Source organism: Trifolium pratense, linkage group LG4 (assembly GCF_020283565.1).
Source record: "Trifolium pratense cultivar HEN17-A07 linkage group LG4, ARS_RC_1.1, whole genome shotgun sequence".
In the NCBI taxonomy this organism is placed as follows: Eukaryota; Viridiplantae; Streptophyta; class Magnoliopsida; order Fabales; family Fabaceae; genus Trifolium; species Trifolium pratense.
The window spans coordinates 33,113,818-33,185,906 of NC_060062.1; the positions used below are offsets into that span (position 1 = coordinate 33,113,818).

Sequence of the window (72,089 nt, forward strand, 5' to 3'; positions counted from 1 at the left end):
CGGAATAAGTAAATTTCTTGTCGGAATAAAGTCTTACTCAACTAGCTTTGTTACCTTTGGTGATGGTGCAAAAGGAGAAATTGTTGGGATAGGGGAGCTCAGAAGTAATAGCTTGCCTAAACTAAACAATGTATTGTTAGTAAGAGGATTGACTGCAAATTTGATAAGTATTAGTCAACTATGCGACCAAGGAATGAAAGTAAACTTCACCAAATCTGAATGTCTGGTTACAAATAACGAAGGTGAGATTTTGATGAAAGGTGTCAGATCAAAAGACAACTGCTATCTATGGGTTCCCCAAGAAGAAGCAAATATGTCAACATGCTTAACCACTAAAGAAGATGAAGTAAAACTATGGCACCAAAAGCTTGGTCATCTTAATCTAAGAAGCATGAAGAAAGCAATATCTAAAGAAGCCATCAGAGGACTGCCAAATCTCAAAATTGAAGAAGATAGCATATGTGGTGATTGTCAGATTGGAAAGCAAACCAAGATGCCACATCCAAAGCTGCAGCATCTTACCACTACCAGAGTTCTTGAACTTCTACACATGGACTTGATGGGTCCTATGCAAACTGAAAGCTTGGGAGGAAAAAGGTACGCATATGTTGTTGTTGATGACTTTTCTAGATACACCTGGATAAATTTTATTAGAAAGAAATCAGAAACCTTTGATGTGTTCAAAGATCTATGTATTCAACTTCAAAGGGAGAAAAACAATGTGGTATTAAGGATCAGAAGTGATCATGGTAAGGAGTTTGAGAACTCCAGTTTCTCTGACTTCTGTGCCTCTGAAGGCATCATACATGAATTCTCATCTCCCATTACACCACAACAAAATGGTGTAGTAGAAAGGAAAAATAGAACTATACAAGAGTCTGCAAGGGTAATGTTACATGCAAAGAAGCTTTCACATGGTTTTTGGGCAGAAGCTATGAATACTGCCTGCTATATTCATAATCGTGTCACCCTGAGATCTGGAACAACAACTACTCTATACGAATTATGGAAGGAGAGGAAACCTACTGTTAAGCACTTCCATGTGTTTGGTAGTAAATGCTACATCTTGTCTGATAGAGAACCAAGAACCAAAATGGATCCTAAAAGTGATGAGGGCATATTCTTGGGATACTCAACAAATAGTAGAGCCTACAGAGTATATAATAATAGAACCAAAACCATGATGGAGTCTATAAATGTGGTAATAGATGACACCTCAAGTGAAACTGCTGAAGATGATGCAGAAGATGCTACAGCATCTATAACAGGTGATGTAGATTGTGAAACTACTAATGAATCAAAGAATGAAACAGAGGTTACTGCATCTGACCAAATCTCTGCTACTCCAAAGAAAGGACCTTCTACTCGTACTCAAAAGAATCATCCTACAGACCTGATTATTGGTAATCCCAATCAAGGAATTGCTACTAGAAGGACACTTGACATAGTTTCTAATGCTTGTTTTGTGTCTAAATTTGAGCCAAAAAATGTGAAGGAAACTCTGACTGATGAGTTCTGGATAAATGCTATGCAAGAAGAGCTAAATCAGTTCAAGAGGAATGAAGTTTGGGACTTGGTTCCTAGACCTGAAAATGCAAATGTAATTGGTACCAAATGGGTCTACAAGAACAAGTCTGATGAAAGTGGAACTGTGACCAGAAACAAGGCAAGGCTGGTTGCACAAGGATATTCACAGATTGAAGGGATAGATTTTGATGAGACTTTTGCTCCGGTTGCTCGTCTTGAATCCATTAGATTACTTCTAGGAGTGGCATGCATTCTAAAATTCAAGTTATTCCAAATGGATGTGAAAAGTGCCTTCCTCAATGGGTACTTAAATGAAGAAGTATATGTGGAACAACCAAAGGGGTTTGTTGATCCAAGCTTTCCAAATCATGTTTACAAATTAAAGAAAGCTCTTTATGGATTAAAACAAGCACCTCGAGCATGGTATGAAAGATTGACTGAGTTCCTTATTAGTCAAGGCTACAGGAAAGGAGGTAATGACAAGACTCTATTTGTGAAAAAAGATCAAGGAAAATTTCTAATAGCACAAATCTATGTTGATGACATTGTCTTTGGAGGAATGTCTAGTGAGATGGTACAGCATTTCGTGCAGCAAATGCAGTCTGAGTTTGAGATGAGTCTTGTAGGTGAACTAACCTACTTTCTTGGGCTCCAAGTAAAGCAGATGGAAGATACTATTTTTATCTCCCAAAGCAAGTATGCAAGAAATATAGTGAAAAAGTTTGGTATGGAAAGTGCTGCTCATAAAAGAACACCTGCAGCAACCCATTTAAAGCTTACCAAAGATGAAAAGGGAGTGGATGTAGATCAAAGTCTTTATAGAAGCATGATAGGAAGCTTATTATACCTTACAGCCAGCAGGCCTGATATTACTTTTGCTGTAGGAGTATGTGCTAGGTACCAAGCTGAGCCAAAGATAAGTCATCTTGCTCAAGTGAAAAGAATTTTGAAGTATGTGAATGGTACATGTGATTATGGGATCCTGTATACTCATGGTGAGAACTCTATGCTAGTAGGATATTGTGATGCTGATTGGGCAGGTTGTGCAGATGATAGAAAAAGCACCTCAGGAGCTTGTTTCTTTTTGGGCAACAACCTTATATCTTGGTTCAGCAAGAAACAGAATTGTGTATCTTTATCTACAGCTGAAGCAGAGTACATAGCTGCCGGTAGCAGCTGCTCCCAGCTATTATGGATGAAACAAATGTTGCTGGAGTACAATGTGGTACAAGATGCTATGGCATTGTACTGTGACAATCTTAGTGCCATCAATATTTCAAAAAATCCTATCCAACACAGCAGGACGAAGCATATTGATATTAGGCACCACTTTATTAGAGACCTAGTTGAAGAAGGTATTGTAACTCTTGAGCATATTTCAACTGAAGAACAACTGGCTGATATATTTACTAAGGCTCTAGACGCAGTTCAATTTGAAAAATTGCGAGGCAAACTTGGTATTTGCCTGTTTGAAGATTTGTAGCAATTACAGCATAAAAAGCGTGCAGTTGAAGTGTTTCTCCTCACTTCATTCATTGGTGCACGCAAATCAAGGGAAGTAATCAAAAACTTCCATAACTTCTTTTCACGCGCTACAACTTTTTATTTTCTCTATCACACTATCTCTCTCCATTCTCTCTCTTCAACAACCACTCAACTTCTCCTCTCAACCTCCATTGTTGAAAACCTTCCTCCAAAAATACAAACCGCCATGTCGAGTTCTCAAACTTCTTCTCCTGCAAAGAACGACGACACCACACCTTCATATAACTCTCTTCCTCAACAAATCACCATCGCCTATCCACTTTCAACGGTGTTTCCTGATGATATAGTGAGGACGAAGAAGACCACACCGAAGAAAAGCTCTAAACGAAGTCAATCGACTTCTCGTGTGCCGTCTGAATCTAAGAAAGGGGGTAAGTGTTCTAAATCTAAATCTACTCTTAAAGCGGTTCATACAATGCGTGAATTGTATCTTGACAATCCTGCTACTGCAAATGTTGATGTTAATGTTGAAGCATCTGATTCTAGTAAGAAGAATTTAAGTTTGGAATTGGATTTAACTGAAACCCTAGGATTAGAAAAACCTAGGTCTGCTGAGAAATTGGGGGAAACCTCCTTGGAAAACCCTGATGTTGTTGTTGATAATATTGGCGCTAACTCTAAGGCCAATCTTGTGTCTGAGATGACAGTTGATGAGAATGCAGGTTCTGGGCTAGATGCTGCAAATGATGCTACAGCATCTGAAGCACATGTTGATATTAGTGCCTCTGTAGTACCTGATTCACCAAACTCTCCTGTGGTTCCTGTTAATGAAAAAGGTACTGAAACCACCATCCCTGCTGATGTCATTACTCAGGATAAGGGTAAAACTGCAAGTATGCCTGATACAAGTGAGGCAAATGTAATTGATGTTGAAAGCCTCCAATTCAAGAGTACTCCTAGGGGTGGTATATCTAGGAGGCTGAGAAGTAATACAGGAAAGGATATAGCTACTCCTTCTGAAGCCACCAAAACTAAAATTGGGCCTAAGAAACGGTGGAGCAAAGTCACTGTACCCTCTGAAAGTAAGAAGAAGATTGTGAAGAGAAAAACTGTCTCTTCTAGTGACTCTGATTATGAGGAAGATCAAGATGCTGGAGCATCTCTTGAAGCATCTCCTCTGAAATCTGCCAAGAGAAAGAGAATGGCTCCTAATGTTCCATCTGTACCAATTGACAATGTCTCCTTCCACTGTGTTTAGAATGTTGACAGGTGGAAATTTGTGGTGAAAAGAAGAATAGCCATTGAAAAGAACCTTAATGAGGAATTCTTGCAATGTGAAGATCTTATGAATCTAATAGAGCAAGCAGGGCTAATGAAAACTGTATCTGAGTTGGGTAAATGCTATGATAAGTTGACTAGAGAATTCTTAGTAAACATCCCAGCTGACTGTGATGATCCTTTAAGCCCTGAATACTTAAAGGTGTATGTAAGAGGCAAATGTGTTGATTTCTCGCCAGCCATCATCAATGAATATCTGGGAAGAAGTGATGATCCTGCACCTGAGCTGGAGATCTCTATGCATGAAATTTGTAAGACTATAACTGGTGACAAGGTAAGAGTGTGGCCAAGAGCTGGCAAACTGTCTGCTGCAAAATTGACTACAAAATATGCTCTGCTGAACAAAATAGGTGCAGCAAACTGGGTCCCCACTACACACTCCAACAGTGTAGCTACAGGTTTGGCCAAGTTCATCTATGCCATAGGCACTGGTACTGTTTTTGATTATGGCACTCATATTTTTAATGCAACAATTCTCCATGGCTCTTCCACTGCTGTAAAAATGCCAATAGCCTTTCCCACTCTGATCTGTGGTATTATCTTGTCTCAACATCCTGACATTTGCACTAACTCTGATGTGCCTGTCTCTAGACCCTCAGCTTTAACCATGGATTTTAGATTATTGGAAGGAAAACATGCTGCAGACATTGCTGTAGCATCTTTGAAGACACCAGCTGTGGGCATGACCAAGAGACAGATGATTGCTAATCTCAGGGAGGTTAGTAATATGCTAGGTGAGAAGAAGGAGCTGGTAGATGGTGTAATCCAAGCCTTGGAGCTTGAGCAGTCACAGGCAAATGAGGATGGAGTTGGTCCTTCCCATGGCGCTCCTCATGCTGATGATCTTGCAGGTGGTGACACTGTAGAAGAGGAGATGGCCTCTGATGAAAGTCCCTCAATATGATCTGTTTCCTTCTATAACTTTTTCTTATTTTGGATGTTATTTCTTTTTGAAGGCTTAGCCCTTATGGTTTGTAACATGTACTATGTGGTTCCTTATGCTCTGACATCCTATGACTGTGTGCTACTTGGTATTCTATGGTTCTTTGTTTTGCTCCTATTCTATGCTCCTATTTGTCAGAATTTATGGCTAAAAAGGGGGAGTAATGTGCATGATGTGATGAAGAATGCTATAGCATCTAGTATAGCATGTTTTAATGTGATATGCATGTTTTGAGGGGGAGTGAAAGTTTATGCATATATTGAGGGGGAGTAGGTAGAATTTATTTTTCTACTACTTTTAATATGCATGCTTATATAGGAATTTATTTTTCCTATTCTCTGTGGCGTTGCTTAAATTTTAAGAAGTTTATTTCTCCGATCTTGAATCCACTATGTGAGAGTTTATTTCTCTCTGTCTGTACTTTGAGGCTAAGATGTGTTATGTTCCGCTGTTGCATGCCTCTGATGCTTACGTGCTAGCTATCTATTTTGATGAATTTATTTACTCTCTTTCCTAGTTGTGTGCGTATGTTGACTCGAAGGAAAGTTTAAATAGCTTAGCATCGTTCTACTTTCTTTCCTAGTTGTGTGCTTATGTTGACTCGAAGGAAAGTTTAGACTGTATCTCTCTATGCACTGGCCTAAGGTTGTTTTAGCCAAAATTTGCCAAAGGGGGAGATTGTTGGTGTTTTGATTGGCTACATTTTGCAAAAGCCAACCAGCCAGATGCTGGACTGAGATGCTGTAGCATTATAGTACAGCATACTGAAGCTCTGTTTTTCGTGCAGAATTTTTATTTCAAATCTGAGTCAAGATTTGCTTCAATTATATGTTCTAGCACGTGCGCCTGGGCAAAACGAGCCTTGCTCAGCAAGCTTTATTGAAGTCGGTCAAAGGAAAGTTATTTAAAACAAAAATATAATTATATTATATTTTTGCGTTTTTTTTGTTTGGTACAACATGAATTATATTTCTGGAAATAATTTAGGGTTGGCCATAATTCCTACAGCTGTATTTATCTGAAGACCTAACTTGCCCATCAAGACAATTGAAGACTATAAATATGTGAAGCCTCAAGGCTATTGAACGCGCGATTTCTAAACCTTGTATTACTAAAGTGTGCGTTTTTGAGGTTTAGTGTGTGTGTCTTTTGTGAGCCTTTCTTGTATCGTTTTGATGCAAGTTTAGGACTGGGTTTGTGTTGTTTATTGTCAACTGCTCCTAAGCTTTTAAGCACGGAGTTAGTTTGTATGATTCACTCATAAGCTTTTAAGCAAGAGTGTTGTCTAGTTTCTAGGAGAGTGTCTCCATCCTTACATTCATTATTGACAGCAACATAGTACGTGTTGTTAGAGGGAATTTGGGACGGGGTCTCATTATCTAAGAGGTTCTTAGATAGGATTGCACGGGTAGTGTCTAGGTGATAAGTCAAGTACCGGGTGTTGGTCGAGGGCTTTGAACTAGAGCTATTATAGTGGATTCATTCCTGGATTGGTATCCCCCAGAGTAGGTGACGTTGCACTGAACTGGGTTAACAATTTCCTGTCTTATTTATTGTTCTGCAATTTATTTATTTATTTACTGTGTTCTGCGACTGTCTTGCTGCAACGTGTGCTATAGCATCTTGTGCAGCATTGTGTTCACTGCGTTCCAGATTTCAACGGGGAAAAAGTTTCGGGCCTTGGTATGTCGGCCAATACATTTGGCCTTGAACCACTTCGAAGGTATGCTCATAAATGCGGCATACATTGGCAACTTTGAACACATCATCAATGTACACTTGATAGTCCAAATGAGCGTGAAAACAAGCAGCAATAACATGTGAACAAGGTAAATGTAATGCTTGAAATTTTCCACAGTCACACCATTTTTCTTCCAAGTGTACTTTAAATGTATCCTTTGGTCGGCCTTCGTGGGGATCCTCAGTTTCCTCCACTGCGAAACGTTGCCTATCATGACGCGTGACTACATGTGAGTGGGCCTTAGTCATTGCATCTGTAATCCTTTTCTGACATGGCACAGAATACACCTGACCAGAAGCTAACACAGCCATTGCATCCATTCCGCGTGTTCCAAAAAGTGCCGCAGTCTTGGAGTATGTTGCTTTGACCAATGCTGTGATTGGTAGGCTGCGAATTTCCTTGTAGACTGCGTTCATCGCCTCGACAAGATTGCTCGTCATGTGACCCCACCGACGACCTCCATCGTACGCCTGCGTCCATTTTTCTTTCGGGATTTTATCAACCCAATTTAAAGCCTCCACACTTTCCTTCCTAAGTTCGTTCCGCCAGTATTTGAATGAGGGTTCGCTGGGTGCATATCCTAAATTGAATAAAAATAAATAAATTATTTTCAATAATATATTAGAGGCAAATAATTAGTGGCAAATATAATAGTAAAATTTAGAAATATTTACCCATATTTGTAACTAACGGCCGAAGTTTTTTCTGTTTGGTTTCTCTCACAAAATTCTGGCCGATGTGTCGGATGCAGTAGACATGCGTCGTTGGAGGATTATTCCAACCATTCAAAGGATTTTCATAAGCACTTTTAATGGATGCATGCCTATCTGAGATGACGCATATGCCTTCTTGTGGAGTGACGTACTTCCTCAAATTTTTCAGGAAAAAGTTCCATGCTTCCTTGGTTTTCCCTTCGACAATTGCGAAAGCGACCGGAAAAATATGGTTGTTTCCATCTTGGGCGACGGCCATCAACAACGTCCCCTTATACTTTCCGTACAACCACGTTCCATCGACCTGCACAATTGGCTTGCAAAACGCAAATCCTTGAATGCATTGTTTGAAAGTCCAAAATAGACGTTCAAAGAAAACTTGACCATCTAACGCTATTGGACTTGTCTCCATTTTGACAACTGTACCTGGAAGCCACCTCTTCATCACCATCAACCATTGTGGAAGCTGCTGATATGACTCCTCCCAATCTCCATAAATTCTTACGATTGCCTTGTTTTTTGCAATCCAAGCCTTTTTATACGAGATTGTATAATTGAACATATCTCTAATGTGAGCAACAAGAGTTTTCACCTCTATTGTAACGTTACCTTCCACAAGTGAGAGAATGTTTTCACATATCATTTTAGAGTCAAGTTTTTGGTGATCTTGCATCAATGCAGAAGATACACAAGTGTGGGTATTACTGATGCGAACAATTTTCCAACGGTCTGTTGCCTTGCTATGCGACGCTCTCAAGGAAAATTGACATTGTGGAGCTTGTTTGCAAAGAATTACGTACCTCTCTTGATCAGATTGTTTTGGTGTAAAATCTATTGATCGTTTAATGTGGTACGTTTTGATTGCTTGCACACAATCTTTTTTATTGTGAAATACCATTCCTTGTGTTAACTCTGCATTGGGAGACAGATTTCCCACGACTATTGGGAGCCATTCCTCCATCTAACGGCCGATCAGGATATTCTGTTAAGCTATCATGGCTGGAAGAATATCTTAACGAAATGCCCGAAAACCCCACCTACGAAATTCTCTTGATGCACCTAAGGGCATATATTCTTTATTTTTTGGGAAAATTTTTATTGCCCAACACCTCTGGCGATCGTGTGCATACTATGTACCTCCCATTGTTGGAAGATACACAAACAATAAGAGGATATAGTTGGGGTTCAGCTTGTTTGGCAACGTTGTATAGGGGCATGTGTGATCTCGCAGATCAAAACCAACCAACCAAAACCATGTCCGGATGTGCCTTACTTTTACAGGCATGGGCACATTGCCGAATAAGGGAATTTCACCACGAGAGAACTAGAAATCCAGCGTCCGATAGGCCATTGGCTCTAAAGTAAGTATCTAATAATTTATTTATTTTTGAATCAATCTATTAGAATTTAATAATAAATATGTATATTTACTATGATATTAATCATATCGTGAAAATATTATTTTAGGTACGTTGCATCCGGAACAAGGTACTCTGGCGGTCCGGACCACGACGTACAAGGCGCAACAAACGTGCTCGACCGTTTAACGGACAACGAGGTAATATATATTCTCTTAATATTTATTTGTTTTTTTTAAACTAATTAAATTCATACACTAACAAATCTCTAATTTGTTTTTAAAAATATCAGTTTAATTGGACTCCTTATGACGTCAGCCAGTGCTTATATCCAGAGGACGTTGCATGTTGGTCAGCAACCACATTTCTCATAAACTTTGAGGTTGTAGAGTTTCATCAGACCGACAGGGTCCATCTTCAATTTGGATTTCAACATGCGAGATTTCAGGGCGTTCCCCAAGTCATGACGAGTTACCACAATACAACAATGCGATCATCGGTTCATGATTGGGCAGCCAAATTTATGGTTGAAATCCAACACTGGAATAATCGTCATAATTGTGTCCTCGTTGGAGATCAGGTGGATGGTGTACCTATGCACTCAACGGAGTTCTTGAATGATTATACAAGGTTCAACATGCCATATCTCTCTTCCGAACATTATTTATTTGATCCACGCCCACGTCCTGATGTGTAGCAGAATACATTTACCCAACATACCGATATCCCAAACCCACCATCTTTTTCCCCTCAACAACAACATACATCCCAACCATTTACCCAACAACCATTTACCGACCAATATCCAAATAGCCAATCCAATTTTTTTACCCCATTGCCATACACCCGAAATTTTTTCGACGACCAATCATGTCAATCACCGGGAACTCAACGGTTCAATGAAAATGCTTACCACCCCGGTGAACCCCAACAAACCCAACAAACCCAACATATCCCCCTACATTGGGGTTCTGCTGTACCGGACGATATGTTAAATTCAACGTGGGCTGCTGGTGAAGGTTCCTCGATGTCTCAAAGTTTTAATCAACTCGAGAACTTTCTTAACAGGGATGATACAAATGCGGAAGAGGAATTATATGGACGAGGACATCCGAGGAATGCAGGTCCTCCACCTTGTGGCACCGGAGGCCATCGTAGACATCGTAGACATTAGGAATTTTAGTGTTTTGTTTGTAATTAATTATTTATTTATATAATCGTCTTGTAATAAATTTTTTTTCCATCAAATAAAAAAAAACAATTTCTTTATTCATCGAATATTTGTTCATCAAATAAATAAAATTAAATAAAAAAAAATTAAAAAAATTTCAAACAAAACTCTTTTCTTTCTCTCCCTCCCATGCATTCAAAAAAATTTCAAATCTCCTCCTAATGCAGCAAGCCACGCGCGCGTCTGGAAAAAACAGCAAGGAGCATAGCGCCATTCTGAATGGCTTGATGCTTGTGTGATAGCGCCATTTCAAATGGCATGATCTTGGGAAAAGCAGTCTGGTACAGGGGACACAAAAAAAACAGAAAAGCAGTCAATGTTGCCATTCAGAATGGCGCTATCACATGGCCATGGCGCCATTTCAAATGGTGCTACCCAGTTGGTCTTCTGTCAGAGGTGCATTACGGGAAAAAAAATTGTGAGGGGGGTATTACGAGAAATAAGAGAGGGAGAGGGGTATATTTTGGGAAAAAAATCTATTAATTGCAACTATTCTACTTTAAAAGATTATTGTATGGAAACACCAAAAGATTTGGTCTTCTTGGAAAAAATCAAATTAAAACCAAAATGCTGTGTGGAGGTTGTCGACTCAATCAAAAGCATCTCTTGACAATGATTTTTGGGAAAATATGTTTGGAAAATATACTGTTTTCCAAAATTAATATATATTCTTTGTCTTTCAAAAAATATTCCACTAAATTGATCTTTTCATCGTCGCATTATCAAAAAAATGGCGAGCTAGTGCCTAGTGATCTAATTGCTATTTTGAACGATTCACGAATTTAATTTATTGGGTTCTATTTATTAATTTGAGGAAGTTAAGATTTGACGGTAAATTTTTCAAATAAGTGGTACTTAGAGATGGCTATGGTTACTGGTTAGGTTCCATAACACACCATTTTCACATCTTTGGTAATCTTCTATTATTTTTATGTGCTAATGACAAGGTTGACCGATTAAAACATCATAAAAACATCTCTTATGAAATTTCTTAATTTTTTTTAGGCTTAAATGCAGTGTTACCTCCCTGTTTTGAAAAATGCGGAATTTGACCCCTCTATTTTAAAATGCGGAATTTGACCCCCCTATTTTATAATTTGTTGGGTTTTTCTCCCACCAAAATTCTGCACAAAATCTGCTTCTAAGCCTCAAGTTCAAAGTTTCGCACAAAATTCAATTTGGATCAATAATTCACCAAACTGGTACCGAAACGACCGCAATCGAGTTACTTTTCCACAGAATCAAACTTCACTAAATATGGAGTTACAGAGAGAGATTAATTACCATTTAAGTGAAGGTCTGTTCAAATTAATTATCGTATGAAACTACTACTGGTATTTTCGTAATGCCTCTCACCTTATAGCTCATTTTTTAATAGTATTTAGGCTTAATTAATAAAATGGTCCCTTAAAGACATTTTTGGTTTTATATTGGTCCCTTAAAGAAAAAAAGGTCTAAATAGATCCCTTAAAGAAAAAAAGGTCCGAATAGGTCCCTTAAAGATATATCCGTTAATCAGTTTGGTCCTATTTAGACCTCTTTTTAGGGACTAAACTGATTAACGGAGATGTCTTTAAGGGACCTATTCAGACTTTTTTTTCTTTAAGGACCTATTTGGACCTTTTTTTCTTTAAGGGACCAATCTGAAACCAAAAATGTCTTTAAGGGACCATTTTATTAATTAAGCCTAGTATTTACATGTATGGAAATCTCATTATAATATTTTACCCTGTAGCTCATTATAATATTTTTGTTCATTAAGCCTCTCACCCCTTGTTTTGTGAATTATTGATCCAAATTGAGTTATGTGCGAAGCTTTGAACTTGAGGCTCAGAAGCAGATTTTGTGCCGAATTTTGGTTGGGGGCAAAATCCAATAAATTATAAAATAGGGGCGATATAATTCCGCATTTTAAAATAGGGGGTGCAAAATTCTGCATTTTTCAAAACAAGGAGGTAAAACTGCATTTAAGCCTTTTTTTATCAAGTAATGAATTAAATATGAATTTTTATGCTATTAGCACTTAGATATTCATATTTAATTCATATTTAAAAAAAAAAATTTAAATTTTTGTTGGAGAAGATTGTTATAATATTATAAACAATTAAACATGTTTGCAAAAAAATATTAAAAAATATGAAGTATACATAAATTGACTTGAAAATAAGGACAACAAATTCTGACAGATAACATTTGAAAAACCATTATTTGAAAAAAAACAAATGTTTAGAGGGAATGAAACTATATATATATATATATATATATATATATATATATATATATATATATATATATATATATATATATATTCATTCGTAAATCATACACGTGTAAAGTTTCACCCTTGTCATCGCCCACTTCCAAGACAACATCTTATAGTTTCATCCACCAGCTCCGCGACTGTTTTACGACCACCCGAGAAAATGGTGGCTTTTCTCAAGATCCAAACAGTCGATAACGTTGCGCGCCAAATTAGCCAGCATCCCATTCTTAACTTTTGAGCACCTGCTACACCCGTTAGACAGTTAAAAAGAACAAATAAATTTGATGGAATTACCACCATCATGCCAAGCCATCGTAAAACTCTATACCACACTTGTACTGCAAAGTCAAAGTGAAGAAGTAAGTGTTGAGTTGATTCCTCCTTATCATAACACATAGGACAGTCCACCAAACCATCTGCTGTAACGACCCAAATTTATTATTTACTATTTAAGTGTTTAATTATTTGGTGACGTGATTTTTAAGTAAGATAGTAATTTTAAGTTATTTATCGAGAACTTTAGTTAACACGCGAGTTAGTGAGAGTTTACGCGAGTTGGGCCTTGTTAGTGGGCTTTAGGCCCAATGGGCCTTGGACTTATGGAAGGGGTCGCTATTTAAGCCCATTAGAGAGAGAAAATCACATTTTTTTTCTTTGTTCTTGAGAAAGATAGAGAGAGAGAAGGAAGAGAAGAGGAGAGCTAGGGCAAAAGCTTTAAGGAGAGATCCAAGAGCAAAGTTCGTGAGTTCGTCGATCTAAGGTAAGAGAGTATATTTCATATTCGTGGGTGATACGAGAAAGGGGAGAATGTCGATTTCTCCGTACCCGAACTTTCTCCACCCCATTTTCGTTTAGGTTTTTGGGTGATTTTCTTAAAGGAAATGATAGAGAATGTTCATAACATGTTTAATATACTTGTATCATGTAGTATGAACGATTTTGTGGGTTAAAATTGGGAATTTGTAGATGTTTGATCAAGAACTTTGTGGTTTATGAGTTTTTGAGTAAAACTGATAAATCATTAATTTTTCGATGCATTTGATGTAGATCTGAGAATCAATACGTCCTTTTATGTTTATATATGTGTTATATGTACATGAAGATAAACTTATTTGAGATTTATAACATGAAAAATGGGATTTTTGGGTAAATCGGAGTGAAAAACACGAAGTTTGAACATTGCTGTCAGAAGGTGGCGACTGTTGCTGTCCTGAGGCCCTCGCTAAGCGACCAGCTCACTGTCACTCGCCAGAAGTTGTCCATGCACTGACTATGTTCGCCATCCCTCACTATGTCGTCGCTAAGCGACCAGTACTGTGCAAAACTTATTTGGTGGATGTTTCTAACATACAATTAGGTGTTTATAACCATGATTAATTGTATTGTGATGATGTGTTGATGAATTGTTGATTATATTTGTGGAATATGATTGTTGTTGATTGAGTTGATGATGTTTGTTAAAATGTCAAAAGAAGTATATTGAGATGTTAATTAACTTAATAAAGAAGAATATTAGAATCACGTTATTCTAATAAAGAAGTATATCGAATTATGTTATATGATAAAGACGTATATTAAAGTATAGTGTTATCTTAATAAAGAAGAAATGTTGGATAGTGTTCCACATTATAAATGAAGAGCTTAATGCTATTGATTGTGAGTGAATTCATGAAATACACACACACATTCATGAATTATAAGTGATATTGGATATTCCAATAAAGAAGAATATCAGATTATATTTATCCGATAAAGAAGGATATTGGAGGTGAGATACTATAATAAAGATGATGGTACCACATGCATTAGATATGTCTAGGGGACATAGCATGAAGATTGTGGCATTAGATTGCATTAGGATATGTGTACATTATTTGATATTTGATATGTGACACATATGTTTGGAATTTGTGATAATTGTCTATGTGTGTTAGACTTGTTGTATGTGTTGATTGTCCGATGATTATAAATGTAATTGACTTCAATCTCTTGAATACTATGATTGGTATGAATGATGATGTATATTTATGATTTATTAATATGCATGAATTGTGATGAAGTGTTTAAGTATCGTTTACTTACACTTGTATATTTTGAGTATGTTATCTAACTCTCTTTTATGTGTTATGTGCTGGACCGTTGGGGGTCCAGATTCACAGGTTTTGTGTTTATCGATGTCGAGTTGTCGGTGAAATTCTGCTCTGATTGTGACACGGGAAAAAGGGTTTTATAATGTGTATAGAGTTCCCTAGTCTTAGTCATATTTTATAATGAATGATGCAATATTGATTCAAAATTTGTATAAACAGGTAGTCTTACTAATTAATTAAATTAGTATTATTTTTATGAAGTATGTAATACCTGAACCAAGATTTTATAATTGATGTTATCCAACGTCTGAAATTTTTTTTTCTACCCCAACAATCTTCCATCTACCCCAACATTTTTTCCAATATTCCCATTCTACCCTTATCAAATTTAAATATATTTTATTATTTTTCACTTTGTCATTTTGTAACTTTTTCGGTAGACTAATCACACCCAGTGTTCCGGTACGTTTTTTTTTCCATGTTTGTTAAACTTACCGGAACTCTTTTTCAAAGTGTTCCGGTTTCTTAAATTTTCAATTTATTACCGGAACACTTTTCAAAATCGTTCCGGTTTTACAATTTTGTAGAATCGATTGTGTTGTATACCGGAACACTTAGTGTTCCGGTATACAAAAGGTGTTCCGGTATACAACAAAGTGTTCCCGGTATACCAAAACGTGTTGTGTTGTATACCGAAACACTTTTGAAAGTATTCCGGTATGCAAAAAGTGTTCCGGTATACAACAAAGTGTTCCGGTATACAAAAAAAAAGTATTCCGGTAATTACATACGTGTTCCGGTGTGTTGAACAAGTTGTAGAAAGTGTTCCGGTACATTAAAAGTGTTTCGGTATAGCAGTTTTGCTAATTTTATTTTTTTTTATTTTTTTTAAACAGATATGGCTCAAATCGGCAATACAGATTCAATCAAGTTGTTGAACTTATTTCCCATTGTTTTGGTTATGGACTGCACCTACAAAACTAATAAATACAGACAGCCAACGTCTCTCCACTTAAGGACGTTCTTCAGTCCATTCACATCTCATACGTGCCACTTGGCACTTTTTTCTTTTCCTTTTCCTTTTTTTTTCAAACAATTAAATCCAACAATGTCTAGAAATTAAAAACTTGTTTTTATTTCAACCTTCTTTAATTAATATGACCGTTATTGCAACAACTCTATTGTTTAATTTTCAAAATTATAGAATAATGTCTTCATCTTATAAATAGGTATCTCACTTCATTTTATTTTTTTCATTCACATCGATCTAGTCTTAACTATTTATTCGATCTTTTTTTAATTATTTTTTTGCACATTTAATTTGACAATGAACCCCAACCACCATAGTTCTTGGTCAAATTATATGTAAAATAGTGGCAATTCTTCTCATATCCCAAATCAACAAAATAACTCATTCCTTGCAAATGCACCTCTTAACACAAATCCAAATCATAACCCAAGTTTTCAAAATTCTATTTTTATCCCAAATTCACAAAATAACCCACACTTTGAAAATTATCCATATCATACGGGAAATTATCCATATCAATCAACTAACCCCACCACACTATGCTTCATGGGATCAAGTGCCCGAAACACCATAGTTTTGCACTCAAGGTAGGTTGGAAACTATTAACCTTGGTGAAGAAGTTGGATCGACACCGGTTGTTAATATGACAAAAACAAGATTCCAACCAAAGGAAGATGAAGTTATCATTCAATTATGGTTCAACATTTCAAATGTTCCAATTGTTGGGGTTGATCAAAAAGGAGAAAGTTTTTGGAAGAGGATTGGTGAAGCTTATAACAAGTATCGTGATACAAATTATATAGAGAGGAAACCAATGACACTAAAAGGTCGATGACTAAAAATAAATCATGCGGTTCAAAAATTTGATGGGTGCTACAACAAACAAGCTGTGACTACACAGAAAAGCGGGAGCTCTTAGAGCGTCTTCATTTTAGCTGCAAAAAAATATATTACCAAGATGAACATGAGAAATTCACATTTGAAGATGCATAGAGAATATTGAAGGATGAACCTAAATGGCTTGCGGGTTTAATAGAACCTTCCGCAAAAAGAACGAAGAATTCAGCTTCAGGAGCATATTCATCATCATCTAACCCACATACATCAATGAGCAGCGAATATAATCCATCATCACCTACTTAATTCGTTACGTCGTCCAATGGGTCAAAAGGCGGCCAAAAAGAAAAGCTTGTGGAATAGTCTATCCCTTTGAAAATAATTGATAATTTGCAAGATGCCTTAAAAAAAATTGACATAATGTCGGAGTTTTCAAGTAATTGGGCACATATTGAGGAAGAAAAAATTGAGATGGAGCGGTAAAGGTTGAAGATCGATGATTTGCAAATACTCTCAAAAGGTACATCAAATATGAATCAAAGACAAACTACAAGCGCATGGAATGCAACATGATTTCAAAAAACAAAAAATATGGACTTAATTGATATGATTATGTATGTTGGATATTTTTTAGATTCTCATAATTAGCGAGTTATTTAACTAGCAATTAAAATATGTACTTCTTTTTTATTTTGTCAAATAATATGTACTTAATTAATATAATTATATATGTTGGATATTTTTTAGATTCTCATAATTAGTCGTTACTTAACTAGCAATTGAAAAATGTTCTTCATTTTTATTTTGTCAAAAAAATATATGGTCATAATTGATATAACTTTTTAAGAGTATTTGCATATAAAAAAAAACTATATTTAATTGATATAAGTATAACATTTTAAGAGTAATTGATATAACCTTTTAAGACTTAATCGGGCACATATACGAACTATATATTTTTTTTGTAACGAAAAAAAGAAAACAACTTCACTATATTTAATTAGCCATTAAAGATTAGCTGTTATAAAAATTAGTCGTTATTCAAACAAGCCGTTGGTCAATGTAAGACTCGTAATCTTAGTTCAGGCTAGAACGAGAGTTAGTATCTTTTTGTGTCTTTAATCCTAATATTTGTGTATCGGTAAAATCGGAGATGTTGCTGAGATTGTGCTTGTGCGTTATTTTAATATCTGAAAAATTGGCACAATGATTTTATGAGCTTTGAATGGTTATAGAAATGTTCCTTGTCAGAATTTTGAAAATAGTTTTCTTTGGATTTTTGAGAAAACGGGAAAGATATACCCGCTGCTTAAAATTTTACATACTCTGATTGCCGTCAAAATTTAAATAGAAGTTTTATATATCGACTGTAATGAGAATTTGATTTCATTATATTTTTCCAAGCTAAGGAGCAAAATTTTTTTCGGAATAATATTTATTCGTAAGTTTGTGAATTGTTTTAATTAAGTGATTTACAGTATATTTTTTCTGTCTGTGGGCGAATTGCGACTCATTTGAGAGCGAACGAGGGGACTGAGCGAGCTAGTCGGAATATGATCATGAAAATATCTATATATTTTTGGTGATATTATTATTTTAAGTTTGTGAGTAAAGCTTTGAATGGCTAGGATTTAATCTTGAGACTTTACACTATTTGATCCAAGGGCCTAAAATGATTCATGTTATCTTTAAATAGAGAAGTCATGAGACCTTTCCAATCTTCCTTTTTCCTCTCACGTGAAACTCTCTCTTTTTCTCTACATCACCAAATATTTTCTCTTAAGTGTTAGAAAGAACAAAGAGAGATTTAAGATATATTGAGTGAGATTTTGATCAAAGTTCCAAGACAGAAAGTGTAGATCACAACTTGGTGAAGCTTTTGGTATGAGCAAAGTGGTAAGAAAAATCTCCCTCCCTGTTTTATCCCTCTTGGCCGTGAGGCCCTATTTTCCTAGAGTAGTGTGACTATCTCTTTTCCTTTATTAATAGTATATAGTTAATGGTAGATCCAAAAGAAAAATTGTGATTGGAGTTGTTTGATTTTATGCTCAAAAATATTTTGTTAAGTTTTAATTTTCTTGCTCATTTCCTTTGAGAATATTGTTGTGAGTTTATGTGATTATATATTCAAAAGAAAATTTTGATTTTGAGCACTTTGAAATTTTAGAGATTTTGTGAAAAATGTCGAAATGTCATTTTTATTTGATGAACATTTTTATATTGAGTAGATCTATCAATGTATCGGTTTAGTTTTTTTTCGAAAAATGAGTTTTGGTGTGATTTCCAATTCTGGCCGAAATTTAAAAGGGTGTTTAGGTCATTTTAAAATTGATAACTTGTCCTAAAAAGTAAGCCATTAGATCCTCCTTTTTGAAACGATGAAATGGACATATGGTTTGCAATGATCGGATAAGGAATGACTGATTTACGGTCATTTTAAATCATAATTGTTTTACCGTTGTTTGAACTTGAAGTATAGCAGTAGTAGAAAAAAATAGAGATTATTTTTCTATGAAAAAGGGAAATGTTTGGAAAATCAATTGGTGAATTGAAATGAAAATTCTTTTATCGAGAATTGTGTTTTAAAAGGCTTAAACATTTGTGAACTTGTTTTATTTTGAAGAAAAGTGTAGAACTTGGTTGAAAAGATATTGTTTTTGAAAAAGTTTTAAAATAGTGGAGTTTTATTTAATGACGTTTTTGTGATGCAAACTATTTTATTAAAGTTTTAATGTTTTCAAATAGTTGTTTTGAAAACCATTTGAGCCTAGTTAGTTGTGAGGAAACAACCGTAGGTCTTGATCCATTATTAGCCAAGCTAGGGCTTAATTGAGTGACCAATTAGAATGTGGTATTAACTTAATTAACTTGAATGATTAAGGGTTAAGAGGATTAGCCGGATTGGGGACTTTTTCGAGAGAGACGGATTTGCTCGCATAGCGTAAGTTGATTGTGTTGGAAGCTTGCTGAGGTAAGGGCACCTTCATTTCTTTACTTTACCGGTTAATGGCATGCTTGGATGCTTTGTTTGTGATGTGTTTTTTAGTGCTTGGCATGTATATGTTATGTATTCTCGGGATGAGAACTTGTTTAAAATACATGTGTATGTTTTACATATGATTTGCGAATATATGTATTAACACGGATCGTGATTACATATGTGTATGTATGTGTATTTTTGCATGAGCATGTATGGAACGTGTATTTCAGATGGAGACTACATGGGTGTTTGTCTGTGTGACTTCACCGGGGATTTTTCTGTGTGACTGCCCTATATACGCTAAAATAGAGAATATGCTCATGCATTTCATAGTTACGTGTAGGGGTGTGGATTTCATGTGTGGGCCCACCTAAGCACCGGGTGTTTGTCTGTGTGACTTCACCTAATCCTGCGGGATTTTTATTGAGTTGGTGTTTGTCTGTGTGATTTCACCTGCCCTGCGGGGTTTAGTAGGTGCGACAGCCAGTGATTGGTGTCCACTTGAAACCTACGACTCTCTATAGAGAGGTTAAATTCCGGAATTCATACATGTGACGATCAGTGATTGGTGTCACACTCATATACAGTCTGCATCGATAGGCTACTTGTGCATTTTATATTATGTTGGTTGATAATAAAATGCTAAGTGTTTAATTGTTTTCCATGTATTGTATATTTGGTATTTGCATATTTGGCTATATGTTATTTTTAGTTGGCGACCCTTACAATGATACATGAACGGGCTCCTCCCACCCTAGTCGATGGAGACTTGTTCCGCGTTGAGAAGCGGCGAGGCTTGAAGCTGTCTGCGGGTCTTTGTCACCCAGTCATCTTCAGTTAAAGTTTAAAGATTAGCTTAAGGGTTGTTGTTTAAGAGTCTCGTTTACTCTTTATTGTTCTCTGAATTTATTTTTGAATTGATTGTGATTATATTCATTTGAATAAATGTTGTCACTATGTTTCTTTTGACATAGTGGTTGTGTTATACTTGTATACTTTTATTCGAGAAAACAATTTATAAAAGATGCATTGCATTCCGACCGTGATTTTGAAAAGGTTTACTATGATTTATTTTCAGGATGATCGTGATTTACTTTTGGGCCTAGAAAATTTGGGCTGTTACAGTCAAACTAGCTGTTATTCCAAATATTTCTATAAATAAGTTTAACATGCAATGTATGAACTATATTGGGCACCTACATGAACTATAATTTTTTTTGTAACGAAAAAAAGAAAAAACTTCACTATATTTAGTTAGCCATTAAAGATTAACCGTTATAAAAACTAGGCGTTAGTCAAACTAGTTGTTGGTCAAACTAGCCGTTATTCAAACTAGCCGTTGGTCAAACTAGCCGTTCGTCAAACTAACTGTTATTCAAACTAGCCGTTAGTCAAACTAGCTGTTATTTCAAATATTTCTATAAATAACCTTAACATGCAATGTATGAACTATATTGGACACACATATGAACTATATTTTTTTGTAACGAAAACAATGAAAACAACTCACTATATTTAATTAACCATTAAAAACTAGCCGTTATAAAAACTAGCAATTAGTCAAACTAGTAGTTGGTCAAACTAGCCGTTATTCAAACTAGCCATTAGTCAAATTAGCTGTTATTCCAAATATCTCTATAAATAACTTTCACATGCAATGTATGGCAATTTGGTGTTTTTTATTTGAAAGTATGGCATTTAAATAATAAAAAAAAAACCTAAAGAGGGTGCCACTTATAACTATCCCTAATTGTAAATGAAACCAAAAGCCCAAACGAGTGTCTTTGCCCGTTGAAGAGTGCAATTGATATTTGCAGAGACGACGAAACCACGAACGAAGCACGTAGTTGAAGTGGAACCACCAGATCTCTTCTCTCCATTTCCGTTATTTGTACCTTCTTCTTCTTCGATCTCATCTCTCCTCAAGCTAGGGTTCGTTATCTCTCTGTCTTCAATCCATCTAGCATTTGATTGTGATTTCGATCTAACGATTTACCTTTTGTTTGATTTCTACAGGGAGAAGCTTATGGTTCTATTTTCTTCATCAATAGTCAATTAATCAATTCATTTACACTAGATCATCCAACAATGAGGTTTAATCATTTATTGCATCTTATGTTATCTAATTCACAAGTCGATGATTGATTTCAATTTTGAGTATTTTAATTGAATTTGCATTTATCAACGTTTTTTTTGTTTGTGATAAGATATGGTATAGTGAAAATCTCAAGAAAATGAAATCAAAATCTACTTTGAAATCTTATGAATATTCATCCAACATAAACCTCGTGTGCTTAGTTCTTATACTTGTTAGTGTTTAAAATCTTGAAAGAAGTGTATGTTTATTTTTGGATGAGCAAAATTGATTTCGAGTGAATTGATTCTAACTAAAATTGAGTTTCCAAGGGGGCACAATGTCTATATACAAAAGTGGTCCATCTCGCATTCTTGGTTAGCACATTCCCGAATGGCTTTTGCATGGCTTTTAACGTTTGCATGAGAAGGTTCAATAACATTCACCTTAATGGGACCCCCTACCACTCACCATCCTTCCTAAAGCGGAAAGTACCAAAGTGTTTGAAACTGGTTCGCCATGAAATCGAGATGGAGCTTCGTTGTTGGTATGAAATTTTTTTTGAAAATTTTGATTTCTACTAACCGTTTTAATCATAATTGTTTTTCATTTTTTAAATGTCTTTTTTGTTGTAAATGAATGAAAAAATGCATATTTTATCACCTCTAGTGCGGCCTCGTGAATTTAACATAATTCGTTATTGCAAACAAGTTGATATTTGTGTATGGGTGATAACCAATGTGTCATTTGATTCTTCTCGACCAAACACATTACACATCACCTCTTTCTCTCTCTTGGAAACATCCTTCTGGATGAATAATTCATGAAATGCCTAACAAGTCTTGTAAGGTTAGTTGTTACATGCATATTTGTGAAACATAGTAAACAATGATGAAGTAATTATTCTGCATCCCGAAACATAGTAACCGACAATGCATCAAAATTAATGTCTAAAAATATTCTTATTGATTTACATATTTACGTTTAAATTTTAGATGTATTTGATTTGATACTTAACATATAAGATATCCCTATATTCCTATATTCATCTTATGTTGAATATCAAGTACATCTAAAGTTTAAACGTAAATATGTAAATAAATATGAATATTTTTAGAGATTAATTTTGATGCATTGTCGGTTATTATGTTTCAGGATGCAGAATAGTTTGATCATTCTTTACCATGTTTCACAAATACGCATGTAAATACTAACCAGACAACACTTGTTAGGCATTTAATGAATTATACATACAAAAAGATGTTTTCAAGAGAGAGATAGAGGTGGTGTGTTTGGTCAAGAAAAATCAAATGACACATCGTTTATCACCCATACACCAACATCAACTTGTTTGCAATAGAGAATTATGTTAAATTCGCGAGGCCGCACTAGAGGTGATAGCATATGCATTTCTTCATTCATCTGTGACAAAAAATACATTTCAAAATTGAAAATCAATTATGATTAAAAAGGTTAGCATAAATCAAAATATTTAAAAATATTATCATACCGACAACAAAGCTCCATCTTGATTTTCTGGCGAACCAGTTTCAAGCACTTTGGTAGTTTCCGATTTAGTAATAATTGTTGGGAACAATCTATCCATTTGTCCGATAAAAATGAATTATATATCATTTGTTTACAAGTAGATGTATTTCTTCACTAAAATTAATTAAAGAGTCCATACTAAAATAAATAAGTTAGAGAGGTAAATTTAGAGGGGGAAAAAGCAACAGCGAAATTCGTGAATAATTTTATTTCTTCCGTAACAATTTTCATTTTTTCTAATATAATTGCATGCTTACCGAGTCGAGAAACATTTCAACCAATTTCATGCCATCAAGCCCAACAATTCCTGAATACTTTGAAGATTTCTCATAAACATTATCACCTAATGTGATTGTTCTTGCGAAAAACTTGATAATAACGTTCATGATCAAGAGTGTATCTCCCATCTTGGTGAGTATTTGAAAAGTTGATCCAGAAGGTTGATTATAACTCTCACAAGCCTTACCAATTCTTGCATAGAAAGAATGCATGTTGAGACATAATTTTATCTTTTCTTCATCGTAATTTTGTGCTATCAATTCACTAACATACTTTCGCTCATTGTTAGATTACTAAGACCATGAACATGACTTGATCTCTCATGAACCATTAGTGGATTTCCATGTTCATTGTTTCTTGAAATTTCTTGTATAAAATTAAGAGCATGCTCAAACATAGGTCGAAATGTTTTTCTATACATATACATGAAACTTGTAAGAAGCCTAGAAATTTCCTCATATTGAAATTGAAAATCGATTTATAAATATGTGATTATGAATAGGTAAAAATTGAATAAACTAATGCAACTGAAAGCTTAGAGTTTCAAGAGCCAATCTTCGTGTTTTCTTTGAATCTAGGTATGAGAGTAGGTTTCATAATCGTGGGTGATACGAGAAAGGGGAGAATGTCGATTTTTCCGTACCCGAACTTTCTCCACCCCATTTTCGTTTTACTTTGGATAGATTTTCTTAAAGGAAATTGATTATTATATTCATAACATGTTTGATATACTCTTGGTATGATGTATGAACGAATTTCATATGTAAAAGCGTAAATTGTAGATGTTTGATCTAAGAACATTGTGTTCTTATGACTTTTGAGTAAAATACACGAATCCCTTACTTTATGGTATGTTTTGAAGTAGATCTTTTATGTTTATGTATGTGTAGTAGACATGAAAACAAACTTATTTAGGATTTATAACATGTAAAATGGGGTTTTTGGGTCAAATAAATGAGTTTTGGACCATTTTTCGTATGAACATGAAGAACACCAGATCTGTCACGCGCGGCGTAGCCTTTCACGCCCCCAGCGTGACCATTTTCCAGTTATCACGCGCGGCGTGATCTTCTTCACGCCCGACGTAATACTTCTAGGAATTTGGTTGGTCATCACGCGCGGCGTGATTCTTTTCACGTGCGGCGTAATAAATTCTGTTGGCTATCACGCGTGGCGTGATCATTGCCATGCATGGCGTAGCCTTGTGTTACACGCGGCGTGAACCCTTTCACGCCCCCGGCGTAGTTCAATTTAGACTATGTTGACTTTTGGTTTACCGTTGACTTTTGACATTTTGACGGTTTATGCACCCGGGACCTATTTTACTTGATTTTTTGCGTAGATTCTGATTCCAGAGTTAGTTTTTGGAGATAATAAATGCTTAATATGATTTAATTGTATTATTGGCATTGTGTGTGGATTACTTATTGAATGAAGTATGATAAATGAAGGTTATTAAGATGATTGATTTATCTTAATGATGAAAACTGTTGGATAGTGTTCCACATTGTAAATGAAGAGCTAAAATGCTAACTAATTGTGAGTGAATTCATGAATCAACATACATGCATTCGTGAGTTAAATAGGATATTGGATATTCTAATAAAGAAGTATATCGGATTATACTTATATGATAAAGAAGGATATTAGAGGTGAGATACTCTAATAAAGAAGATGGTATCACATGCATTAGAGATGTCTAGGATGACATTCATGAAGTTGAAGCATTATAATTGCATTAGGATATGTGTGCATTATGTGATAAGTGGTATGTGACACATATTTTGCTAAGTGTAATAATTGTTAATTGATGATTTGGTATTCGATTATATATGCTTAAAACTTATAATTGAATGATGGATGTTGATGTGTATTTATAGTTATGAATATGCATGTATTGAGAAGGAGTGTTTAAGTATCATTCTACTTACACTTATATTTTGATTATGTGATCTAACTCTCATGCTTTGTATTATGTGCTGGACCGTTAGGGGTTCAGATACTCAGGTTGAGGATCCGGCTCAGAGTTAGAGGTGTTGCTTGTGCTTAGTGTAGCACACTTTTTGGTGAGGAGTTTAGCTTAGACTACTCCTTTAGATATTTGTATATCTTTTTTATGGGTTGTATAGAATTGCTCTGATTAGGTGTAATACCATGTGGGGTTATTCACTTGAATTGTATTTAAGCCCGTGATGGCATATTTGACCTTGCTAATCCTTACTTTTGTTGTAAACATAATATCCTTGTTGTTGATATGGCATAGAGCCTTATGATATTATGTGAACAATATGGTTATTGTATGATATGCACAATGAACTATATTTGGTTTTAAATTTCCGCTGTGCTAGCATGATGTGTGTGTGCTATGCTTTTGTATTTAATCGTGACGCCTTAATTTCTTAAGTGTTTTATTTATTTATATTCAATAAATACGCGTTAAGGGATTTGGGTGTTACAAGATTCACTCAAATAAAATCGTTGATGCATTCCAAAAATATTGAACATATTTTTGGACTGAATAAAATAAACAAACCGCCTTAGGTAACTTGCAGTGGAAGGCACGTCTTGGCTTGTTAGATAAGCACGAAATTATATCTGAAACAAATCTCCCAAAGATATGATATAAATAAATAGGCGTGCTTCAGGTCAGCATTAATACTATATACTCACATGCTACAACATCCTGTGTAGCATGCTGGCTAGAACTTGTTTTTGCAAAATGCAGCCAACATACAAAAACCCAACAATCTCCCCCTTTGGCAAATTTTGGTTAAAACAATCTTTGATAGATAAGCATCTTGGTCTTCTATCTTCAATGTGCAACTCTTGTCTTTAATATGTTGACCTTCACACATGTTGTGCATTCATAATTAAGCATGTAAAAGTTACCCATATTGCTATGACTGTGACCCAAATCACCCATATTTCTATGATTGTGATCCTAAGCATAAAAGCCATCCATATTTCTATGATTATGACTAAGCACGATGAATCATCCATATTTCTATGGTTATAAGATTATGATCATGCCCTATGCTACAAGCTTAAATGCTTTTTGAAGTTCTTACATGCACATCACCTAGAGCAGAAAGTAAATTTTTCTCCCCCTCAAAACATGCATATCACCATACACACATACAAATGCTATATCAACTGCTATAGCATTCTTCATCACATCAAGCACATACTTCAGATAAGAAATATATTACTCCCCCTTTTTAGCCATAAATTCTGATAAATAAAGTCAGTACCATAGAATAGGAGCAAAATACATTGTACCACAGAGTATCAGATTATAGAAAACCATAGAGTACATATTACAGACCAGGTGCACACGCAGGTACAATGAATATCAGGGAAAAGCCCACACAAATAACCAGAGAACAGAAGCAACGAAAAGGGAACATCTGAGCTTTCATCCATAATACCATCTTCAACAATTTATATACTTCTTTCACTTCAACACAAACACTTATCTTTGAAAGAAAGTAAAAACTTTGTAAACACTACTTCAAAAGAAATCTTCAAATGAATATAATGCACAAGCACGATCAAAATATTTCACCAAAAACAATAGAGGCATGCAGCAGCGGAATTAAACACATCTAGCCTCACAAAGCTTACCAAAACTGAGAGAAATAAACTCTCAAAGTGGATTCAAGATAGGAGAAATAAACTCTTTCAGTCAGCATAAACAGTCTTCGGAAAAACCTTCGAGGAAAAATACATACCAGACTGATCACTCAACATCTGGCTGGACATTAATCAAGGAGATAAGCACATATCAAGCATAATCATATTTACTACAACTCCCCCTGAACACAGACATGCAAATCATCAGAGCAGAAAAAAAAATTCTACTCCCCACAGTACATGCATAAATCTTAGCAGATCAACACATAACAGAGAAACACCACTACTACAACCACTGCATCAGATGCTAGAGCATCTGTCACCACATTATGCACAGAAATCACAGAGCACATTAACTGAGAGAAATAAACTCTCACAGAAGAACCACACATGGAGAGATAAAATACCACATCCTGAGAAAAATAAATTCTCACATAAAACAGATCATGATGTCTAGATTCATATCAGAACACATCCACAAATGCCAAGCACATACACTAGCAGACTACTAATCATAGCATAAGTTGCAAGATCATCAACAGGCTAGCTATATTCTGCTACTCCCCCTCAATAGCAGATCAGAGAACAATTACTCCCCCTGAGTACATCAAGTTCATGCATATCACAATGAGCACAAGATATCAGAACCAACTTTCTTACCCCCTTGAAATATGCATATATAAGAACACAAGTATACAAGAAAAACTTTCTTCTCCTTCCTGATATCCTTCTTCCTTGTCCATAGTGCCAGAAAGTATCTTCCCTAGAGCTCACCCAGATATAGAACATGATGCCTGCTCTAATACCAATTGAAATTCCAGCAGGCTAGAGGAAAGATGTTGCGAAAGATGCTACAGTATCTCGTACCAATACATAACACAATAGACAAGTTAAAATTAAATTAAGTGCAAGAAGATAAATAAGACAGATCGTTTGTTAACCCAGTTCGGTGCAACGTCACCTAATCTGGGCGATACCAATCCAGGAATGAATCCATTGTAATAGTTCTAGTTCAAAGCCCTCGACTAACACCCGATACTTGACTTATCGCCTAGACACTACCCGTCCCAATTCCTTCTAATCACAACCTGTGATGTCGAATTCAATAACCAACGACGGAGACACCCTCCTATGAAACTAATACCTAGCCAACACCATTGACTAAGTTCACAATTTGGAGTTGCTTACAAGCTTCCTCCAAGTACAATACTCAACTCATTACCTACAGGTTTCTGAGTGAGGACATAGTGACCATCTCACAACCCGAGTGGTTCACTTACACCAACTCTCCTAGAGAGTGGCTCAAAGACACGAAACCCTAAAGACTACATCTTTGATGAACAATGGCTTCGGTACTTAAAATAGGTTATGTACCTTTCTTTAAATAGACAAAGCTTCGTGGATTTGGGCTTCAAAGCTACTTCTTCTCCAAGAAACTTTTAGTGGATATATTTCAAAATTAAATCTTCCACAAATATATTTGCATCAAATATTTTTGTTGTCCATAATATATTTTTTTTGTAACAACCTCCTTGAAGCACATAAATATATTTCCATCAAATATATTTGACAGCTGGAAAAGCGATGGCCAGCTCACAAAGATTTTATTCAAATAATTCTTCAAGAAAAGAATCACTAAAAAAAAAATAGTTGATGCATTCCAAAAATATTGAACATATATTTTTGGACTGAATAAAATAAACAAACCGCCTTAGGTAACTTGCAGTGGAAGGCACATCTTGGCTTGTTAGATAAACACGAAATTATATCTGAAACAAATCTCCCAAAGATATGATATTAAAAAATAGGCGCGCTTCTGGTCAACATTAATGTTGTGCTCACATGCTACAACATCCTATGTAGCATGCTAGCTAGAACTTATTTTTGCAAAATGCAGCCAACATACAAAAACCCAACACATCCAATGACTAGGTTTAATAATTACTTTATCTTATGTTATCTTCTAAGTCATAATTCGATGATTGATTTGAATTTTGAGTATTTTAATTGAATTTGCATTTATGAACGTTTTTTGTTTGTGATAAGATATGGTATAGTGAAAATCTTAAGAAAATGAAATCAAAATCTACTTTGAAATCTTATGAATAATCATCCAACATAAAATTTGTGTGCTTAGTTCTTATACTTTTGGAAGAAGTGTATGTTTGGTTTGTGATGAGCAAAATTGATAATCATCCAACATAAAATTTGTGTGCTTAGTTCTTATACTTTTGGAAGAAGTGTATGTTTGGTTTGTGATGAGCAAAATTGATTTTGAGTGAATTGATTTTGACAAAAATTAAGTTTTTCAGAAGGGCGCATTGTCTATGTCCGGAACTGGTCCATCCTGCATTCTTAATTAGCACATTCCCGAATGACTTATGCATAGCTTTTTGCATGAGAAAGTTCAATAACATTCACCTTAGTGGACCCCCCATCACGCACCATCTTTCTTTTGTCAAGGTAATGTGATTTAAGTTTAAATACATTCATTTGAAAGTGAATTGAACAATAAATTTAATTGTAAAATCAATTATAGAATTTGAAGTAGACACGTGGAAGTAGAAAACATTCTCTATACTAGACCATTTCGGGCCGGCTCAGTTGGGCTTCGGGCTTCATCGGACCGGGCTAAAAAATTCCGGATGAAAAATAGTCTCGAAAAAGTATGGCCCGAGCCCAGCGCTATACGAGCTTTCGGGCTAGCCCGTATTTTTTTTAAAAAAATTCCAATAAAAAATTGAAATGGCAAAAAAAAAAAAAAATTGTTGTTTAGAAAAGGTTTCGGGAATATATATATATATAATCAATAATTCTTACACAAATTGAATTATTTTTACTCATCCGCTACATACAAGTTTATCGCGCGCTGACGGTGGTTCTGCAAGTGCACATAATCGCTACCAAGTAATAAAGTGATAAGTTATCGTTCTCCACAGAGATTGTGCTAAGGTTACTAGTTTCGCTTAGGAATATAGATAGTTGCCTTCGCTTTGTGTATTTAAGAAGGTATCTTTGCGGGTACTTTAGTAAATTGCAGGAAATAAATGCGGAAAATAAATGAATGGAATGTAAAAGGTGTGTGTGTGACCACACGGGGTGGTTAAGTGTGGTCGGATCCCTCCCTTACTCCTGTTTGGTGGCTTAAATATTTCCCTCTTTAAGGATTTAGACTCTTGAAAATAGGTTTGAAGCAATATATGTTCTTATTTCTATTACAAGCTTTTACAGAGCCTAGTTAAAGGTTACCTTATCTTTATTTAGACACCCTGATCCAGAACTCCACTTTTTCGTTTAAACTTTGGTCTCATCGCCCTAGGGACCCCTAAATTATAAGCCGTCATGTGTGCCTAAAACTAGTCACCTACCCACAGGCATACTCTGCAAGGTAGAAATTAACTTTCTTTCCAATCCTATACTAAGACGGCAGATACTGAATTTAATGGTCTCCTATAGGCCCTAATATGTCATCCTTCGGTCGGGATTACTGGCTTCGTTTCCTATGCGATATCCACTAGGTCCTTAGATTTTTTTCTAATGTGATCAATATTAAAATAACTAAAACCAGACAACAAAAGAGTTTGAATAAAAATAACTAAAATTCATAAATAATATAAATATTACAACCAAGCATTCGTAAGGGAGTTTCTCGACTCCACCTAACCTAGGAAAATTAAATTACAAAAAGCAGAACGAAAAGAACCTTGTTGACCTTGGAGTTCCTTGCCTCCTCCTTAGAGTTCTCCTAACTCTCTTGTGAATATTCAATGCTCTGAATATTGTGGGATGATTAATTGTGAAGGAGGAAGACTCTATTTATAGTTTTACAGCTCGGTTTGGGCTTTTTTTGCGCCTCCATCGCACCCATCGTGGCCACGATGGTGTGTAATTTTGCATCATCGTGGCCACGATGGATCCTATCGTGGTACGATGGAAGATTTACTCGGGATTTTCTGCCTATTTTTCAAGTCATCATCGTGTCACGATGAAAAGCCATCGTGCCACGATGGTAAAGATTTTCAGCAGATTTTCTTCAATTTTATCAGTCTTCTCATCGCGCCACGCCCAGACTCATCGTGGGTATGATGGTGCGCTTCTTTATTCCATTTTTGCCATTTTTTTTATGCTTTTTCCACTTTTCTTGCTTCTGGTCCTTGTGTCTTCACTTTTCCTGATATTTCCTTGCTTTTGGTCTTTATTTACTATAGAAACTACTCTAATCTACTACTAAAAACGTCATATAATTGGCTGTCATCACGCGCCCTAGTTTAGTCCTCCGTTACCTACAAATTTCTCTCGCGCCCTATTTTTAGTCATCCACTAACTCTTCGAGTTTCTTGCGCGCCTTATTTTTACCCATTGGCTACTTACGAGTTTCTCGCGTGCCTTATTTTTACTCATCTGCTACTTACGAGTTTCTCGCGCGCTCCATTTTTACTCATCCGCTACCTACAAATTTTTCGCGCGCCCTAGTTTTATTCATCCGCTACTTAAGTAGTAAAAATGAGAAATATTACGAAAAAACACCGTCCGCTACTTAAGTAGCGGATATATTTGAGAAACTCGTAGGGCGACAAAAGAAACTCTTCTAATACAAACTAAGTTCAAATCATCCAAAACAAGTTACTTATATTTATTTTAAAAATATTATTATAATTTATTCGGGTTTGCGGGCCCCCTTGACCCATTCGGGCTAGCCCATATTTTAATCGAACTTTAACGGACCAGGCTAAAAAGCCCAGGAATAATTCGGGCTAGAACTTTTAAGGCCCAATCCAGGGAAAATATCGGGCTTGGCAGACCGACCCATTCGGGCTAGCCCATTTTAACGGCTCTACTCCATACACACCACATATTTAGAGATTTTGTTGGTAAATTTTTTTTTTTTGTCAATTGGTAACTATACTTTATATGGAGATGAAAGCTATATTAAGGAGCTGCAAAGAATATGTCATAGATCTTTTAATTTTTATGCTGAAACTATACGTGCTGAAGAATCTATAGGATGATAATCGCACATTATCCTCTTAATTACTCATCCAAATATTCCTATATTTATGTATTTGCAGCCTTTCCTATTTTTTTCTTGTGAAGAGCCTAGTTATGAAACTAATACATAAGTGTTGAATTGAACTTGCACTCCAGTATATCAAATGTCTCTGTTGTTGGTTACTATCTGAACTATACTTGCACGGCTTTATTTTTTCAATTTTATATTTAGCTAAACCAATTAATATTATATGTAGTGATCCAAAAAGCATAATAACAGCTACTCTAATATCCGGTGTTATTAAAACTAATTTTAGCCCAAATTATACATCCCTAACTTATTTATCCTTAGAAATATAATTTTAGCCAGATTCTTATATTGAGATTAATCACCATTAAATAACAAACCATTAAATAACAGAAGTCAGGTTCTTATATTGAGATTAATCACCATTAAATAACAACATGAAAACTTCATCCTTATAACATAGTAATCAAAAATAAATTTCTAACACAAAGTATAATTTTTATTCATAAAATTCAATGAAAAACATCACAAAAGTCAAGCAAACTTACCACCATACAAAGAAAAACCAAACAACAACCACTTGTCCATAAGAAATATTAAGATACTGTCTTAACCATGAAATGATAAAACAAAATGAACAATGGACCGGGCAATGGATGAAAGGAGAAAGTAATTAGGCCCAATAAGTCCAAAAGTAACAAAGCCCAATCAAAGTGATCCATGAACACTCAGTAGGCTAGACAGCGAGACAACATGACGTGGCGAGATGAAGTGATGTGGCGCCAACAGGTTTTGGACACTGGGTCGCGCCCAAAATATCTTCTTCTCCCCAAACTATCAACTGCTTAGCTTCACGTGGAAGAAATCATCACCCCCATAACCTCCATAGCTTGGGGGACGAAGGAAAGGATAACCACCCCTATTCTTGCACTGGTTCGCCGGAGAAGACGGTGGTGGCCGAAGTTTCAAGAGATCAAACTTGGAGAAGAAGGAATTTGCAGCCTATAAATAACTTCACATATTCATCGTAAATAACAACACATTTTTTATCAGTCCATTTTTTTTATAAACTTATGTAATTTTATTCTCACATTATTAATAATATAAACCCTTTTGAGTGCTCACCAGAACATTTTGGCGCCCACCGTGGGGCTGAGGTAAAAACGTTTTTCCTAGTCTACCACATCGATCTAGACTAAAAGACGAACATCTCCACATGGTTGGAGATCATAGCAATCATGATAACTCTAACGCTGCAACTCTGCAAGCCGCCGTCCACGAAATTTGACGTTTGCAAACCCAGATGGCGGCCATCGAGGCAGAGAGAGCAGCAGAGCGTGAGAGAGCAAGAAAAGCTTCAGAGGAGGAAGAAGGAGAAGGTGTTGTTGATTCTCAGCCATTGGCGCAACACCTATGGGACACCTAGAAGGAATCAAGGTCCCTCACCTTCCTTCCTTAGATGGAAAAACAGACCCATTATAACACCTAATGGCGGTAGGCACGCAAACTGCCATTAAAGCATTTAAAGTGCAAATTGCTGTCTGGAACATTCAAAGACGCAGCGTTACGCTGGTACATGAACTTCCAAAAAATTCTATTGAAAGTTATGCTGACTTCCACAAGAAATTCACCCATCAATTTGCTGGATCAAAACATGTGAAAGTCACATCAACTAGCCTTTTTTCAATTCGCCAAAGCCACGCAGAGTCATTGCGTGATTACTTAGCTAGATTCAGCGAAGCCACCATAAAGGTTTCGAATCCTAACCAAGAAATGTTTGTAGTGGCTTTTCCCAACGGGCTAAGGGCGGGACACTTCAATGAATCCCTGGCCCAAAAGCCTGCATCTTCAATGCAAGAAATTAACAAGAGATTCGAATGTTATATCAAGGGAGAAGAAAGTAACGCAGAAAAGAGGCAGAGAGATGCCAAGGAAAAAGAGTACGTTAGCTGTAACGGAAAGGCTCCTGGCCATCAGCGACAGAGGTATAGGGGCCTTATTACCAACCACCAAGGCGCGAAGTCAAAGACTATCCCGCCTTCAGGGAATACACGCCTTTGAATAAACCCAAAGTGCATGTATTGAAGGAAATTCTTGCCACCGGTTTAGCCCATCTTCCACCCTCTAGGGAGAGAGGCGCTTTGTGGGACCTGACGGCGATGCTTGGTGCGCCTATCACCATTGTAGGGGGCACTCGACAGATAAGTGTTTTCATCTAAGAGATCTTATCGAGGAGTTAATTAAAAGTTATCACTTGAGAAAGTTTATCGAGGATGTAGCACAAGGGCGAATCGTAGTGCCAAAAGTTCCTAGGCGAGAACAACGGGATCCGCCTGATGGCAGAGAAGAACCTCCCAAAGCGAGAGTCTCCGTTAACACCATTGCCGGAGAATTTTCAGGAGGAGGCGAGTCAAATTCTTCTAGGAAACAGAATGTTTGACGCGCCATCTCTGAAACATTCCTCATCAGGCACCCACCTTTGATGGTCAAGGAATAGCGCCACATGATGACGACCCTCTGGTTATACAAGTCCAGATCCTAAATTGTGATGTAAAAAGGGTCTTGATAGATTCCGGAATTTCTGCCGATATCATGTATTAAGAAGCCTTTAAGGCCATGCAATTAGCAGAGGAACATTTACAACCATATGTGGGAACTTTGGTTGGATTCTCCAGAGAACAAGTGGATGTGATGGGATATACTTCATTGCTCACCACTTTCGGAGATAAGGATAACGCTAAGACCTTCAAGGTCCGTTATTTAGTGGTCAAAACCCCATTCACCTCTTATAAAATCGTTATTGGAAGGCCAGCATTCAACGACTTAGGCGCTGTCATGTCAACGTTGTATCTGGCGATAAAGTATAACCCATACAATGGGGGAGTGAGGACTGTTAGAGGCGATCAGTTATTAGCCAAACAATGTTATGAGTCCAGCTTGAAAATAAGGCATAGGACTTCCAACTCAGGTTCCACGCCCAATCAGAAGCAAGCCCCAAGACAGGGTGGCATAAATGTGATAGAAAATGCATACATAGATCCTAGGGAGGAATTTCAAGACAGAAGAGTAAGCCCCATCGAAGAGTTAGAGCAGGTTCAGATTGGCGAGGAGCCTCACCAAACAACCAACTTGGGAACAACTTTGTTGCACTCAGAAAGAGAGAAAATAATGAAGATCCTGCAAAAGAATGTGGATCTTTTTGCATCGAAACCCTCTGACATGCCGGGGATAGATGAAAGTGTTATCACACATAAGTTGTCAATATTGCCCAGCATAAAGCCAGTGTCGCAGAGGAAAAGGAAGGCAGGAGAAGAAAGGCGAGTCGCGATAATGGAGGAGGTAGCAAAGCTAAAAGAAGCGGGTTTCATAGAAGAGATAAAATATCTATCTTGGTTGGAGAACGTGGTCATGGTAAAGAAAGCTAACAGGGAGTGGAGAATGTGCGTAGACTTCACGTATCTAAACAAGACGTGCCCAAAAGACCCATACCCGTTGCTCAACATTGACAGTCTAATAGATGGCGCTTCGGGGTGCAAGATGCTAAGCTTCATGGATGCTTATTCAGGTTACAACATTTGCAAATCAGAATGAACCCCTTGGACGCCCCTCATACAACCTTCATGTCCAACACTTGCAATTACTACTATAATGTCATGCCATTTGGATTGAAAAATGCAGGAGCGACATACCAAAGATTAATGGATAGAGTTTTTGATGAGCAAATAGGGAAAATGTTAAACTCGGTTAGAAAATACAACATGAGGTTGAACCCTGCAAAATGATACTTTGGTGTTCAAGCTGGAAAGTTCTTAGGTTTCATGCTTACCAATAGAGGGATAGAAGCGAATCCTGAGAAATGTCAAGCTATAATTGATATGAGAAGCCCTTCTTCTGTGAAGGAAGTGCAACAATTAACAGGAAGGATAACAGCTTTGTCCAGATTTTTGTCGTGTACAGGCGAGAAGGCTTTCCCCTTCTTCACATATTTGAAGAAAAGTGAGAGATTTTCATGGACTCCTTAGTGTGAAGAAGCATTCAAGCAGCTGAAGGAATTTCTGGCGTCACTTCTAATCCTGACACGCCTAATACCAGGCAATACTCTTTACCTTTATCTAGCAGTTTCTGATAGAGCCTTAAGCTCAGTTTTAGTTCAAGAAGTAGATGGTGAAGAGAAGCCCATTTATTTTGTTAGTAGAACCCTAAGAGTAGCAGAAGCGAGGTGTAACGACCCAATTTTCGTATTATTATTTTTATGTGTTAAAATATTTTATTTAACGTGGCATTTTAATTAAGTTAATAACTTGAGTTATTTATCGAGTACTTTAGTTATTAAGCGAGAGAGAGAGAGAGAGAGTTAACGTGTTATTGGGCCAAGCCAATTGGGCTTGAGGCCCAATGGGCCTTGTGTGTGTGAGGGGGCGCCATATGGCCATGAAGGAAGGGAGAAACATTTCATTTCTCATGGTTCTTGTGTTCTTGAGAGGAGAAGAGGAGAGCTTGGGAGCTAGAGCAAGGGGAGAGCTAGGGATTCGAGATCTTCGTCGTGTTTTCTTCGAATCCAGGTAAGAGAGTAGATTTCATATTCGTGGGTGATCCGAGGAAGGGGAGAATGTCGATTTCTCCTCACCCGAACTTCCTCCACCCCATTTTCGTTTTAGCTTAGAACGGATTTTCTTGATGGAAATCGTTCCTAAGGTTCTTAATATGTTTAACATGCTTTTAACATGATTAATGAACGGATTTAATGATTAAAAAACGAGTTTATGAAAGATTAAACTCAAGAACTTTGTGTTCTTGAGTGTTTTGAGTAAAAGTGATAAATTCTTACTTTTTCGTAGTAAAAATGGTAGATCGGTGAAATGAACCGTCCTTTTGTGTTTAGATATGTTTGTTATGCTTGAATACAAACTCTTTTGGGATTTATAACATGAAAAATGGGATTTTTGGGCGTTTTTGTGTAGAAAACGCATGTTTTTCCGCCTCAGGCGCAATAATTTCCGCCTGAAACGGAAGAGCAGTGAGCAGCCAACCTTTCAGACTTTTCTGCGCCTCAAACGTAAATTTTTGCGCCTAAAACGTAAACTTACGCCTCAAACGTAAAAATTTCCGCCCCAGGCGGAAATGCTGCAGATTTCACCAATTTTTCATCTGCTATCTTCCTTTGCATGTATTTTCAATCAGTGTCTTATTCTTACATGATTGTTGATGTTTGTTGATGCTTGTTGATGCTTGTTGATGCTTATAATGATTGTTAATCATGTATGAAGTATAAATGAAGTATATTAAGGTGTTAATCAACTTAATAAAGAAGTATATCTGTTGGCGTTGTATGGTTGGCCTCATTTTGCTAAAACATGTGAATCCTCTTGATGTGGAACTACGCGCTTCCACCATCCAGTATAAGCAAGATGTTCGGTACAATGCTTCAACATTGGATACCACATCCAGTAGGCCGGGCCTGTGTATGTTGAGATCTCGCGCCTAAGTTCTATTTATGGAATCCACAATAAATGGTCGTTTGTGATAAGGAGCGTTGTCACGCATAATTATTAATGGATCTCGTGATCAAGTGTTGCTTGTTAATCAGATCTTCAAGTTAAGGAAACAAAACATTTGAATTAAAGATTATTTCTTGAAAGGAACCATTAATCATGCTGAGCTATTGAAGCCTAAATTGAAGACCTAGCCTGAGCTCGTGAAGGTTATTTAAAGAAGGTTGACTCTATTGTTCAAACAACTGAAACCAGAATTGAGTCTTACAAAGCGTGAGTTTAGGTTTTAGTATTGTGTTTATTGTGTTCTAAGTCTTGTGTTGATTTCCCACTAGACTAGGAACTGTGTGTTTGTGCTTTGTAATATCTCTGGAGCTTCTAAGCAAGGAGATAGTGTGTGTATACCATTCCAAAGCTTTTAAGCACGGAAGTGGTGTGAGTGTTTTATGAAGTGTGTCTTCACATATTAAATCTAGTATTGTACGATCACAGTGGCTGTGGTCAAGAGGAGGTGAGCGGAGGTTCTCATACCTAGGTGTGTCTTAGGTAGGATATAACACGGGTGGTGATTAGGTGAGAAGTCATAAACGGGAGGTTTATTGAGGGCTTCAAACTAATACTATCATAGTGGATTCACTCCTGGATTGGTATCCCCCAGAGTAGGCTTATGCTGAACTGGGTTAACAAATTACTGTGTTAATTTACTTTCAGTATTGTTTAGTTTACTATTCCTTGTGTATGCGCTGTTGGATGTTGGATCATTGATTCACGCATTAAAAGTATACTATAGTGGTGAAGTGTTGAGTACAACATCTTAATACTAGTGTGCCAGAATTACAATTGGTATCAGAGCAGGCACCCTGCTCGAAACTCAGGGTGAGCTTCAGGGACGGAAAATTCTGGTGAGATGGACAAGGAAGGAGGAACGGTTTCTAAACCACCATTGCTAACTGGGCCTGAGAACTATGACTACTGGAAAGCTAAGATGATGGTGTTTCTTAAATCCATTGATAGCAGAACATGGAAAGCTGTAGAAAATGGATGGGAACCCCCTATGGTCATTGATAAGGATGGAAAGGTAACAGGTGAAATCAAGCCTAATAAAGACTATTCCAAAGACGAGGATGACCTAGCTCTGGGAAATTCAAAAGCCTTGAATGCCATATTCAATGGGGTGGACATCAACATGTTCAGACTTGTTAAACGATGCACTGTAGCCAAACAGGCGTGGGAAATACTCAGGAAAGCACATGAAGGAACCAACAAGCTAAAGCTGTCCAAACTTCAGATGCTTCGCACAAATTTTGAAAATCTGAGTATGAAGGAAGAAGAGACTATTCATGACTTTCACATGAATATTTTAGAATTTGCAAATTCATTTGATGCCCTGGGAGAACCCATATCAGATGAAAAACTGGTGAGCAAAATTCTCAGATCTCTACCTAAGAGGTTTGACATGAAAGTAACAGCAATAGAAGAATCTCAGGATCTGGCCAACATTCAAGTGGATGAACTAATAGGCTCACTTCAAACCTATGAGATGAGCATAAACCAAAGAAAAGAGAAGAAAAACAAAAGTTTGGCTTTTACTTCTAATACTACAGAAGATGATGAGATAGATATGGAGAGTGATGAAAGTTTATCTGAAGCCATGGTGTTACTTGGTAGACAGTTCAATCGTATCATGAAGAGGATGGATAAAAGAAATAAATTCAATGGTCCAAACACCAAATCTGACTTCAACAATAAGTTCAATGGTCCAAGCACCAAATCTGACTCCAACAAACCTGTATCTACTCAAAGGAGGACCAGAAGTGATGACAAAGGTACTTCATCTAGAGGAGTTCAGTGTCATGAGTGCGAAGGATTTGGCCATATCAAATCTGAATGTCCTACTTTTCTGAAGAAGAAGAAGAGTCTTGCTGTTACTTGGTCAGATGAGGATGATTCAGAAGAAGATGAAAGTGAATCTGCTAAACTTGTCAATGCATTGACAGGTGTCTGTGAATCTGATGCTGAATCATGCGATGAAACATCATATGAAGAACTGCTGGCTACCTATAAAGACTTATTCATCAGGAGCAATGAATTTTGCAAAGCCTTGGAAAAACAAAAGGAGACAAATTGTCAACTTCAGGCCGAGAAGAATGAATGTCTGGATATAATTAAGACTCTCAACAAAGAGATTGAAAAGCTGAATGAAGACTTGGAGCATGCTAGAAAACAAGTTAGAGTTTTTGCATCAGGAGAAGAAAAGTTTCAAGCCATGCTGCTAAAACAAAGTGCTGGTAAGAAACCTATTGGCTTTGATTACGAGATAGTGGATCAAGAAATGGGTTACAACAAAGCTACAATCACTACCCCCATTGATAAAACTTTTCCTGTTAGTGGTGGGCTACTACCTCCTCATCCTCCCACACATCAGGGAACTGACACATGGTTAAAACCCAAGCAGCATGTCCAGACTAACTCGATGCCTCAACACCCGCCTCACCATCAATACAACAGGACAAGATCTAGGACTAAAAGAAGGAATTGGAGGTGTCATTATTGTGGTAGGAAAGGGCACATTAGACCTTATTGCTACAAGCTGTACGGCTATCCACAGAATTCAAGGCCATTTGAACCCAAATCTGAGAACGTGAATGTCAAGAAAGAATGGAAGAAGAAGGAAGATGGTGTAAGCTTGATAGCTCATACATCACTACGGGCATCATCTAGACAAGATTGGTATTTTGACAGTGGATGCTCTAGACACATGACTGGAGTGGAAGGGTATCTAGCCAATCTAAGGTCCTATGCCACAAGCTTTGTAACATTTGGAGATGGAGCTAAGGGAGAAATAAAAGGAATTGGAAACCTAATTGATAATGGGTTACCAAACTTAGACAATGTTCTGTTAGTAAAAGGACTTACAGCAAATTTGATTAGCATCAGTCAACTATGTGACCAAGGCATGAAGGTGAACTTCACACAATCTGAATGTCTTGTTACAGATGAAGAAGGAAAACTGATAATGAAGGGAGTAAGGTCCAAAGATAATTGTTACTTGTGGGTGTCTGAAGAAGGAAATTATATGTCTACCTGCCTCATAAGCAAAAATGAGGAAGTCAAACTCTGGCATCAAAAGTTGGGTCATCTACACCTGAGAGGAATGAAAAAGGCCATAGCTGAAGAAGCAATCAGAGGATTACCCAAGCTAAAGATAGACGAAGGAACAATATGTGGAGAATGTCAGATAGGCAAACAAACCAAGGTGGCGCACCCAAGGCTTCAACATCAATCTACTACCAGAACACTTGAATTGTTACACATGGATTTGATGGGACCTATGCAGACTGAAAGTCTTGGAGGAAAAAGGTATGCTTTTGTTATGGTGGATGATTTCTCTAGATTTACATGGATAGACTTCCTTAGAGAAAAATCAGATAGTTTTGAAACATTTAGAAACTTATGTGTACAACTTCAAAGAGAAAAGGGGTCTGTCATCATAAGGATCAGAAGTGATCATGGAAAGGAATTTGAGAATAGCAAATTCTATGATTTCTGTGCAGCAGAAGGTATCCAACATGAATTCTCTGCTCCCATAACACCACAACAAAATGGTATAGTAGAGAGAAAGAATAGAACCATTCAAGAGTCTGCTAGAGTAATGCTTCATGCCAAGGGTCTTCCATATCAGTTCTGGGCAGAGGCTATGAGTACAGCCTGCTACATACACAACCGTGTAACACTCAAAAAGGGAACATCTGCAACCTTGTATGAATTATGGAAGGGAAGAAAGCCAACTGTGAAACACTTTCACATTTTTGGGAGTAAATGCTACATTCTTGCTGACAGAGAACCAAGACGAAAACTTGATCCTAAAAGTGAAGAAGGTATATTTCTGGGATATTCCTTGAATAGCAGAGCCTACAGGGTCTATAACACAAAAACCAAAGTCATTATGGAAACGATCAATGTTGTGATTGATGATGCACCATCCACTCAACCATCGGAGGTGGAAACTGATGTTGAACCATCTCCTGACAACTCTGATGAGATGACACAAAGTGAAAAGTCTGAATTAAAAGGTGATGAATCTGATCAAGACTCTGCACCTGCTCCAGCAAAAGCACCATCTATTAGGACACAGAAGAATCACCCTAAAGATCTAATCATAGGTGATCCAGACCAGGGCATTGCTACCAGAAGAAAGATTGATGCTATCTCAAACACTTGTTTTGTATCAAAATTTGAGCCTAAAAACATAAAAGAGGCTCTTACTGATGAGTTCTGGATTGAAGCAATGCAAGAGGAATTGAATCAATTCAAGAGAAATGAAGTCTGGGACCTTGTTCCAAGACCACATGGAGTAAATGTCATAGGCACTAAATGGATATACAAGAATAAGTCTGATGAGAAGGGTACAGTAACAAGGAATAAGGCAAGACTGGTAGCTCAAGGCTACACTCAGGTGGAGGGAATTGACTTTGATGAGACCTTTGCTCCCGTGGCAAGACTAGAATCCATAAGGCTGCTTCTTGGTGTAGCTTGCATCCTCAAACTCAAACTCTACCAAATGGATGTCAAGAGCGCCTTTCTAAATGGGTATCTTCATGAAGAAGTATTTGTTGAACAGCCCAAAGGTTTCATAGATCCAAATCATCCGGATCATGTCTACAAACTGAAAAAGGCTTTGTATGGCTTGAAACAAGCACCAAGGGCTTGGTATGAAAGGTTAACTGAATTCCTGATTAACCAAGGATACAAGAAAGGTGGAAATGACAAGACCTTATTTGTCAAAGAAATGAATGGAAACTTGCTGATAGCACAGATATATGTTGATGACATAGTCTTTGGAGGGATGGCGGAACCGATGGTCCAACACTTTGTAAGACAGATGCAGTCTGAATTTGAGATGAGCTTGGTAGGAGAATTAACCTATTTTCTTGGATTACAGGTGAAACAGATGGAAGACACAATATTTGTGTCTCAAAGCAAGTATGCTAAGAATATCATAAAGAAATTTGGCATGGAAAATGCTGCACACAAAAGAACACCTGCTGCCACACATCTAAAATTAACCAAGGATGAGAAAGGTGTAGATGTAGACCAAAGCCTGTATAGAAGCATGATAGGGAGCCTACTGTACCTCACAGCAAGCAGGCCTGACATCACCTTTGCTGTTGGTGTATGTGCTAGGTACCAAGCTGAGCCAAAGATGAGCCATCTTACACAAGTAAAAAGAATCTTGAAGTATGTCAATGCAACCTCTGATTATGGAATAATGTATTCCCATACCAACAATGCTAGGTTGATGGGATATTGTGATGCAGATTGGGCTGGATGTGCAGATGACAGAAAAAGCACCTCTGGAGGATGTTTTTACCTAGGAGAAAATCTTATCTCATGGTTTAGCAAGAAACAAAACTGTGTTTCTCTATCCACTGCAGAAGCTGAGTACATTGCAGCTGGGAGTAGTTGCTCTCAATTATTGTGGATGAAGCAGATGCTTAAGGATTACAATGTTGAACAGGATGCTCTAACATTGTACTGTGACAATTTAAGCGCCATAAATATTTCAAAAAATCCTATTCAGCACAGTAGAACAAAGCATATTGACATTCGCCATCACTTCATCAGGGATTTGGTGGAAGAAAATATTGTGAAACTGGAGCATGTTGCAACTGAAGAACAGGTAGCTGATATTTTTACCAAAGCTTTAGATGCAAATCAGTTTGAAAGGCTTAGGGGCAAATTGGGGATTTGCCTATTTGAGGAATTATAGCAGTTAAGGCATTATGTGCGCGCAACCGTTTTGTTTTCCAAATTTCATCTATTGGCGCACGTAAATCAAGGAAAGACAAAAAATACTTTCCATAACTGCTCTAGTACACGCTATCAACTCTCATATCATCATTACTTCGTTCCAAAACTTTCAACTTCCTCTGAACTTTCTGCTGCGATCCTCAAACACAAATCTTCATCTCAAATCATCAAAAATCTCAAAAACTTCAACAAGTCCTTTGTGAAAATGTCTCAATCTTCCGGTTCCGCTCAGATCAAAAACAAAATTGCTGATACTGTGAAAACAAGATCAAAGTCTAAGAAGGAAGGAACAACTGTTGTGGTAGATGCGATGCCTTTATCAAGTATTCCTGCAACTACTTCTAAGAAGAAGAAATCTGCAAAATCCACTAAGAAAGTAAGTGAATCGTCTCCCTCAATCTCTATTAAGTCTGATTCTGTTAGGTCTAAGAAGAAGAAACTCCAATCTCCCATAAAAAGGGGTTTGAGCATGTCTGATCTATACTTGAATAAGGATCTTTCTGAAACTGCGAATGTGGAATCGCATGATGTTGCCTCCGGCAAAAATGCGAATGTTGAATCGTCTGTTAAGTCTGTGTCTGAAAAGGTGAATCAAGAAAACCCTTCTGTAGAGGAAAACCCTAGTTCTGTTGAAACCCTAGGAAAAACCCAAAATATTGCTGAAAATGTTGGTGTGAGCAATAATCCTAGTGTTCCTGAGAGTATGACAGTTCCCACGAATGTCATAACTGATGTTGCTGAAAAATCTCAAGAAAAGGCTGTTGTAACCGATGCCCCAACTGGTGTTGAACCATCCTCTATACCAACTGATGCTGAGAAGGATGTTGAAACATCCAAAGGAGGATCTAGCCCACATGCCAACACTGCCACTGGGTCGTTTGGCAGTGGATCTAATACTGAAGCTTCCACTGAAGAGGAAGTAAACAAAGAAAGTACCCCTGAAGATGTGGCTGATTCTGAACCAGAAAATGAAGCTGGTGAAGATTCTGAGAAAACCACCAATGAAGAGCAGGACATAGTAGATGTTGATGAAGTCCCCTCTGAAGAAGATCTGCAACCTCCACCTACTCAGAAAGGAATTGGGAGAAGACTGAGAAGCAGGACCACTACACCTGCACCTGCTGTTACCACTACCCCTGCTGTCACCAAGAAAGCAAAGGACACTACTCTGAAGCCTGTCAAGTATGGGCCTAAGAAAAGTTGGAGCAAGTCTATACCTCCTCCTGAAAAGAAAAAGGGTGTACTGAAAAGAAAGAGTGCACCATCAAGTGACTCTGAATTTGAAGCTGAAAAGGATGACTCAAGCATCAAGCCTCCTGCTAAGAAGGCTATGTCTGCTAAGAAGGCCATGCCTCAATCTGTTGCTCCTGACATTGAAGACTTTCCTTGTGACAATGTTTCATTTCATCTTCCATCCTATGCTCAACGATGGGGAATCATTTGCAAACGAAGATTGGCTCTGGAAAGGGAACTAGGTAAAGATATTCTGGAATGTGAAGAGATTGTGAGTTTGATCAATGATGCTGGATTGATCAAAACTGTGTGGGGCTTAGGCTCCTGCTATGAGAAGCTGGTTAGGGAGTTTGTTGTCAACATTCCTATAGGTTGTGACAATCCCTTGGACAAAGAATTTCAGAAGGTATTTGTTCGAGGAAAATGTGTGACATTTTCTCCAAGTGTGATCAACAAGGTGCTAGGTAATACTGATGATCCTCACCCTGACATAGATGTATCTGACAATGTGGTCTGCAAAACTATCACAGCTGAAAAGGTGAAAACCTGGCCAAAGAAGGCGAAGGTACCTGCTGTCAAGCTAACCCAAAAGTATGCCATCTTGAATCGTATTGCATCTGTCAACTGGGTTCCTACAACACATGCATCTGATATTGCAACAAATCTGGGTAAGCTCATTTATATGATTGGTACTGGTACTAAGTTTAATGCTGGTCTATATATTTTCAATCAAGTTGTGCAGCATGCTAAAACCTCTGTCACCAAGCAACCCATTGCATTTCCAACCTTGATCTGTGACATCATCTTGTCCCAACATCCGAATATAAGGCATGAGGATGAGTCTGCTAAGAAAAGGGCAACTCCTTTGTCCATTCATCAGAAGCTGCTCAGTAAACAGCATGCTCCAGATATTGCTGGACCATCAAATACTGCTGCTGACACTCCTATGACAAGGAAGGAGATGATTGCTATGCTGGAAGCAAACTGTAAAGAGCTAGATGAAAAGAAGTTGCAGTTTGAAAGGATGATACATGCTCTCAGGGTTGAAGAGGCTGCAGCTCAAGCAGCTGATGCAGATGATGATGATTCTAGTGGTGGAGAAGAAGCTGACTCAGATACTGAAGGAGAAGAAAGTGATTCCTCCCCAAGTGCTTCTGTGTAATTCTGATGTTTTCTCATCTGGATTTTATCTTTTTTGTTTTGCATGTCTGTGGGCTGAGCCCTGAATTTAGCACCTAGTGTGCATGGTTTGTAATGTTTTGTCTGCACTTTATGTTCTGCTACTATCTGCACTGCGTTTGGATATTTTTTATGCAGTTCCCATTTTGTCTATTTTGTGGCTAAAAAGGGGGAGTAGTTATTGTATGCCATATTAGGTTGCTGAGGCTTGTATGTGCCACCAGATGCTGGATCATCTGAATAACCCTATGCATGAATTAAGGGGGAGTAACATGATCCTGGTACTCGATTCTACCTTTGAGGGGGAGCAATATTTCCTGCTTAGCACACAATGTGCTACTGCATGTTGAAGCATCATCTGTTCCTGAGAATTTATTTTTCTCAGCTTTGAGGGAATTTATTTTTCCCCAGTGTTTCTTTTATGAGAATCTTATACTCTCTATTGGCAAAATTCCTGTGAGGCTCTTGTGCTTATCCTTCCGCTGTTGCATGCCTCTGAAGGTCTAAATTGATACATATTAAATATGCTATTTTTATATGAGGGGTTATTAAAACAAGCATGTTAAATTGATCTACTTTACTTCATGACTGTGTGCCTACGTTGAGTTGAAGAAAGGTAACTTGTGTATCTCTCTAGAAAGGTTGAAATAATCTTAGGATGTTTTAGCCAAAAATTGCCAAAGGGGGAGATTGTTGGCGTTGTATGGTTGGCCTCATTTTGCTAAAACATGTGAATCCTCTTGATGTGGAACTACGCGCTTCCACCATCCAGTATAAGCAAGATGTTCGGTACAATGCTTCAACATTGGATACCACATCCAGTAGGCCGGGCCTGTGTATGTTGAGATCTCGCGCCTAAGTTCTATTTATGGAATCCACAATAAATGGTCGTTTGTGATAAGGAGCGTTGTCACGCATAATTATTAATGGATCTCGTGATCAAGTGTTGCTTGTTAATCAGATCTTCAAGTTAAGGAAACAAAACATTTGAATTAAAGATTATTTCTTGAAAGGAACCATTAATCATGCTGAGCTATTGAAGCCTAAATTGAAGACCTAGCCTGAGCTCGTGAAGGTTATTTAAAGAAGGTTGACTCCATTGTTCAAACAACTGAAACCAGAATTGAGTCTTACAAAGCGTGAGTTTAGGTTTTAGTATTGTGTTTATTGTGTTCTAAGTCTTGTGTTGATTTCCCACTAGACTAGGAACTGTGTGTTTGTGCTTTGTAATATCTCTGGAGCTTCTAAGCAAGGAGATAGTGTGTGTATACCATTCCAAAGCTTTTAAGCACGGAAGTGGTGTGAGTGTTTTATGAAGTGTGTCTTCACATATTAAATCTAGTATTGTACGATCACAGTGGCTGTGGTCAAGAGGAGGTGAGCGGAGGTTCTCATACCTAGGTGTGTCTTAGGTAGGATATAACACGGGTGGTGATTAGGTGAGAAGTCATAAACGGGAGGTTTATTGAGGGCTTCAAACTAATACTATCATAGTGGATTCACTCCTGGATTGGTATCCCCCAGAGTAGGCTTATGCTGAACTGGGTTAACAAATTACTGTGTTAATTTACTTTCAGTATTGTTTAGTTTACTATTCCTTGTGTATGCGCTGTTGGATGTTGGATCATTGATTCACGCATTAAAAGTATACTATAGTGGTGAAGTGTTGAGTACAACATCTTAATACTAGTGTGCCAGAATTACAATATCGAATTATGTTATTCGATAAAGAAGGATATTAAGGTATAGTGTTATCTTAATAAAGAAGTAATGTTGGATAGTGTTCCACATTAGTAAATGAAGAGCTTAATGCTAATTAAAATGATTGTGAGTGAATTCATGAAAAACATATACATGCATTCATGAATATATGTGATATTGGATATTCCAATAAAGAAGGATATTGGATTATATTTATCCGATAAAGAAGGATATTAGAGGTGAGATACTCTAATAAAGAAGATGGTACCACATGCATTAGAGGTGTCTAGAGGACATAGCATGAATGTGAAGCATTAGATTGCATTAGGGATTATGTGTGCATTTTATAATAAATGGTGTTTGACACATACTTGGTAAATGTTGATTGTTAATCCGTATGTGAGGAGCAGAGTCCGTCATGACTATAAAATGAACAACGCAGGGTCCGTCATGACCATAATCTGAACAATGTATTTGTTGATGTTTTGGTATTGTCCGAGACGACGTGAAACTATATGTTTGGTGTATTTTGTGGATGTTTGATTAGGTGATAAATGAAGTATATGCATGATATATGAATATGCATGAATGATGGTGATGTATATGTATAATGTATGATTATGCATGTTTTTATGAAGAAGTGTTTAAGTACAATTTACTTACACTTGTATATTTTGAGTATGTTATCTAACTCTCTTTTATGTGTTATGTGCTGGATCGTTGGGGGTCCAGATTTTACAGGATTTTGTGGTATTCGATGTCGAGTCGTCGGTGAAGCTCTGCTCTGATTGTGACACGGGAAAGGGTTTTATATTGTATATAAAGTCTATTGTCTAGGTTGTTTTGTATAATCAATAAATACATTATTTGATTCAAAGAATTGTATAAACACTATTTTTACTAATTAATTACATTAGTATTATTTTGATAGAGGAGTGTAATACTCGAACCGATATTCAATAAATTAAATGTGATTTTCCGTTGCGTATTTTGAAAATGATTTTACTAAAGGTAGAAATATATAAATAATGGGTTTGGGTGTTACAATTGGTATCAGAGGCCCGTTGTCTTTGGACTGTGTGGGTTATGTGTCGATCAGAGCAGGTCTGTGCAGTCAGACCAAGTGAGTGTTGTGTGTCAGTCGTGTTTGTCTAACAATATTGTTGTGTTTGTTTTGTGAAATCATTCATGTTGTTTATTTAGGAACTATGAGTGATGTGAATTGGATTAATTATTCGTTCTTTTTGTGAGTAATGGTGTGAGTGCTATACTTCTATGTTTATAATAGTTGTATATGCGTAGAGTTTAACCTTTGTGTAGTTTAAACTTGGTTGATTGATGCTTATTTGCTAATTGTTGATGATCCGGCATGATGTAAAACTGTATGTGATGATCCGGCATGATGTAAAACTGCATGTGACGATCCGGCATGACTTAAAACTGCATGTGGTAATGATTTGAAATAATTTTAAAAACTAATATTATTTCTTGAAGATTTTGATGAAAATATAGAGTTATTTTCTTTTGAGTGAGTGAAAATTAATTTTCAAAATGGTGAGAAGAGTAGGATATTAATGTGTCCTGATATGTGTTTGTTATATGTTTGTTTATAACATGTGCTAGATGATTACTAGGCATTTGAATTGCTATGCGTTTTATGAGTAAAAACATGAAGATCTCATAATCCTATGTTGTAATTGTGATGCATGATTCTAATTTGTACTTTCAAGTTTATAATGATGTTATATGCTTGATGTTTTGGATTTTGTGGATTAGTGAGTCGAGAAAACGAGAGTTTAGTGAGCGTAAGTTCAAAACCGTAGCAGAGCACCCAGATTTTTGGATGTGCTCGCTAGGCGAAGAATGAACCTCGCTGAGTCTCGCTAAGTCTTGCTAAATCCTGTGAATGTTTTTGACTTGTCTCGCCGGGAGCTCGCTAGCTTTTGCTAAGCGAGGGAGCCAGACAAGAAATTTATTTTGTTGACGTCTTGTTCTGAGTTGATTGAATGTGAGTATGAATTATTGCTATGCAATGTTCATTTTTCTTGTGTTGTTTTGATTTCCTAACTTTGAGAAGTGAGGGAAGTATAGGTTACTTGAATGCTTGCATGAATTTGTGTTAGTGTTTAGGTATCGAGGGTTAGGTTTTGTCCCTTGTATGCGACATGCGTGTAAACGATGTCGATACTAGTTTCTTCTTAGGAAGAATATGTTTAGAGACGATAGAACCGTTAGGTGTGAGCACCAGAAGTTCTAGTGGAAGAGTGTAGGTGGGTTTGAGATAAGTGGGGGAGAAGGTTATATCCCTCCGAGATGTTTCGATCGTGAGAAGATGAGTAGAGATGTTCTTGAAGCGGAATATTCAGGAATTGGCGACGTTGTTCGAAGTGGAATGAATGGGCGCAACAAGTTGTGAGAAACTATTAGAAGAGGAGTTGTCGGACCAAGTGTTTCGCCGTGAGGCGTTAGTGAGATTGGTTAAGTAAGATGAAGAGAATTCGAGACGGTTGGAGATCGTGTGTTGCACTAAAAGTTTGAAGGCATCATTTTTGTGGACCAAAGTTGAAGTACCTGTTTGATCGAAATGAGTCGAATATGAAGAAGAAGGAGTGATTGAGATTCTTGAGGAGGTGATGATTTTGAAGTAAGTTGTCATCCAAGTGGATCGGATGTTGTAGCGGATTCTTGAGTAAGAAGTTTTACGTGAGTCGTGCATTTGGTAGTAGGTTGAATTGGTTGAACAATTTGGAGTTCTAAGTCTAGTGTGTGAAGTAATTTTCATAAGAGATGTGAAGATTAGTGAACCGTTGGTGTTCATTAATCGATGAAGGGAAGTAGGCTTTAAGGTAGACGAGAATGGAATTGAGAAATATCATAATAGGATTGGTATGTTTGTTGAATCGTTGGATGTAAGGATTGTATGAGTAGTCGAGTTTATTCGAAGATGGAAGTAGGATAACAATTCGAAAGATTTTGTGAGAGGCTTGCCGAAGAAAGGGTAATTGGATTTGGATAATGACAGGGCAATTTGTGTCGAAGTTGAATGAGATCCTAGAAGTGGAGATGAAGCTAAAAGAGGGGTATTATTTTTGAATGATGAAGAATAAGAAAGTTAGCCGTTGGAGAACGTGTTGAGAGTGAGTAATAGGAGGTCATGTTGGAAGTGACTTGTGTTAGGTGGGAGTTTGCGAAAAGGATTATCGCACATGTGAGTAGATGTTGTGTTTGAGCACATATAGTAAGGAGTTGAAGGCGATGCCTAAGGTAAGTATCGGAGAGCATTTTGTAGTGCCCAAAAGATAAGAGTGAGTAAGTATTTGCTAAGGAATGGAAGAGTCGGTAGAGACTAGTTTTGTTAGATGTATCGTGGATGTGATGTGGTATGGTCACAATCGGTGACAATGAAGTAAAGGATTTTAAATTGTTTCATCATGGATGATGGAACGGTAGTGATTTGGTGCATAACTTAAAAGGTATTTGGACGAGAATTTTGGAAATTTCCTAGAGATGTCATATTGGGATTAGACAAGGAGTCATGAATAAGAATACTAAGACAAAGGTCGATTAGAATTTAATGGATGGGATTAGATCGTATGACGAGTATTTGGAGCTTTGTGGATTTAATTCGATGAGTGAATAAACGGAGAAGAGTGTGCTTGTTGCAATACAAGATGATGGGGAACATGGATAGGTGGAGTGTGAGAGAATTGAAGATGTTGTTGGAATCAACGAGATAGACGTTATGATCGTTTGGAGAACCAATTTTAGGTGGTAGCCTAATTTTGAAGTAGCGAATTGCTAAGGGATTAAGGAGAAGTGGTATTGGAAAATGTTGCGTTAAGGAATGCAAATGTTGGTTGAGAGATTACTTGGGAACGGCATAGTCGTGTTGGGATTCGACTCAATGATTGGAGATATGTGAGAAAAGGAATTTGACGGTTAGAGACGGTAGTTTTTAGCTTGTGTCAATGAAGTTTGAGAATGTTGGTCATCAAGTGATTGTTGGAATTGAACTATCAAGTGATAAGTTGGAATAAGATTCGAATATGAATAAGTGATGTAACACGGTTAAGTGATTCATGAGGGAATCAGAGAATTATGGAGTTGTGGAAGTATTCCACGGAAGTATCTTTCGGAGAGTTCGATTGGTTATACCTGTTTTGGGGTAGAGTTGTGAGTACCGTAGAATGTGAGTCTGTGGATGTTTCGTGCGAAGTTGACGTTTTAGCGGTTTGATAAGAATGGTTTATGCCGATATCATGATTGTTGACTATCTATCGACAAATTGAGGAACTGGCCGTCCTTGATCTCTTGTTGATAAATGGACAAAAATTGTGTTGGATGGGATAAACTAATTTTGTCATACTTGGTAATGTGTAGCGTTTTGAACGTTTCGTTGGAGGGTCGGATATAGGAGTTATCCGGAGTTGTTTTAGTAGCGTAATTTTCGAGGGCGAAAATCTTTTAAGTGGGGGAGAGTTGTAACGACCCAATTTTCGTATTATTATTTTTATGTGTTAAAATATTTTATTTAACGTGGCATTTTAATTAAGTTAATAACTTGAGTTATTTATCGAGTACTTTAGTTATTAAGCGAGAGAGAGAGAGAGAGTTAACGTGTTATTGGGCCAAGCCAATTGGGCTTGAGGCCCAATGGGCCTTGTGTGTGTGAGGGGGCGCCATATGGCCATGAAGGAAGGGAGAAACATTTCATTTCTCATGGTTCTTGTGTTCTTGAGAGGAGAAGAGGAGAGCTTGGGAGCTAGAGCAAGGGGAGAGCTAGGGATTCGAGATCTTCGTCGTGTTTTCTTCGAATCCAGGTAAGAGAGTAGATTTCATATTCGTGGGTGATCCGAGGAAGGGGAGAATGTCGATTTCTCCTCACCCGAACTTCCTCCACCCCATTTTCGTTTTAGCTTAGAACGGATTTTCTTGATGGAAATCGTTCCTAAGGTTCTTAATATGTTTAACATGCTTTTAACATGATTAATGAACGGATTTAATGATTAAAAAACGAGTTTATGAAAGATTAAACTCAAGAACTTTGTGTTCTTGAGTGTTTTGAGTAAAAGTGATAAATTCTTACTTTTTCGTAGTAAAAATGGTAGATCGGTGAAATGAACCGTCCTTTTGTGTTTAGATATGTTTGTTATGCTTGAATACAAACTCTTTTGGGATTTATAACATGAAAAATGGGATTTTTGGGCGTTTTTGTGTAGAAAACGCATGTTTTTCCGCCTCAGGCGCAATAATTTCCGCTTGAAACGGAAGAGCAGTGAGCAGCCAACCTTTCAGACTTTTCTGCGCCTCAAACGTAAATTTTTGCGCCTAAAACGTAAACTTACGCCTCAAACGTAAAAATTTCCGCCCCAGGCGGAAATGCTGCAGATTTCACCAATTTTTCATCTGCTATCTTCCTTTGCATGTATTTTCAATCAGTGTCTTATTCTTACATGATTGTTGATGTTTGTTGATGCTTGTTGATGCTTGTTGATGCTTATAATGATTGTTAATCATGTATGAAGTATAAATGAAGTATATTAAGGTGTTAATCAACTTAATAAAGAAGTATATCGAATTATGTTATTCGATAAAGAAGGATATTAAGGTATAGTGTTATCTTAATAAAGAAGTAATGTTGGATAGTGTTCCACATTAGTAAATGAAGAGCTTAATGCTAATTAAAATGATTGTGAGTGAATTCATGAAAAACATATACATGCATTCATGAATATATGTGATATTGGATATTCCAATAAAGAAGGATATCGGATTATATTTATCCGATAAAGAAGGATATTAGAGGTGAGATACTCTAATAAAGAAGATGGTACCACATGCATTAGAGGTGTCTAGAGGACATAGCATGAATGTGAAGCATTAGATTGCATTAGGGATTATGTGTGCATTTTATAATAAATGGTGTTTGACACATACTTGGTAAATGTTGATTGTTAATCCGTATGTGAGGAGCAGAGTCCGTCATGACTATAAAATGAACAACGCAGGGTCCGTCATGACCATAATCTGAACAATGTATTTGTTGATGTTTTGGTATTGTCCGAGACGACGTGAAACTATATGTTTGGTGTATTTTGTGGATGTTTGATTAGGTGATAAATGAAGTATATGCATGATATATGAATATGCATGAATGATGGTGATGTATATGTATAATGTATGATTATGCATGTTTTTATGAAGAAGTGTTTAAGTACAATTTACTTACACTTGTATATTTTGAGTATGTTATCTAACTCTCTTTTATGTGTTATGTGCTGGACCGTTGGGGGTCCAGATTTTACAGGATTTTGTGGTATTCGATGTCGAGTCGTCGGTGAAGCTCTGCTCTGATTGTGACACGGGAAAGGGTTTTATATTGTATATAAAGTCTATTGTCTAGGTTGTTTTGTATAATCAATAAATACATTATTTGATTCAAAGAATTGTATAAACACTGTTTTTACTAATTAATTACATTAGTATTATTTTGATAGAGGAGTGTAATACTCGAACCGATATTCAATAAATTAAATGTGATTTTCCGTTGCGTATTTTGAAAATGATTTTACTAAAGGTAGAAATATATAAATAATGGGTTTGGGTGTTACACGAGGTATCAAAGGATAGAAAGATTATCCTTAGCAATAGTAGTTACGGCCAGAAAACTAAGGCAATATTTTCAAATTCATAAGGTCGTAGTTAGGGCAAACTATCCTATAAAGAACGTCCTTAGAAATCCAGACTTGGCAGGAAGAATGGTGGCATGGTCTGTAGAATTGTCAGAATTTGACCTCACCTTTTCTCCAAGAGGAGCCATTAAATCACAAATGTTAGCTTATTTTGTCTTAGAAATGTCCCCTCCACCAGCGGCGGAAAAACCTCGCCATGGACTTTATCGGTGGACGGAGCCTCAAACATAAGAGGCAGTGGGGCAGGTGTAGTACTAGAGGGACCAGATGGCGTAATGATCGAACAATCGTTACGTTTCGCCTTTAAAGCCAGCAACAACCAAGCTGAATACGAGGCGTTAATTGCTATAATGAAATTGGTTACAAACCAAGTTTCAGGGAAATTTCAAACCAAAGAATCACAATTGATTAAGTACTTAGAAGGAGTCCAAAGTTTAGCCAAACATTTTAATTCCTTTGAGTTGGTTTATGTCCCCCGAGAGCAAAACACAAGAGCTGATTTCCTGTCCAAATTGGAAAGCACAAAGTGACCAGGAAGCCACAGAACTGTTATCCAAGAAACTATTTCAACCCCTAGCATTGATATAGCAGCAGTTGTGATGGTGATAGAGAAGGAAGATTAGAGGTCACCAATAATCCGCTATTTACAGAGAGATGAATTACCTAGCGAAAAAGAAAAGGCTTTCAAAATAAGAAAGATGGCGGCTTGGTATTACATGGTTGGAGACAAGTTATACAAAAGAGGGTTTGCCTCGCCCATGTTGTTGTGTGTCGGCGAAGAGGAGGCGAGGCAGATTATGGAAGAAGTACATGAGGGATCCTGTGGAAGTCACATTGGATCAAGATCATTAGCAGGAAAAATCATAAGGGCAGGTTTCTACTGGCCAAATCTACATGACGACACCGCCAGGTATGTTAGGAACTGTGACAAATGCCAATGTCACGCTGATTTACATCATGCCCCAAGAGAACCTTTGAAATCGGTCTTATCTCCTTGGCCATTTTTCATGTGGGGCGTTGATATCGTTGGTCCATTTCCCATTGGTTATAAGCAAGCAAGGTGGATTATTGTTGTTGTGGACTACTTCACTAAATGGATAGAGGCGGAACCAGTGTCCAGCATTTCGACAGAACAAGTCAAGAGGTTCTATTGGAAAAGGATCATATGCAGGTTTGGATTGTCAAAATACATATTATCAGACAATGGCATTCAGTTTTCCAGTGAGAAGGTCATTGAGTTCTATCGAGGAAAGGGAATCCAAAACACTTTTATATCAGTTGAACATCCTCAAGCTAATAGACAAGCAGAATCCGCCAACAAAGCTATTACATCACTAAGTCATATATGTCTTACAAAATAAGCTAAACACAATCATTGTAATGCTCAAACTCATTATTTAGATAAAATTGTACCTTTAGAAAATCTTTTCAACATACGCAACGGAAAAGTAAAGTTTGATATTATAAAAATCATGGTTCGAGTATTACATTGTTCATTAAAATAATACTAATATAATTAATTAGTAAAACTGTTTGTTTATACAAATTTATGAATCAAATAATGTGTTCATTAATTATACAAATCAACCTAGACAAGTAGACTTTATATACATATAAAACCCCCTTTTTCCCGTGTCACAATCAGAGCGGAGCTTCACCGACGACTCGACATCGATAAACACATAACCTGTGAATCTGAACACTCAAAGGTACAACACGTAACACAAAACAGAGAGTTAGAAAACATAATCAATAAAATACAAGTGCAAGAACATACTTAGTTCAATTATAAGTTTATGAGGCATGAACATATAGAAGTATCATTTAGAGTTAATAAAACATCTAATACTTCAATCAATTATCAACACAAACAAACAATTCATCAACAATTCCGATTAATGTCACATATCAATTATCACATAATCCTAATGCATCTAATGCCACAACTCATGTTATGTCACCCTAGACATATCTAATGCATGTGGTATCATCTTCTTTATTAGAGTATCTCACCTCTAATACTCTTCTTTATCGGATAAAAATAATCTGATATACGTCTTTATTGGAATATCCAATATACATCAACAATTCATGAATGCATGTATGTTTTCATGAATTCACTCATAAACAAATAGCATTACGCTCGTCCTTTATTAATATGGAACACTATCCATCATTACTTCTTTATTAAGATAACACAGTACCTTAATATACGTCTTTATCGAATAACATAATTCAATATCCTTCTTTACTAGAATAATATAATCCTAATATCCTACTTCATAAATCTTCATAAATCATCAAACATCTTTGACATTTAAACAAACATCATCAAAAGATTAAATCATGTTATCAACACACATTCATTATCACATATAATGCATTTACTTCACATTTCAACACAAAGCTAATAATATTCATCATTCGTAATCAACAATCATCAACATCATAATTATTACTATTAATAATTATCTTCTCATTACAGTATTCATTGCACATTCCAACAGGATACACACACATAATTCAATCGCATACATCATCGCATAAGCATAAGATTAAATCATGTTATCAACACACATTCATTATCACATATAATGCATTTACTTCACATTTCAACACAAAGCTAATAATATAAACAAATTATATTAAGCATGCTTTATATCATAAAACTAACTCCAGAATCGGAATCTACGCGAAAAACTGAGTAAGATAGGTCCCGTGTGCATAAACTGTCAAAAGTCAACAAAAGTCAACAAAAGTCAAAGCATAATGGCTGCAGACTGGAATCTGCGCATGATGCACCAAAAGCGCGCATGAGACGCAAAAGGCAGTGCCTGCAGACCAATTCTGCACATGAGGCGCCAATACTTGCGCATGATGCCCCAATGGCAGTCTCCATCTGCATAAAACGCGATTTTAGGTGAAAATGGGTCAAATATGCACTTATTTGACCCAAAGTCACTTATTTCGCTCACGAAAGGTTATACCAATCATGGGTTATATTCATAAACGTTCTAAAACACTTAAAATCAACTTATTAACGTCAATAATCACTTATTTTCATGGATTTAGACTCAAATTAACAAACTCATTTACAACTATCAAACAACAACAAGTACACATTTTTCATGAATCAAAATACTCACACAACATCAAGTAACATATAGATTCACATATCATCATGTAAAGATTCAAGGAAACACATTCCCAAATTCCACATATAAATCCCCAAATCCAAAAGAAAACAAAATGAGTGTAGAGAGTTTGGGAATGGAGAAATCGACATCCTCCCCTCTAAAGGATCACTCAAGATTATGGAATCTAACTCTCTTACCTTAGACCCGATGAAATCTTGAGTCATTCTTTTTTAATCCCAACCCTAGCTTTCTCTCTTCAAGCTCTGGCTCTCCTCTTCTCTCTACTTCTCTTGATCACAAAAAGTGATCTTTCTCTCTCTACTTGAGCTATTTAAAACTCTTCTCATTCCTTGTGACTTAGGCCCAATGGGCCAAAAGCCCAATAACACGGCCCAGCACTCCCAATGCATCCTAACTCGCTCGTTAACTAATGTTTCTCGATAACTAACTATCACCACAAACTTAATTAAAAGCCAGCTCGACAATTAATTAAACACTTAAATAACAAATAATAAATTCGGGTCGTTATAGTCATTGCTATTACATTACCAAGTCATACATAATTCAAATTTTTTTAAAGTTCAAAACATCAACTAAGTTACACCCTACCAGGTGTTACAAGTATCAAATGACTAGATTAATACTAAGCAGAAGGTCCTACGTTTGAATCTAATGGAATATGATCCATTATCCTTGCTAAAGCTCACCAAAAGCTATTCTTGCTCTATACCTGCGGATCTGGACTCCAAAGAGTCCAGCACAAAACACATAGAAGGGTGAGATTATAATTATAAGCCACATTAAGTAAATAAACAAAGTATGATGCGCATTAATTAAATTCATATACCAATCATTTATTCAATCACCACAATATCATATGCACAATAATCAATTAACCAATAATCCAATATATATATCCACCTCACATATTCATTCAGAGCAATTATGCGATGAATATTCATCATCGTCATCATTTCAAATTATTCACATACGAGTAATAATTTCACACCATCACCATACAATTACTTGTTCTAATCCAAGTCATCTTCTTCTAATTGGTTTCTAAGTTATTAAGAAAACTTTTATTTTATTTTCTCTCAAATCACCTAATGATTAGCAAAAAACTAAAATTAAAATTTGGAATAAAAAATAAATAAATAAAAGTTGAGGCAAAACTAGGTCTGATCGGCTCAGGTCGTGCCTAAACCTTGGCCTAGGCCTGTCCAGGCTTTCCTTGCCCAGGCCTGCTCACGCAGTAAGCTCACCCTGCACCTATAGCACAGCCAACTACATTTTTCTGTAAAATTATGCAGAAAAATGGCTTCCACAAGTTGAACTTCCACTTTCAATATTTCCAAAAACCCCAAGTTTAATCCCTTTAAACCCAAAACCTTTGTTATTCAACTCTTGTGATTTTAAAACATCAACCTAACTCCTATAACAAATATTCAACACCAATTTATACAAAATCTTCATTTCATGAAGATTTCCAAAGAAACCCATTATCTCAAAATCAGACAATAACAATCATACTTCTCAAACATATAATGGATTTCATGAACATACACAACCACAAGTTTAACATCCAATCAAGCATATAAATTCACATACCAAATCATGAAAGATGCAAGATAATCACAACTCATGCTTGAAGTAAGTTACTTAAGAAAAATTCATGAAAATCACTACTTATGGGTTATAGACAAACTCATGTGAATGTCATAGAACACTTGGGAATAGAGTGAAAGCCTCACTCCATGTCTCTATGAAACCATTCAACCTATAAAAATAATTTCCCCTTACCTCAAACTCCCAAAGCTAAGCTCTAAGCTCCAATCTTTCCCTCTACTTTGACTTTCAAGTTTGTTCTACCTCTTTCTCCTCTTGGGTCTCTTCTTTCTTCACGTTCTCTCTATTTCCTCTCTATTCTCACTTTGCCCATTTCTAGTGAAACTTACCAAATGAATTTACAACCCTAATTCATGACTACTAACATCCTTATATAGTCTCACTAAATGGGTTAGGTTTCTCTCATTCTTAATGGACCTAGTAACTTTCCTTACTCATGATAATGTTACTACACAATTACTTCATTTAAATCTCCAACTAAATACTCATACACCACTGTCTTAATAATTATCCAAAAGTTACTACTAACTTCATTAAATAACATCACACGTCCAAAATTACTATAATACCCTTCATTCTAAAATCACCAAAATTCCCTTAGTCCTAAAATGACCAAAATATCCCTCTCGTCTAAAAATCCACTAATCCCAATCAAACACATCAAACAAGCAATTAAACAAATATAATAAATAAATAATCCTAGCGAAAATCAGGGTGTTACAACCTTCACTAAGCAACTGTTTCCCTCGCTAGGCGAGCATTCAAAGCTGCCAGCAAGAATACGAAGAACAGGTACTTCGCTAAGCGAGCTTTCAAGTCTCGCTAAGTGAGCAAACCAGTTGCAGCCATGCTCTGAGTCGGGTTTCCAAAAGAAAACCCCCCAAAACACGATTTTCAACATGTAAGTGCATAAAAATGGAAAATTTGAGCATATATGATCATACTAAACACAGAAGTACAATCAAGATTACACATTTACACCAAAACATGTCAAATTCATGAGATTCACCCATTATATTCAAAAATCATAAACACATGAAATCTCTACAAACATCTAAAAATTCCTATCTTTATAACCCAAAGTTCGTACTTTCAATTAGTTAAGTATAACATAAACACCATTGAATCAAAAGGTTCCTTTTTCATCAAGAAAAATCCCAAAACCCAAAAGAAAAAGAGTGTAGGAAGAAAGGGATGGAGAGAATAAGATTTTCTCCTCTTCCTAGGAATCACTCTAAATAATCAACACTACTCTCATACCTCAAATTCTAATTTCTGTTGTCCTTCCTCTTCTAATCTTCTAACACTTTAGCTTTTCTTTCTCTTCTTCTCTCCCAAGTTCTTCCTTCTCTCTAGGTTTTGAAAAATGAATTCTCTCTCTCTAAATTTCCTTTTATATTAAGGGTTTACTAATTTCTCTACACACTCCCTTCATACACCTCTCACCCCCCAATCCTCTTAAGCCCAACATATTCTAGCCCAAATACATACCTTATATTTACTAATTACTTAATTATGACTTGGTCTAATTAATTAATCAACCCAAAATACACAAACCAACAATTAACGCATAATTTTAAGTCAAAAAAAAAAAACAATTAACACATAATTTCTTAATTAAATCCAACTATCACAATTAAAATGAATACAAACAATTAACACATAATTTGTTAATTAAGCCCAAAATACCAATAATTAATCTAGGTCGTTAAAAACATGGGAAATTGATTTTTCATGAACCATATGTCATTACAAATAGAGACTATTTTAGTACATGACGTAAATGTTAACGTAAAGGTTTTAAGTAATACAAAAGATTGAGTTGCCCTTTTCAAAATCATTCAAACTGAATTACAAACATGTTAGTTGATATTAATCAAAAGCAACCATCATTTATTTATATATATAGCTCTCTATTTTATGTACATACTAAAAGCAAAAAACTATGTTATTGATGTAAAATAATTAAAATAAAAGTTATATAAATGGGTTCACTACTACCTCTCGCTTAAATTGTTCATTTTCTCGTTGCATCTTGTGCATGTAATGTTGATGTTCTTCTTCTGGAAACGGGGGACCTCCACAAGGTTCACACTTTATGACCTTCAGGGCCTCTTTCATTAGGAGGTTTTCACTACGAAGCCTTTCATTCTCCAAACGAAGATTATTGTTATTTTGTTTGTCGTATTGATTCTACAGGTAAGAAATACAAATAATAAGCAGGTGAAATAAATTGTTGCATAAATTGTTTTGTTTTCTAAATATGAGTCAATAGGGATGGCAATTTGACCCATACCTAGAGGGTACCCGCAAAAATTACCCACAACGGGTAGGGTGAAAACCCGCATTTTGGGTACAGGCATGGGTATGGGCAATTACCCGCAAAAATGAACGGATATGGGTGCGGGTACGAGTACCTTAGTACCCACCCCGCCCCATACCTGCATAATATATATTTATTTATTTATTTATTTATTTATATTATTATATTATAATATATGTAAATCAATTTAAAACAATACAACTCTACTAAACTATTACATATTTTTAATAAAAATGTTTATTTCTAACATAATATAAAAATAATGTGAATATTTAACATAAATATGAACTTTAACATAAGGTTAGTAATAATTTTATTTATAATTTTCATTAGTCAATATTAAAATCTTTGAAATTTTTTTAATTTTATTAAAATTATATGATATTTTATAATTGATCAATTTATTTTTAGTAAAAATGCGGGTAACGGGTACGGGTATGGGTACCTAGGTACCCATAGGGTATGGGGACGGGGGCAAAAGTTGTTACTCACGCGGGTATGGGGATCGGTACGGGTATTTTTTCAATCCGCGGGTATGGGGATGGGTACTATAATACCCTACCCATACCCTACTCATTGTCATCCCTATGAGTCAATGTCATTATTATTATTAGTATATAGTGTATGAATGTATCGAAACTTCAAAAATAGTCGTAAATATATCTTCTCTATTAGTAATTTTATAGATACAAAAAAAAATTATAGATACAAATACAAAATATATTCGAAGATAAAATTAATTAATACTATGAAATTCATTTAATGATCAAAACTATGCTAAAAGTCACAATTAATAGTATTTTTGTAATTATTTTATATTAATGAACTCTGTAAAAGAAAACTCTGTAAAAGAATCATAACCTTCAACATAGTTTTCTTGTTTTGTAACCAATATTTGACTTGTTGGGGTTGAAGCCCAAGCTCCTCAGCCAATTGTCGTCGTTGGGCCTCATCTGGATGATTGCATTCTTTCATGAATCTTCATCCAAAAAATAGTTCTCAGTTAGTTTGAAAGATGAATTTAATAACTTGCCAATGTAAATAAATAAAAAAAACTAGACAACAAATATTGTACTAAAAAAAAAAAAAAAAACTAGACAACAAATAAATTAGATATAGTCTTCAGTAAGTAGCTAAGATCTAACGGATCTAGATCTCGTGTAGTCATGTGGTTACGTGTTTCTGACCGGCTAATCTAAATCAAACAATAAAAAACGCATGATTGCACAAAATCCGGGTCCAAGAGCTAACATAACCACTAAAAATAAAATTTACAATAAAACAGGGAATCGAGTCCTTCATGATCTTATAATCACCCTTACAAAATTAATTCTTCAAAAAGTAAATTAAATGTAATTAATAAATGATAAATTCATGTCACGAAATCAAGCAAAACAAAGAAAAATTAAATAGTAACGTTTAGTATATGTATTTTTTTTTTTCTGAGTTTAGGTCTCGTTGAATACCAAAAAAAATTAAGAAAAATTACTTATAATCGACGAAAAAAATCTTTCAAAAAAAAAAAATCAATAAAAAATTATGCATCAGATATAATTGAAACCTAAAATGCCTTTACAAATTTTTTAGTTTCTACCATAATTCTCAAAAGAGCATATATGTTTCGTTAAGTATCATTTCTAGCGACATTAATCGCCCTTTGTTGTTCAAAATGAATGGTTTTGTTTTTGTAATTTTCGAATTGTTCCAAAGTTGTATAAATTGAATTAATTAAATTCAATTTATCTCGTTCTATCTCGGAATAACCATTCACTCGAAATCGATCTGCTTCCGTTTCTACTTTCGAACTCGATTAACATATAATTATTATTAGTTTCATGTCTTTAACTCAAGAGTGAAGTCAATTCTCCTTCAAAAGCCAAAAATTGAAATAACACAAAATAATAAAATTGAAAAGAAACTATATCGTTAATGAAATTAATTATCTTACTTTTCAAGTCTGGCTATTTGAGCAGCCGTAAGGCGGTTGTAAGAAGATTTTCTTTCGTCGTTATTAATGTCATCATCACGGGACCCGGGAACGCCTCCGATTGAATTTTCCATTTCTCAATTCCGATAAGCACACGCAAAGTATATATTAGAAAAATATTTCCTTTGCTACTAATTTATGTAAGAGATGCGCTAATTTTAGGGTTTTTAAAGACGCTAGTAAGTGGTTTGTGACATTTTTAGAATATCCACAGAAAAGGAAAAACAAATAAAGAATGGTATAAGTGATTTCCTCATAAGTTTTTTCTTTCTTTTTTATTCTAATAAGTAATTTTCACAAACTTTTAGGATTCATTTGAATTTTATTTTTCTTAATTTCTTTGTCCAGTGATACTCTCATCGTAGCGTGAAGTTATTTGTGTTGATTTCTCATCTTAGTACAATGTTTGTTTTTGATGAATATTTTCGCAAGTGTGTAACACTCTAACCCATTATTTAGGTAATTATAACTTTATATAAAATAAAATAAAATATTTTTCTCAAAGTACACGCAACGGAAAATCACATTTTAATTTATAAGATGTTGGTTCAAGGTATTAGACTCCTCACTACAATAATGATACTAATGTATTTAGTAAAACCGTGTTTATACAAAATAAATCCTCTTTATGAAAAGGTAAATTTTTTCCAAATAAATACAATAAGTCCTAAAGACTCTATACACTAAGTACACCCTTTTCCCGTGTCACAATCAGAGCGGAGCTTCACCGACGACTCGACATCGATAAACACATAACCTGTGAAATCTGGTCCCAAATCAGTCAAATACACAAAACGGAGAGTTAGATAACATAATCAAATATACAGTGTAAGTAAACAATACTTAAACACTACAATCGAACATCTATCCATCAAATAACAATTAGCACATTTAAGCCAAAATATGCGTCACATACTAATTATCACATAATTGCACATATATCCTAATGCATTCTAATGCTTCAACTTCATGCTATGTCACCCTAGACATATCTAATGCATGTGGCACCATTTATTCATTTATTTTCGAATACATAATACATACAATTCTAAGTCATTTAGGACACACTCATGTTCAGATTTAAGTCATGACGGACTCTGCATTGTTCAGATTTAAGTCATGACGAACTCTGCTCATTTATTAAGACACATCAACAGATAGATTTAACACTAAGCTCGTCAATTATAAATGTGGAACACTATCCAACATTTCGTCTTTATTAGATAACACTATACCTAATATTCGTCTTTGATATTTAAACAAACATCATCAAAATCATCAACAATCATCAACATCATAATTATTCCTATTAATAATTATCTTCTCATTATAATATTCATTGCACATTCCAAACAGGATACACACACATAATTCAATTGCATACATCATCACAAAAGCATACGATTAAATCATGTTACCAACACATATTCATGATTATCATAATCATATTTATTCTCTAAGATTACTCAATTAATCTCATACAACATATTCATTATCCATATTATAAGCATATATGTCTATTACAATTGAAATTCCAGTACACAGCACACAAGTGTTGTCCACGATGTTTAGACACTTGTCCTAACACTTGTCTTAACAGAGAGAACAATAAAGCAAGACATTAAAAACAGATATTGAAAAGCATAAACAACACACAGAATTGTTAACCCAGTTTAGTACAACAGCCTACTCTGGGGGCATACCAAGCCAGGGATAAAGTCCACTAAATAGTATCAATTCGGAGCTAAACTCCCCTGTTTACAACTCCTCACTTAATCACTACCCGTGCTATACTTTCTACCTAAGACTCACCTAGGTATGAGGCCCTCCTCAATCCCTCTTCAATCACAGACAGCGATTGGATCAACGGAACAATTCTGAACAAAGTAGAAGACACACTTCCATGAAATTAACACCTAGCCAACGACTAAGTTCACAATTTGGAGTTGCTTAAAAGCTTCCTCCAAGTACAATAATCAACTCATTACCTACAGGTTTCTGAGTGAGGACATAGTGACCATCTCACAACCCGAGTGGTTCACTTTACACCAACTCTCCTAGAGAGTGGCTCAAAGACATGAAACCCTAAAAGACTACATCTTTGATATTCTATTTTTGCTTCAAGTTTCGGTGTATAAAACAGGGTTAGCAGCACCCTTTATATAGCACAGCCTCGTGGGCTTTTCACAATGCTTCAGCTCCAAGAAATCTTCTAGAGGAAAAATATATTTTTACTAAATCTTTTTTTGCATCAAAATATTCCTCCCATAAATATATTTGTTGTAAATATATTTTAAAATTAAATCTTCTAATCTTCTTGAAGCACAAAGATTTATTTGAAATAAATCTTTTATATTTTCTGCAGCAATCTTCACAAGATATATTTTTGAAACAAATATTATATTTTCTAAAAGTTATGTTATTCCTTTAGAAAATTGAACTAGGGTTCGGCTGCCTTCAGAAACAATAGACCACGTGCGCCTTGTTGTGTAAGAAACCACGAAATAATTCTTCAATCAAATCTTCGAAAGATTGGATGTAAAATAATAAACCAGCTGGCGCGCAATCAGACACGCAGGTGTTGTTCCAATGTGTACGTACATCTGTCTCAACACATGATATATGCACATATGTCTCAACACTTGGCTAAAAGATGTTTTTGCAAAATGTAGCCAACATACAAAAACCCAACAACAATAATTAGCATACATAATATAACATGTTAGAACCCTCAAAGCCATTAAAATTTCAAAACAACAAAGTGTTGTGCTGTCATGATAGCTGAGCAAGCCGTAGCGAGATGTAGCGATCAACAACGGAATATTTCAGTCATCTGGCAAGGTCTAGCGAGCTACTGTCGCTGAGCGACCATCTAGCGAGCAGTAGCGACCGTACCTGAAACAGGGTACTCAACATCGCGATTTTGAGCTCAAATCGACCCAACACCCCATTTTTTATGTTCCAGATCCATAAAAATGATGTTTTCACATATATATCACACACATAAACATGAAAGTACAATTTATTTCGTAGATCTACATCAAACACATCAAAATCATGAGATTTATACACTTTTACTCAAAAACTCATAAACACACATGTTCTTGACAAACATCTACAAATTTCCTCATTAAACCCCACAAATTCGTTCATACTATTTGTTAAGAGTTTATGAAACCTGTTTGGATCAACAATTTCACTTTTATTAAGAAAAGTCATCCCAAAACCCAAAACGAAAATGAGTGTAGAGAGTTTGGGAATGGAAGAATCAACATCCTCCCCTCTCCATAATCACTCAAGAATATGTAATATAACTCTCTTACCTGGATTCGACGAGATCTCGATGATTTTGAAATTCTGGTATAGCAGAACCAGATGTTGTATAGAATGTCGAGACATCTGGTCTGACAGAAATAACACGGCAAGGCATATAACATTAAAACGGATACTGAGAAATAATGTTTTATCAGATGTTCCAACATTCAATTTAAAGAGAATGTCATACTTAATGTTGGAACATCTTACGAAACATAATAAAATCAACAAGTAAATAAACTGCACATGAAATTGTTAACCCAGTTCAGCCAACCTGCCTACTCTGGGGGATACCAATCCAGGAAGGAAATCCACTAATAGCTCTAGTCACTAAGACCTCCAGCAAACCCTCGGTTTACGTCTTACACTAAGACCTCCAGCAAATCCTAGGTTTACGCCTTATGACCTCGACACTACTCATGTAACTTCTGCCTAGGAACTCCTAGACATGAGATCCCATCTCACTTCCACACAGCCAACACAACCTGTGTTGTTCATATAATGTTGAATAAAATGTGGCGACAATCACCGTGACATATTTTACTCTTGCTTAAAAGCTTGGAGTAAATCACACATAGTTAACTCCGTACTTCAAAGCTTAGGAGTAACCTTACAATAACAAACTCAGTTCTTAACTCGTGTTATAGAATCCACAAGTAAGAATCACAATTAAAAATACAAACATTATCTCCTTGCTTAAAAGCTTCAGAGATATTACAATACTCAACTCATTACCTAAAGGTTTCTGAGTGAGGACATAGTGACCATCTCACAACCCGAGTGGTTCACTTACACCAACTCTCCTAGAGAGTGGCTCAAAAACACGAAACCCTAAAGACTACATCTTTGATGAACAATGGTTTCGGTTCATTGAAATCTTGGTCTTGAGTCTTCTTTATATAGACAGAGCTAGCACGCTCCTGATCTTCCAAGATAAGTTTCAGAATACAACTGGTCTTTGAGTCACGTCCAGCTAAGCAAATCAGACCTTAATAAAAACTTTCCTAAAATAGTTTATCCTCTTTAGGAAATAAACAATGTGTTGAATCATTCCATTAAGTCTTGATAAGAACATATCTTCACTGATAACGTCTTGATCATATCAAATCTTGATATACACGTTTGTAGAGTGGATTTCCATATATAGCAGATACGTGTAATAAATGCGCGAGATTTGGTCAATCTGACTGTCGTACCCAAACATGTTACAACATTTGGTCCAACATCTTTTGTACTCAACATGTTGAAACATTTGGTCCAACATCTTGCTTGTATATTTGTTTTAGCAAAATGAGGCCAACACACAAATATCCAACAATCTCCCCCTTTGGCAATTTTTGGCTAAAACAACTTCAGCCCATTAATTAGCATAGAGAGATTTAAAAACCATACAATCCTTCAAGTCAACGTGAGCACACAAATATGAAGGAGGTAGAACATCTTCTATGTTACTTCCAAAAGAATTCCTCAAATGAAAATAACGCACAGGGTAAAGAAATAAACTTTACCATAAACCATCAGAGGCATACACAGCAGCGGAATCATAACCAACTTAGCTTCATCCTTCAGTAGAGAGAAATAAACTCTCACAAGCACACTTGGAAAAAATAAATTCCCACATCAGCATCAAGATGTTTCAACATTTTGTAGCGCATCATAACATCCATACATTAAGCACACATAGGCAGAGAAATTGATATTGCATTACTCTCCCCCTTAATATCAGATCAGAGAAACTTTACTTTTGCTCCCCCTGAATACATCAGCTCATGTATCTCATCAGGCCATCAGAAAAAAAATGGTTCTTACTCCCCCTGAATTCATGCATGTCACAACACACACTACTACTTCTTCATAGACAGGCTACAACATTATAAAGTAGCAGAAAAACACAAACATACTACTCCCCCTTTTTAGCCACAAAATATGCCAAACAGATCACAGAAATAGTAATGAACATCACAGAAATCCATAGTGTAGAATATCAGAGCATAACAGATCCATATATTAGTATCTAGCAATCCATAGTCTTGAAATAGCAGAAGCATTACACCACGTACCAATAGAAAAGACAAATGTCCTCCACATTATGCTCCACATCATATAATCATCAGATACCATACATCACATACTGCTACCGCACACAAAACACATCACAGATCACAACTCCTTAAGCAAACCACAAAATAGCAGTTGGGAAGAGTAGATTCCCACAAAGCTGAGAAAAATAAGTTCTCATGCAACCAGGATGTTCCAACATATGGCAGGACATCATTCAGAGCAAACAAATAGATCATTGCACAACATAATAGTAACTACTTACTGCATTATGCTACTTCCCCTAAAAATCAGAATCAGAGCAAAAATTAATTTTACTCCCTCCAAATACTTTGGCACATGCTTATCAGAATGATCATCAGAAAACAATTCTTACTCCCCCTCAATTTTATCATCCATATCAGCACATAAGCATACAACAGCACATATTCAATACTACACCACTCAAGATTAGCAGATGTCTAAGCATCAGACACCACATCATATAATAGAACACATCCAACCACTAAACGAGCATGCATATGTTTCAACATCAGGTAGCACAACAGACATTAGCAGCAAAACACATCATGCCTACCAACTACTAAACTACTTCCCTTTTTAGTCAGAAGTTTAGACAAAATAGGGTCTTCATGCATTAATCAAAGAGTACAATAGTAGAGATATCCAGGAACATAGTGCACAGAGCTACTACAAACGAAGACAACACCATGGGATACATACCTCATCAGATATAAATCAGCAGTGGAGTCATCATCAAATAGACTAAAACAAATCACACTTCATCAGCACAAAATTTTCAACATGATGACCAAGAAGTTTCACCATCTAGTAGCACATCAGATAGCACAGGTTCCTCCGGTATGGTATTAGAGCATTGACAACAAAGATGTTTCAACACATGATAGCACAACACATAGCACATGTTAGCAATGATGTTCCAACATGTTTATCTAGCGTGGTATCAGAGCAAATAGGAGCAATCACAAAATACGTCACATGTTAGCAAAGATGTTGCAACATATGGTAGCACAACTTCTAGCACAGGTTCTTCCAGCATGGTATAAAAGCACGTGGTCTTCCAATCAGGACATGGAGCATCCATCTAACAAAAACTCCCCTTGTACACATGATCCCATCTTTGTGCAAAGGAAGCACGATGAAAGGAAACATTGTCACAGAGAGCAACAAGCACATTCTGAGGGATCTTTTTCCCACCAGACTTTTTCTTTGAGGCAAAGGGTGTGATGTCTGGCACATCCTCCTCAACATCATACTTAGAGTCACTTGAAGATTCTTCCTTTCTTTTCGAACTCTGTTTCTTCTTACTAGCAAGCACATTAACCTCATACATATTCTTTTCAGAATCAACCACTTCTTCATTAAGTGACACAGTTTGATGACTTTCTTTAGACTGAGAGACCCTTCTTCAACCTCAGTAGAATTCTCTTCAAAAGATCCTGTTTCTTCATCAGATGAGTCAGATGGGTCAACAGATGTCCCAACATCTTTCACCACAGCACTTTCTTGAACAGGTTTCTGGACAATAGTAACATCAGCCTTAGGTTGGACCACAGATGTGTCAACGTCTGGTACAACATCCGTTTCAGGAACAATTTGTTTTGGTTTATCAACAACAGAACCAATAGCATCTTTTGTCCGAGATACACCAACAACAAAACATCTATAATTGTGTTTGTGGAATCAGCAACATTCACACCAGCAGAGATAATAATGTCAGGAACTAGCAATACTTCTCATAGCTTCTTTCTCCTTTAAAGCACAAAGGGGGAAATAAACTCTCATATACATTATCACATCTGATCACAACACATCTGAACACATATAGTACTTCTCAACAGAATGCATATCCACACAAACAGTCATAGCATGACCAGTTCTCTTTCAGTCATACTTTGAGCAATAGCTTGGTCACGTGGAAGATCATCAAGATCAGTTTCTTCCACCACATTCTAATCTTCAATACTCCAAATCACAATCAGGTTTGTGACTCTCAGAACCATATTAGCATCAGCTTGGGAATTGTAGAACAGGTTTCAACAACACAAACAGGTTGGTCCAAGATGTTTCAACATCTGATGTGACATCAGACTCAGGTGAGGTTTCTTTGGGGGACACAACCACAACTTTAGTGGGGGATAATAAAGTGACAGAATCAACAGCTTTGAAAGATGACACATGGAAAAATTTCAAAAAAAATGTCATCAACAACCACAACATTCATACTAGACTGACCTATGGTTTTAAGAGATCTTGGTTTATATAGAATTACAATTTCACAGGCAGATCTCACAGATGTTTCAACACTACCCACAACATTTAAACTGACAAAAACCTTTAACAGAGGTAACAACATTTGATTCAATATTAGAGGTGACAACTGAATTAATGAGGTTATCAAAACGGGTTTGGTAGGTTTATTAACATCATCAACAAACATAGATAGACTTTTCTAGGATCTTTTGAGAGATAAGATTAACCTGGATAATGGATTTAGAAATAGGTTTCCTAGATGACGCACATTTTGTTGACCAAGCAAAATAGAAGTAGACTCAGATGGATTCAAAGTATTCACAGACTTTTTATGCATTCCCTTCTGACACGTGGTTGATCACACTGTCCATTTCACTTCCTTGTTGATCTAACAGGAAACATGTCTCGAATAATGTTCTAACATTCAGTCAGACATTGTCTTCTTTTACTTGCATTGATCAACACATCTTCAAACATACTGTCTTCCACTTGATTCGAAGTGTTCTCCTTTCACTTAGTGACACATACCAAGACATCTGAATATCCCATTTGTGACATCTCTCAATAATGAAGACTCTTGGACAGTCCTTCCAAAAAAAACAATCTGTAGAGAAAAATAAATTCTCCCAGACTCAACCATTTAACCACTCGAGAGATATGTGGATAACTGATATAATTATTCAGCTTTACATGACTAGAATCAACCATGCCTTAATTTCATAATGTCACAACATGTTGTCTGACATCATATTCTCATATGAGGCATAAGATCTCCACAAGCTTGTACAACACTCTAGACAATATATATGTATCAATGCAATCCACAGATAAACACAAGACTCTACTTGTCATAGATAATCAGGGCTCCAGCTGAAGACGAAAACTCGAGCACTTAATGAAAACATGTGAAAGACTTCATGCTTTCATGTTGAAGGGCAACACCAACTCCCTCAGTAGAGTCGATTCTGAGTCAGATATTCTCACTTCTTGAGAATACATCCAAGCATTCTGGCCTCTTCACTTAACAAGGACACTTCTGAACAATGTCCCAGCAGAACCACACTATGTATCATGACCTTTTGAATAGGCAGGATGTCATGCATACAAGGTGTAAAGTCACTCACAAACTCCAAAACATCTTAGTTTGCTTAAAAGCTTGACTAAGATCCTG

The 72,089-nt window shown here is 36.3% G+C and overlaps 4 protein-coding genes and 1 long non-coding RNA gene across 5 annotated transcripts; 4 read left to right on the forward strand and 1 right to left on the reverse strand.

Moving 5' to 3' along the window:
- Positions 1 to 3,238: 3,238 nt before the first annotated feature.
- On the forward strand, positions 3,239 to 4,270 carry LOC123922517. The gene has a single exon (XM_045975228.1). The coding sequence runs from the start codon at positions 3,239 to 3,241 to the stop codon at positions 4,268 to 4,270; it is 1,032 nt and encodes a 343-aa protein (XP_045831184.1).
- A 114-nt stretch (positions 4,271 to 4,384) lies between these two features.
- LOC123922518 lies at positions 4,385 to 5,254 on the forward strand. Its single transcript, XM_045975229.1, has one exon. It carries the CDS (start codon positions 4,385 to 4,387, stop codon positions 5,252 to 5,254), a length of 870 nt encoding a protein of 289 aa, XP_045831185.1.
- A 1,695-nt stretch (positions 5,255 to 6,949) lies between these two features.
- LOC123922520 lies at positions 6,950 to 8,390 on the reverse strand. Its single transcript, XM_045975230.1, has 2 exons — positions 7,709 to 8,390; positions 6,950 to 7,614 (listed from the first exon to the last, which is right to left on the reverse strand). The coding sequence occupies exons 1-2, from the start codon at positions 8,388 to 8,390 to the stop codon at positions 6,950 to 6,952; spliced, it is 1,347 nt and encodes a 448-aa protein (XP_045831186.1).
- A 9,904-nt stretch (positions 8,391 to 18,294) lies between these two features.
- Positions 18,295 to 21,630, forward strand: LOC123923669. The gene is made up of 4 exons (XR_006814462.1): positions 18,295 to 18,452; positions 19,438 to 19,527; positions 21,354 to 21,468; positions 21,553 to 21,630. It is a non-coding gene; the product is annotated as an uncharacterized LOC123923669 (long non-coding RNA).
- Positions 21,631 to 43,595: 21,965 nt separating this feature from the next.
- On the forward strand, positions 43,596 to 45,785 carry LOC123922521. The gene has a single exon (XM_045975231.1). The coding sequence runs from the start codon at positions 43,596 to 43,598 to the stop codon at positions 45,783 to 45,785; it is 2,190 nt and encodes a 729-aa protein (XP_045831187.1).
- Positions 45,786 to 72,089: the final 26,304 nt, after the last annotated feature.

Coding starts and splice junctions, on each gene's coding strand:
- LOC123922517 (XM_045975228.1), top strand. CDS start 3,239: ATGTCGAGTTCTCAAACTTCTTCTCCTGCAAAGAACGACGACACCACA.
- LOC123922518 (XM_045975229.1), top strand. CDS start 4,385: ATGAAAACTGTATCTGAGTTGGGTAAATGCTATGATAAGTTGACTAGA.
- LOC123922520 (XM_045975230.1), bottom strand. CDS start 8,390: ATGATATGTGAAAACATTCTCTCACTTGTGGAAGGTAACGTTACAATA. Junction 7,615..7,708: donor GCCGTTAGTTACAAATATGG/GTAAATATTTCT, acceptor TATTCAATTTAG/GATATGCACCCAGCGAACCC.
- LOC123922521 (XM_045975231.1), top strand. CDS start 43,596: ATGTCTCAATCTTCCGGTTCCGCTCAGATCAAAAACAAAATTGCTGAT.